The sequence below is a fragment of the Arachis ipaensis genome, chromosome B7 (genome assembly GCF_059453495.1).
Source record: "Arachis ipaensis isolate K30076 ecotype BB chromosome B7, ASM5945349v1, whole genome shotgun sequence".
NCBI lineage: Eukaryota > Viridiplantae > Streptophyta > Magnoliopsida > Fabales > Fabaceae > Arachis > Arachis ipaensis.
Window position 1 is genome coordinate 138,876,762 of NC_142442.1, and position 70,739 is coordinate 138,947,500.

General features: G+C 35.2%; 4 protein-coding genes, 2 long non-coding RNA genes and 1 pseudogene across 7 annotated transcripts; 6 read left to right on the forward strand and 1 right to left on the reverse strand.

Annotated features, from left to right (window-relative positions):
* Window positions 1-5,222: 5,222 nt before the first annotated feature.
* On the forward strand, window positions 5,223-7,674 carry LOC107606175 (RING-H2 finger protein ATL11). The gene has a single exon (XM_016308178.3). The coding sequence runs from the start codon at window positions 6,204-6,206 to the stop codon at window positions 7,359-7,361; it is 1,158 nt and encodes a 385-aa protein (XP_016163664.3). The 5' UTR covers window positions 5,223-6,203; the 3' UTR covers window positions 7,362-7,674.
* A 13,506-nt stretch (window positions 7,675-21,180) lies between these two features.
* Window positions 21,181-22,553, reverse strand: LOC148554320 (uncharacterized). The gene is made up of 2 exons (XR_015892300.1): window positions 22,283-22,553; window positions 21,181-21,790 (listed from the first exon to the last, which is right to left on the reverse strand). It is a non-coding gene; the product is annotated as an uncharacterized LOC148554320 (long non-coding RNA).
* Window positions 22,554-30,270: 7,717 nt separating this feature from the next.
* Window positions 30,271-32,349, forward strand: LOC148554321 (uncharacterized). Its single transcript, XM_088495102.1, has 5 exons — window positions 30,271-30,510; window positions 30,577-30,681; window positions 31,409-31,610; window positions 31,692-31,888; window positions 31,975-32,349. Exons 1-5 carry the CDS (start codon window positions 30,271-30,273, stop codon window positions 32,347-32,349), a joined length of 1,119 nt encoding a protein of 372 aa, XP_088351228.1.
* Window positions 32,350-39,401: 7,052 nt separating this feature from the next.
* LOC107606176 (uncharacterized) lies at window positions 39,402-41,276 on the forward strand. The gene is made up of 6 exons (XR_015891966.1): window positions 39,402-39,785; window positions 40,069-40,236; window positions 40,605-40,648; window positions 40,732-40,768; window positions 40,890-40,957; window positions 41,090-41,276. It is a non-coding gene; the product is annotated as an uncharacterized LOC107606176 (long non-coding RNA).
* A 110-nt stretch (window positions 41,277-41,386) lies between these two features.
* On the forward strand, window positions 41,387-43,728 carry LOC107606177 (tropinone reductase-like 3 pseudogene; annotated as a pseudogene). Its single transcript, XR_001612637.3, has 3 exons — window positions 41,387-41,569; window positions 41,642-41,758; window positions 43,533-43,728. The product of XR_001612637.3 is annotated as a tropinone reductase-like 3 pseudogene (transcript).
* Window positions 43,729-45,852: 2,124 nt separating this feature from the next.
* LOC107606178 (putative clathrin assembly protein At4g40080) lies at window positions 45,853-47,428 on the forward strand. Its single transcript, XM_016308179.3, has one exon. It carries the CDS (start codon window positions 46,091-46,093, stop codon window positions 47,150-47,152), a length of 1,062 nt encoding a protein of 353 aa, XP_016163665.1. The 5' UTR covers window positions 45,853-46,090; the 3' UTR covers window positions 47,153-47,428.
* A 7,434-nt stretch (window positions 47,429-54,862) lies between these two features.
* Window positions 54,863-55,897, forward strand: LOC148554322 (uncharacterized). Its single transcript, XM_088495103.1, has one exon. The coding sequence runs from the start codon at window positions 54,863-54,865 to the stop codon at window positions 55,895-55,897; it is 1,035 nt and encodes a 344-aa protein (XP_088351229.1).
* Window positions 55,898-70,739: the final 14,842 nt, after the last annotated feature.

The window sequence follows — 70,739 nt, forward strand, 5'->3', positions numbered from 1 at the left end:
ACATTGACCGGATTAATTACCGATTCGATTTTGATATCTATAGTTACTATCCCAAAAATTTTACTAAATAAGAGAAGATTAATTTACCTTTTCAGCTTTCAGTTTATTCTTGATGCTGTCAACATCCAAAAATAAAGAATCTATCAACTATTCATGAATTGTTTAGATGTTTATTAGAAACAAAAAAGTCAAAAAATGTATTACTTGATTAATAGATTTATTCATCTAATATTAACTCTTTCAATTTTTATAGCTACTACAAAGCAATCATTTTCAGCAATGAAAATAATGAAAATAGGTTAAGAAACAAGATGGGCGACGACTTTTTCACGGATAATTTGGTTATTTACATTAAGAAAGAAATTGTTGAAAAGTTTAGTTTTGATTCAATTAACCGAGATTTGCTAAACTCACCACCTAAACCCTAAATCCTAAACCCTAAACCCTAAATCTCGATAGTTTATATTTTTTATCGTAAAATTATTTATTTATTTATTATCACATTAAAAACAAACTTAAAAAATAATTATATTTATAAATTTTATATTAATATAAATACTATTATGTAATTTTTATGTTAAATTTTTTGTTCCTTTAAAATTTTTCTTCAAGCTCTACCACTGATAGTAGATGCTCCAACTCATCAGTCTGTTGCAATGCTTACAAATTGCCAAGACCAAAGGACCCGTGAAATGAAGGTTAATTGAATCTTGAAGATACATAGACACAACCATTTTTGAGTCAACTTCCATCGAGTAAAATCTATATTCAAATACCAGATCCAACTCCAAAAAAATGTCCCAGAATCCAGCTAAAGTCACTACATAGATGTCCAAGTCAATACTATAAGCTAGTAAGAATTTTTCTTCATGATCTCTAAGGATTTCTCCACAAGCTGCCTTTCATCCTTTAACACAATGCCATCTGAATTTAGTTTGATGAAAGGAGGTTTAGGGAAGCCACCACACCCATTTCTCTATAAAATTATCCACTCTCCTCCTTATTCGAGACATCTTTACTTGGGCCAGGTGATAGTCTTTGGCTAAATACAGAGCTAGTTCTTGGATCTTATCTCCATCTAGAGCTGTATCTCTTTCATAAATGAACTTATTCCGATGGAACCATAGAGAATCCATTGTGCTAACGAAAAGGAGAGGTCACGAAATCCTTTTGATGTGAGACTAAGAAGATAAATTCACCAATAACCAGAGAATCAAGGATTAGGTGAAAAAACTACATGTAACTTATCCTTCCATAGGTAGACAGAAAGAGGTGGTTCATTAGGTTCTTTGCTGTTATCTGAACAATTTGGCTGAAAAGAAATAATAGGCTATTCCGAAATCAGAGCTCGCGAGTGGTGGACATTATTAACAGATCGTTTACGTACTACGAAGAATGGAGTAGTGGTGAGCCATTTGATTATTGATATGCTAAAGTGCTTAGGAATTGTATGTTACCTTGCTTTGTTATTGTTATTACTCTACTCTATTGTGTTGAGCTCCCTTTGATTCAAAAAACTTGTCCTTCCATTTATGCTCTTCCACATCATAAGCGCAACTCTACAGTCATAGAAAATATAAAAAAAAACTCAGATGCAGATCCATAAATACTACATAAATTATCCGGAGCCATATGTCTTTTAAATCGGAGTTCATTTGTCAACAACACTTCCTTAGCACTAACCAACAAAAGTTTCGAATTTTTTAGGGTGCTTTAAGCCTCCAAATCTTAGAAAACAGATCAATCTTATTATCCTTCAAAAAGCTTAGGTAGATACTACAAGCCGATTTAATGGTAAACAAGTCATTTTAATTCAGGAGCCACATAACTACATCATCTCCCAACCTTGGCTCTAGGGCCTTTAAAGTAGTGATAATGGGTTTCCAATCAGTGGCGGAACTTGAAACAAAATTTGGGGGGGACAAATAAAAAATAATTGTCAAAATGTTTTTGATATGGACCCCATTTAAGATAAGCTCGTCTAATCTCATCTCTCTGGTTTGGGTGATATTGCCAAATTTAAAGCTGTTTTCAAGATCTTGTTCCAAAAAGTTAAGGTTAAAGTCATCAGATGTAACTTTTTGAACTTTTAAAGGTTATATCTCACTTTCTTCGTGATTCATTAAAGTAGAAGAACTATGATATTGTAAAAGTTATATGTTCTCATTTTTAAATATTAGCCTTCCTCTTAAAAAATGTATCAATTCTTTGATTTTTTATTATTGTTTTATATAAAAATTTGAATATATATCCTGTAAAATATGTAAAGAAGAAGTTAGAAGGACAAATATTAAAATTTATAACATTTATTGAAAATTTTTTTTATCAATTTATACAAATACAATAATATTAAGACTTATTGAATATTCTATTATTTTTTATCATATAAAAAATTAAATTAAATAAATAGTAAAATATAAAATAATATTAAATTAAATAAATAAAAAATATTTAATTTTTTATATTTGAACTTAAAAATAGAGAAAGTGTTGTTTATTGAACTTATTAGATACTTTAAGTCATAGTAAAAGATTTAAGTCAATTGAACTATTTTTTATTTTTTAAAAAAGTACTACTAAATTTTTTTATAAAAAATTTGGGGGTCATGCCCCCCTTATCTGAACTAAGCTCCACCACCGTCTCCAATCCTCCCCCAGAACATCATCGATGTGCTCCAAATTCCAACCATTCTCGGCAGCATAATCATAGACTTTCTCATAAGCAAAATCAACTAAATTACGAACTCTTGAGATTCAATAATTTTTCCAAAAAATTGATGTTATCTCCCAAAGTAACTCTCCAAACTAGATTCTTTTTGAATTTCTTCCACATTTGGGAGATGCTTTTCCAAATATTTGAACAAGAATTTTGCTTTTTCATGGCCGAAATAAAATCAGTACTCATAGATTGCACATTATTTTAAATTGTAGTGAATTTTTTTTATAAATTGTAGTGCTCTTTCAGTATTATTATTTTTTAACGGAGAATTCTATTTTCTTGTTGATTGATGATGTTAAAGGGAAAATCCTTATTTCTACTAATAGAGTAATAGTAATAATTCTTGTATTCCACTTTTTTTTTTTGACATGGTTCAGGCCCCAAAACAGGCCCGAACCGGCAGAACCTGGAAGAAACCAGCATGATGACGCCTTTCCTTCCCTTCTCTATGGTTGAGGGGGAGGATTCTACTTTGTAATTCTTTTTTTGGGTCAAGGACTTCTAACTTTGTCCAATTAAAAAAAAAGGTATAGCCCACCCAATCAAACCAAAGACCAAAAAAAAGAAAACCAGAAAAAAATTCTTTCGTCCTAACTCCTAAGAGATATCCAAATAGCTTCCAAGCAAGGAGCAATAATAATACTATATAAATTCAAGACCAAAAAAAAAAAAAAAAAACTATACAAATTTAATAGCCTTGTAATAAAAATAATAAATATATTATATTCTTTAATTAAGTAATGGGCTTGAGCATGAAAAAATAATTTCTACTAATCACGGTTTTCACATTTGTCCAACGAAAAAGGATACTACGTTGTGAATTCAATCCATCCAATCCCCGAAACAATGAATTTCTAGTGTATTACATTAACATTAACCCCTGGATCACACGCAGGGTCAATCCCTAGATAATTATAAGGTAGTGTTTGGTGGAGAGACAGAGACGGAAAGACTGAAATTGAGGGACAAAGATTAAGAGACAGAAATTAAAATAAATTTCAGTATTTTGTTTGGTGCAAAATGGGAGACAGAAATTGAAACAAGAATGAAACTCTAATTTAATTTGTACAAAGGATAAAATTAAAATTAATTAATTGAAATGAGGATATTTTAGGTATAAAATGTTATTAAAGTTTCAGTTTTCATCTCTAAAAATTTTAATCTCCTGTGTCCCCACTTTTTAGAGGTACTGAAATACTGAAATTTTGGAGACAGAGACAGAAATTTTAGTGAACCAACAAACATGATACTGAATCTCAGTCTCTCAATCTCTGTCTCCGTATCTCAAAACAAACGCTACCTAATATGCTGTTACACCGATATCATGATTCCAAATTCCAAATTATCTTGGGTTATACTCGATGGGTGGCTTCTTAAACTCATGAGAAGTCACAATACCTCAACTTTGAAATTTTCATAATTAAATTTGGGAAACACAGAATACACTTTTCTCAATCTCAAGTGCAAAAGTCCTCACGGCTCCATATCCGCTTATATAGACACACATTTTAATTCTAATTAAGTAACTATATAAAAGCTCTACATATATTTTCTTTAGACTTTAGTCTTTAGCTATTTAATTTGAAAGAGTGATGTTTCATCAACTGCTTACTGGACAAATTATTTTAATTTAGAATTTGAGTGGAATAAGTTATTATGGTGTGACGGGGCATTTACATTTATTATTAAAATTCGAATTTTCAAGGTAAACTTCTCTATTTAACCAAAAATTCAAAGTGACAAATGAAGGAATACTTTTATATTTATTATACATTAAGAAAAGGCTTATTTTATTGATTCTACGTCCTATATTAAATTGACACCCATATCTAATTTAGTTCAATATAAAATAAATTCTAAATCGGGTTGAATATAATAGAGGACTACATGTAAATTATCGGACAAATACGAATGACATATAAAATTATAAATGTTAAATTAATTTGGTGGAGATAGCGATTGATAGAGTTGCAAATTAAATTAGCAGCCTAATTCAACAATCTTGGCTTAGTTTTATTCGTTAACTTGCTGGTTTAAACTAGCCCATTCTTTCTTCCGCCATTGCAAAAGATTATATTACATGAAGCTACTGGACCTAACTCGAGTAATCATTAGGCACCACTTCAGTATATTGTTCAATACAATTAATTTGACTTTCATTTCACCTCAGTATTATCTTTTGTTTTTTTTAAAAGGGGTAATCATTCTAATCCATGAAGCTAGAGAGTATCTTTTCATTAAGCACAATGAAGCCATTTGTATGCTTTCCAAATTCTGTCCATACTCAGAATGCAACATTCAACCTTACAGAGTCCCATCACTGAGTCTCTTAGAACTTCCATAAAATGAGAAAAAGTAAAATAAAAAATTATTTTTAGTATTAGAAAGTAAATTACTTGATTATATGCGGAAACTTCTTTATTTTTTCCTCTATTGTGATAATTAAGATTGATAAAGGCAACATTAATTTTTGGAAGGTGCCAAGGGAATCATGGATATAGATCACAGACCGGAAAATTTCTAAATAAAAAGAATTAAATAACAGGTGCATTTGATTTGTATTTTTATTTGTAGTATTTTTTGTTTTTTGAATTTTATAAAAAAAATTAAAAACAGAAAATAAAAACAGAACACTAGATTTTATCTTTTTATTATTTTTATAAAATTCGAAAAACAAAAAATACTAAAAATAAAAATAAAAAATACAAATACAAACCACCCTAAATGTTCTCAGAATAAAAATACTGTCTCCACAATTTATAGGTAGTGGTGGCTGAGCTTGGTGCACTGAAAAAATATGTTCATTGAGGCTTGCTATAGTCTACAGTCTAGACTTATCCGTTGTAACTTAGTGTGCGGCCATAAGTCCCATTTCCAAAAAGTCAAAACCAAAATAGACATCCTGCTCCTCTACCTGTCTACCCTTGTAAGATACGTTTGGATAAAGCCAATAATCAAGTATAGGAAGAAAAAAAATTCTTTGAATAAAGTTATTTTTATGAGATATTTTCATAAGCCAAATAGAATAGCAGAATTTGTAGTAGAATATGAATATCTACTAAAATAAAATATCGGCATCCAAAGCATAAGTTTTACCAACAACAGAGAGGCAGAGAATACAACTGCAGAGCATAGACCCAATCCCCAATTTTCTTCCACAATAAGAAACTCCTCTTCCCGTGTTATATTATTCATCCTTGCATGTTCTTTTTCTGCATAGCAAAAGCTTTAGTTTAGCGTTGGTTTACAGTAACAAGGAAATCATTAACAACCTGAGACCAAAAAAAAAAAGGTTAACGGCAGCAATCAGTGGAGAGTGGAGACATGGTTTTACTAATAATTTACTATTAGAATTTAGAACCCACCGTAATCATTTCCTCCTTCATTTTTCCCTTTTCATCAAAAAAAAAAAAAAAAAGAGAAAAGAGAAAAGAGAACAGAGAAAAATGAAATCCAACACCTCAACACTACTCTCTTGATCAGATATGTCAACCACCCAAACCCAAACACGCCACCATGGCCTTCTCGCCGCGATGCTGCTCCTCCTCCACCTCCTCCTTCCCCCGCCTCATACCGCCGCGCAGGCCGTTAACTCGCTGCCGCCTCCGCCGCCAGATGCCATCTCCAAGGTGAAGTTCGACAAGTCCATGGCCGTCGTCCTGGTCATCCTCGTCATCGTGTTCTTCGCCCTCGGCTTCCTCTCCGTGTACACGCGCCAGTGCGCGGAGCGTAGGATGAGGGCGAGGTTCGACCTCACGTTCCCCCTCGCCGGAAGCCACCGCCGGCAGCGTGGTTTGGACCGGGAGATCATCGAGACGTTCCCGACGTTTGTTTACTCCGCCGTGAAGACACAGAAGATAGGTCGTGCCACGCTAGAATGCGCCGTGTGCCTCAACGAGTTCAACGACGACGAAACGCTGCGTTTAATTCCAAAGTGCAGCCACGTGTTCCACCCTGATTGCATTGACGCATGGCTCGCTAACCACTCTACCTGCCCGGTTTGCCGCGCCAACCTCTTCCCCTCCGACAACAACAATAACGATAACGGCACCTTCGTTGACGTTCAGATCCCCGATCCTGAGTCCAACGGTTCACATAGATCCGAAATTGCACAGATTAATAACGGTAACGATAACGGCGGAGGAGGAACGGCAACGGTAACGGAGTCTCCGAAGATGGATAGTTCAGTTAATCAGAGGCGTACGCCGTTACGGTCATGGTCAACGGGGTTTAGGATTGGGAGTTTGTTTCCAAGGTCGCACTCGACGGGTCACTCGCTGGTCCAACCGGGGGAAAGCTTGGAGCGGTTTACGCTGAGGCTGCCGGAGGAGGTGCGAAACCGGCTGCTTATGAGTTCGACGCCATGTCAGACGACAAGCAACGGCGGCGCGGCGTTCTCGAGAGAGAGCAGCGTGAGGAGAGGGTTTAGAACCCGGAGTGTGGGTCCCGGGAGGGGCTACTTGCAGTATGAACGGTTTGGCGGGGTGGAGCGGCGAGGGTTCAATTGGACGCCACCGTTTTTTAGTAGGGCCAGTTCTACCCGGTCTCCGGGGAACGGTACGACGGCGGAGGAGAAGAAGGAGGTGGCGGTGGAAATTGGTGAACGGTCTTCGGATCGGTTATTTGCAGGTGGTGAGAGTTAGGTATTTGTTTAGGTTTCTAATTTAGGTAATTTGGTTGGTTGGTTGGAGTTGAAGGCGATTGTCACAATTAGCTTCATTTTCACACTACAATTTTACATTTATTTTTACTTTTACTTTTACCAATGTGTCAAAGCATACAATATCAGATATATACACACAAAATGCTACATAGAGATTCATCCAAACAGCCATGGTAAGGGGTTTCAGTGGTTGGAATTCATTCATGACGCGTATATGTTAAGCTCACATGTATCTATCAACTGAGCCTCGTAACCTTCTTCATAGAAACAAAATTACATTATATTTTTTGGAATACTTATTTTTATTGTAATGTATAAACTTTTTAAAAGTCTTGCGAAGACCAAGTATTGTTATTATATAGGAAAACTTTGTATTAATGCGCTTATATTTCAATCATTTTTAATCTTTGATTTTAATTATAAAAAATATATATAATATATAATTTAGATCAATAATTAAAATTTATTAAAAATACTAGTAAATTAATATGATTAAAAATTTTTCTATTACATATATAGAATCGTACCACATGGATTGCTACTGTTCAGATCAATATACTTGAGTGCCAACACAAGACGTAGCTATCCACTCGATACATATAAATACTATAGAAAAGTTTTTAAATATATCGATATATCGGTATTTCAATAAATTTTAACCGTTAATTTTAATTATAGATATTATATATATTTTTATAATTAAAATCAACAATTAAAAATAATAAAACACTAATATATTGATACAGTTGAAAGTTTTCCAATACCATATACCCTTGCTCCCTTTTCAATAATCTATTAGCGATCCTAGTTTTGTTTTTGCTTAATATAATTAAACTAGGAAGATACCAAACAGATTCATAATAGATTGCTTCATGATCGTACAATAATCCAAACATTAACCTAGTGAAATCTATAGTCCGTCGCCTTCTAGTTCTAGGCGTGAGATATGGAAAAGAGCTACTCGAAGTTTATCACTAGACTTCTTTTAGTTTTTTTTTTTTTTACTAATTTTTTAAATTATGTCAAAATTGTGAAAAGAAGCATAATTCCTCCTTTGGTTTTAAAGTAAAAAATTGTAGTAAGTGGCTAAAGTAGTAACAAGTAATTGTATATGGAAGTTTTAATTTGATTAACCATGATTGCTAAATATGTAATTTAAAATAAGTTTAGAAGAAACAAGTTGATAATGTGGTGATTTCATAATTAAACTAGCTAAGTCGTAATTTTTGACTTTGTTAGTGATGGAACTAAAATTTTAACATGAAGGAGCCAAGTTCTTATAATAATAATAATAATAATAATAATAATAATAATAATAATAATAATAATAATAATAATAATAATAATAATATTAAATCTACAATATTTTCAGTTTTAGTTTTTTTACTTTTTATTATAATGAACTTATTCTAAAATTATTTAGTATAATAATAAAAAAATTTAAAATTTTTTATGTATTTAATGCATTGAAAATATAAAAAAAATTACATTTTCAATAACTTTTAGTGAAATCTATTTTTAGGCTAATTCTAACTTTAAAAAATTTATGTGCACATAAGATGAAGAGGAATAACTAATCTTATTTTAAAAATTAATAAAAATAAAATAATATATTCTATGTAGTAATTATTCCATGACTTGTCAAAAAGTTAGTGTAATCTATAAAACTATTATATAAATTTATAATAAAAATGCGTTTATAAACTAAAAAATTAGAAGTAAATAATTAATAATTTAGCATATATATAAATATGTAATCTGGACTTGGTCAAAATTAAATAAGTTAGTTTAGTTAAAATTTTTTATTTAGTCAAAGAACAAATTGTTAATTAATTATATGTTGGAAGCAAGTTATATATGATGATAAGATTAAGTTGATATTTATCAATTTATCATATAATTTGATAAAGTTATAGAAGATGACAAGTTGATAAGATTAAGTTGATATTTATTAATTTGGTAAAGATTAAATAAGTGATAATTTATTTATTTTTCATATCACTGCTTTTAGTAAATTATATATAGCAGTTAAGACATTTGCTAATTAGCAAATAAAAATACAGAAATTTTTTGCATACAAGAGATTAAGGCTTGTAAGTCTTACAAGTCCAATTAACGACTAACTCCCAAAACGCGCTCCTAGTGTTACGTACCTTTCACGCGCTATATAACAGATTGCGCGAATATATAACTTCCAATTTTAAAAGATTTTGTTTCCTTTTTCGTTCTCCTTCTTGCTAAATTTCTTCGTTCTCCTTCTCGCGCGTCTTTCTCTACCTTTTCGATCGTTCTTTTCCCCTCCTTTATCACTGGTTTGTTCTTCATCATTGACGTGAGTTTCTCTCTCTGTAACTCTAGCTTCATTTTTTTCTATTTTCTGGTTTCTGAAATCAAAGTTTGAACTCGTTTTGAAGATAATGGATGATTCAACCTCAGATTGTCAGCTGAATCAGGGCGAAGTGGATTTTGAATTTGAATCTAACGAAGTTCCTGAGGTTTGATTTACATTCAGCTAATTACGATTACTCTGAATTTTGATGCAGTTATTCGTCTATCATTGTCTAGCTGAATAATTCGTGAACATTGACTGTGAAATTAATGCGTGAACATAAATCTGTGGATTGAATCTAATGTATCAGTTTTGATTAATTATCTGCAATTTATAGCAGACGCTCGGGTGTAGATCAGAATTTTTTGGGTGTATTTTAGGGGGAAGTGTGAGTGTATTTACAGTTTATGAATTTTTTTTGTTATTTTAGTTGAGTTGTTGTCGTTCGGGTGTATTAGATCAGAAATTATTGGGTGTATTTTTAGTTTTTGACATGGTGTATTCTGCAGCCTCTCTGTGTTGTTGATGACCGACCAGTTTGTTCCCAAGGTTGGAATGACCTTTACCACCCTTGAAGATGCTGGAAAATTTTACAGGGACTACGCCAAGGCTGCAGGTTTTTCTATAAGAGTTCGGAGCACAAATAGGAAGGGAAACGAGATTAAGAATCAGTTGATTACATGTAGCAGAGAGGGAAAATAGAAATCTAAAATATCTCCGACCGAGAAGACAAATCCCACAGCCGGTTGAAACTGTCCAGCAAGAATTTATATACACACATTGAAGGATGTTGGTGCTTGGATCATTTCAAAGGTTGTGCTGCATCATTCACACCCTTGCTGTCCAAGTAAAGCAGAGATGCTCAAACAGCACAGGGAACTAAGCATGTCCATTTGTCGTACAATAGAGAATAACGAGGAGGCTGGTATTAGACCAAGCAAAACTCACCAATCATTTGTTGCTGCAGCCGGGGGTCACCGCGAGTTAAATTTTATTGAAAAGGATGTGAGGAATTACATTACGAGAGAAGTGCGGAATGTTTCTGAACAAGAATATGCAAATAAATTCGAGAAATATTTGTTAAGAATGAAAGAGAAGAATCAGAATTTCTTTTTTTGAGCTTGAACTCGAGGATGATCAATCGATTAAGCTAGCTTTTTGGGCCGATGCAAGAAGCAGAGCTGCCTTTGAGTATTTCGGAGATGTTATTTCATTTGACACCACCTACAATACAAACAGGTAATAAACTGTCCATGTTTATGATGCTAAATTAATGTTATTTTATGAACCTACCGCAGAGGTGTATATTGTGTGTTTTTGGGTGTATACAAAGCATTTTTTGGGTGTACGTAAATGATTTTTCATTCTGCACTATGGTAATTTGTTTCAGGTATAATTTGGTTTGTGGTTCTTTTGTCGGGGTGAATCACCACGGTCAGTCAACACTTCTTGGATGTGCTTTGATGAAAAATAAAGAAATTGAATCATTCAAATGGTTATTTCAATGTTGGCTTCGTTGCATGGGAGAAAATGCTCCGAAAGGGCTTTAGAGGCTTGTATGCCAACAACAATTCACTGTTGGTGTATTTGGCACTTCATGAAGAAGATTCCAAGCAAATTTAACGGGTACAAGGGACATGCAGAAATTGAAAAAGAAATGAGCCAAGTTGTTTGGAACTCTCATAGTAAAGACTCATTTGATAGGAATTGGAATGATTTTCTGCTGAATTTTGGTCTTGTGGACAACAAGTAGCTTTCAGGTAATGTTTGTTTAAAATCTGCAACAGAGTTGTAAATTGATTTTTTTCGGGTGTATTTATAGTCTGTTTTTGGGTGTATTCTGCAGATCTCGATGAAGACTGTCATATATGGGTTCCAATCTATCTGGATCACCACTTCTGGGCAGGGATGAGAAGCACACAAAGGAGCGAGAGCATGCATTCATTTTTGAACAAGTTTATTACCCGGAACAGCTCACTTATTCAATTTGTCAAACAATACGATAATTGCCTCGGAAGCAGGGAGCAAGTAGAGAGAGAATCAGATGCTGCAGATTTTCATACGATCATACCGTGTGCAACCAAATCCTCCATTGAAGCTCAGTTTCAAGATGTTTACATTCATCAAAAGTTTAGGGAAGTCCAAGTACAATTCAGAGGAAAGGCGAATTGCATCACTAGATTAACGAATTCTACTCTAGGCTATTCAGTATACGAAGTTGGAGAACAAGTTTTCAGCTCAATATTCAACAAGTTTGTAGTTACTTATGACTTAGTAGCAGCCGAGGTAAAATGTCAATGCTTATTATTCGAGTCAAGAGGGATATTGTGCCGTCACGCACTAAGCGTGTTAAGCTTTGAACGAGTAAGCCAAGTGTCACCTAGATATATACTGGAACGATGGAGCAAGAAGATAAAGAGGTGACACACACACATCAAGAGCAGCCACGACGAGCCACTGTTGGAGCCAAGAAGCAAGAGGTTTGATGAATTAATTTTTTGTTCGCAAAATATTTACAAATTTGCATCAGAATCGGAGGAGCTGACTGCAATTCTGCACCGTACGTATGATAACGTCATGGTTGAGATGGAATCATTGAAAGCCAAAAGGAAGGGGACATCTTCTTTATCTCACGAAGACGCCAACTTGGAATCTGTTAATGAGCTTCAAAGCCCTCCAAGGATTCGAACAAGAGGACGTCCAAAAAATAGGCTAGGTTCAAAGTTGGACAAACAGATTGCAAATGCCTCAAAGAAGAAGAAAACGAAAGCTTTAAACGAGGTAAAAGTGATGTTCTTTAAATATGTGGTGATTGAGTTTAATTTTCTCGTTAATAGTTTAGCTAATATGTGAGTTTGTTATATTCAGTTAAACCTCTTTGATGCTGCATCAGTGATGCATTCAAATTCCAGCCAATATCAAGGACGTGTTATGAATTATCAGTTCAGGGTACCAGCAGCAGCGAATAACTCTTTGGGTGTATAGTTCCAGAATATGAGTGTAAAAGTACTGTTCTTTTGGGTGTATTTCTGAATTTTCTTGTGTTTCACATTTTACATATATATACATATATATATTTCACAATCTGCTGTTTATGTTATAAAATATTGTTTGTTTTTTTTACTACGGTTTAAAGGTTTTAGGGTTTAGGGTTTAGGGTTTTAGGGTTTAGGGTTTTAGGGTTTAGGTTTTAGTGTTTAGGGTTTAGGTTTTAGTGTTTAGTGTTTAGGATTCAGGGTTTTAGGGATAAAGCATCAGGGGGATAGATGTTTGGGTGTATATTCAACTTTCTTTGGGTGTAAAAGATGTCAGGTTATGGGTGTATATTTGGTTTGATGTTTTTCTTCATATTATAGTACCTATAATTTAGACATTTTGAATACAGCAGAGAGAGTTTTACTAATAATTGGCAAATTTTTACAGCATGTGTTCAATTTGTTACAAGACTATATAACAGTTACATTAATCAGTGTTAATATCCTTAGAATCTATCTGAAAATATGGACTCAATAACAATGAGGATGGCTTGGACAGTCTTGTTGCATTACTTCCCCTAATGGCTTTAGCTTTGTCTTGATTCATTTCATGGAATAGAATCGGGGAAGCATATTCTACTCTAAAGTGGTCCACCTCGTCCTACAGTTAAAAAGAATATTCTGTTTAATCAACCATGTTAATTGAGTAAAGTAATACATAGTTATTTAGTTTTAAACACATTTGCCTGGGTCCAATTATCCCACTCATACTTCAGCCTTTTAATGTTTGCAGGCTGAAATATCTCAAGCCACTTCATTACGTAGATAGCACAGTCATAACTGAAAACCAAGAAAATAAATTACAAATTACATATAGAAAAGTTTAATTTTCAGAGTGAAAGATTTATACCTTGTCTTTTGGCATGAGATGTGAAGGTATGGTGGTACAATTTCCTTGTCCTTGTCCCTTGTCTTCAGAGGTGCCCCCAGCATATACTTTAATTCGTGAAATTACTTATCCCTTAAAATACAAAACAAATCAGTAATACATGAATAAATTCAATAAAGGGATACACCCAAAGGAACACAAAGTTACACCTTATATTGAACAGAAATACACCCAACTATTAAAATACAGAACATAGAACCAACTTACAATGAATGTATTCAGGGTAGTTCTCTCATCGAACGGAGATTTCGTGTGATATTGGTCGACTATATAAAATTTCCGCTTTCTTGTATCAGCCAACTATAACCACCAATGTTGTGAATAGCAAACAGGTGCAAATATCTGAAATATGTTCAGATTGAACACTGTTTTAGTTTATTTGGCACATAAGTAAAAAATGGTAATAAGAAGTTTTAGAAATGAAAGCTTACATAACGATGCGATGCTAGTTTTTTAAGGTCCAAGAAGGGTATAAACATTGGGTAATCTTCCACCCTGAACGGCTTATTGGTTTTAGGCCGTAAGAATACCCCTTGTGGATAATTTGCAATGGCCATGTTCTGCAAAAAATTGTGAACCACCAAATGAATACAGAAAATACACCCAAACGAATCCAGAAAATACACCCAAATGAATACACAACTTACACCCAATTGAACACAGAAAATACACCCAAAATTCATTGAAGTAACCCTTACCACAATATCAGGGGGGAGACAGTATACTTCTTCTTGAAACCTTTCAATCTTTTGCTGGTTTAGGATGAAGCACATGGCAGAGACAATCTAGAAAAAGATGCCGAAATCAATTTTACATCAATCAGCATTGTAGTTAATTTTGGTGATAAAAACATTAATTTTATTGTAATATTACCTTAGCTTCTATATGCGTTTTAGCTGCGAGTGATGCAAGGTGGAGTTTTGACAAAATGTATCTATCTTGGGCTTGACTGTGCAGACGGTGTCAAACTTATTAGTTAGTCTATTTGCGTATGTCTTCACTCGTATGGCCCAGAGGTAGCATTTCTCTTTCATGTCAGAAGTATCTTCATTTGTCCTCGCAGGAGTTTCAAACTTCTCAAAACTCTCTCCGTCACTCTCCTTTTGAATCTGTGGACTTTTTTCTTTTATTGTCACCCCACCACTTGCAATTTTTTCTACCAGATCCCCTAATTGTTCTAGTAGTTTTGGGGTTTCAGGAGTTTTTGCCCTCTCTCCATCTTGCGTTGACGCTCCCTCCTGCGTTGCTGCTTCTTCTTGGCTTGAATCAGTCAAGCTAAGGCTGAATAATGGCATTAGATCTGTTTTAGGAACATACGATGCTGTCCGTGCCATCATCATCAGCGCAGCAGCGTCTTCTGGGGCTGGATTACTGCGTGATCATGTATAACATATTATAAGAATAAGAATATACGAATGATAACGAAACATTGATTTTACTCTGATGAACTTACATTTTAGATGGAGCTGGTGGAAGCGTGGGTGTGCTTTCTTCAGGTTTTTGGGGTGTTTCAGGAGTGCTGCAGAGTTACATAAAATTAATCATGTTATAAAAAAACTAGTCAGGGATCAATCGTGAAAATATACACCCCAACAGGGGCAATATACACCCAAACTGTAACCAAATATACACCAAAGACTATTTCTTACTTTTTTGTAGTTCCTTTAATTTGTAGCACAGGGGTTAGTTCATTTTCTGTCACAGGTGTTTGTTCAATTTCCGGCACAGTGATTATTTGGGACAGTGGTAGACAAACTTGAATCGGAAATTTAAACAAGAAGAAAAATAAAGGTTAACAAAGCCTCCAAAAATAAAAAGGTTATAAGGTTGAAATTTTCTTGAAAAACTCACATTGCAAGCGCTTCGGACTGTGTCTCTTCCCTCACAACCATCATGTTCTCTTCAGTTGGCTCACTGGCTGACTCTACAACCAGACTCAACCTAAAATACACCTTAAGAAAATTAAAAATACACCCAAAGCATTCAAAAGAAAGACAGGCTTTGTTTTTTGAGAACTTACATACTTGCAGTTTTTGCTTTTTTTTTCCTGCCTTTTTTTTCTCGAATAAAATATTAAAGGGCTTTTTTTTTTCTAAAAAAATACATATAGAATTAGAAGTAGAAGGTAATAAAAGAATAAAAGCAACGGTTATTTGAAAGAGAAATTACATGCTCTCCGCCGGTTTGTTTACGCTACTTTGATCAGTGTGTCCTTGAGACGAAGGATCATCACTTCCTATGTTTATGTCTGGTATTCTAAACATAATAGAGTACATGTTATTCATAAAAAATACCATACTGTTAAATCAGGATAAGAAGATTTTATCAAATAAAGCTTCTTACGTTTCAGATGAGACATAGTGACCTTCCGTCGATCGCAAGTCAGCTTCCTTCTCCCTGGCAAACAACAAACAATTATTAGCAATGAAAACATGTTAAAATCTAAAATATATACCCCAACAAGATATACCCCTGTGCAGCAGATTTTTCATTGTTTTCCCTTAAGAATTCATCTAATTCTTCAGTTCTAATTTCAGATCTGACAGTACATGCATAAAAGAACATGTTAACAAATATAATTTTGATGATAGACGGTAATATAGCTTACAAAGTACTATACCCATGATAAGATTGAGCTTGCTCAGGAGATGAATCCTCAACATTGACCTTTTTCTTTTTGGATTGTGTCGTGGGGAGAAAAAACAGGTATGAATCAGGAATACAAAATTAATTTGATCACAAAATACTGGTGATGATTCTTCACTTCTAAAAGTTAATAAGAGATGCTCTGTTAATACATGAAATCTTGATAATAAACCCAAAGGAAAGCAGTAATAATTTCAGAACATTATTCATCAGTTGATTCAGATTCTGAATCAGAATCTTCCTGAATCTTCTTTCTTTTTTTGGACTCTATTCTGGAAGGCAAACAATCATTATTTATAAACATACTAAAAGGGACAAAATACACCCAAATAAATGCACCAAATACACCCAAATGAATTCATAAAATACACCTGAATGAATACACAAAATACACCCAACTGGATTAACAAAATACACGCAACTGGATAAACAAAATACACCCAATTGGATAAATAAAATACATCCAAGTATGTTACTTACTTTTTGGCTTTTCGGGTGGGTTGTTTCCTTGTTGAATCCTCTGAGTCTTCTTCAGTCTCAGACTCAGAGGTAGAATGGACCTCACTTTCAAATGTTTCAGTCTCAGATGATGATGATGAACTTGCCTTCCTTTTTTTTTTTTGGTTTCTTCTTTTTTTTTTATTTATTTCTTTCATTTTCTCCTTTGTTTCGGCCATCTTTACAATTCCCTAAAATATTAGAAATTTTAGTTAGCAGCATTCAGGTAAATAAAATACGCCCAAGATATTTTGTTCACTTACCATATGTTCCTCCATTTTTGCCCTCATTCTTTCAACCAACTGCTCTCTAGTCCAGTTGGCAATTCAGGGTTCTGGAGGTCTTTCTGCTCTCTTCTTGTCTTTATTTTTTGATAGATAAAAGTAAAATCATCAGGGCAAACAGGCAGCCGTCAATTGCCTTTTTCTTTTTCAGATTGTAATTTGTTATGCCCTTGATGATAAAATTCAAAACATGTGTTCCCCAGTTCCGCTCTGTTATTGTGTCCATCTTGAAAATTGGTGCCAGGTGCACAGGGAAAATTTTGTTTATTGTCGTTGGTAACAGGAACGCCATCTGTATATAGAGGATGAAAATCCTCTTGAACATGAGGCGATCTTGTTCATTATCAACACCAATAGCCATCATCTCATCTGTCATATTTTTGAGGATCTTCCCCTGAAATCTTCTAAAAATTTGTTTGTCGTCTTCAGAAAGATCCTTATAATTGACTTTCTGAAGAAATAGATCTCCTACAAAAAGGAAAACAATATAATATGAAAATCACTTGAAATACACCCAAGCATCACTTGAAATACACCTGAATATGGCTCATATATACCTATGTTTTTAGCGAGTTACCTGATGCGTTGATGCCAAGCGCAGCCCCTATTGTTTTTTGTCTTACTTTAAAAGAACCGTAGCCAGTTTCGAGTCTGTTTTCCCCTAATTTGGAGTTAGCCAACTCCTTTAATATTTGGTGATGCACCCTTAGCAGCGGGATGTGCATCAGGCCACCAAATTCCAAATCCCTAACAATTGCTTTCTTCTCCTCGCTCATATTTCTGAATTTGTCACTCAACAAATGGGTTGCACACTTAAGGTCTTTGATTTGCTGTAAATAAAGCAAAATTAGAGTCAGATATATTTCTATTATGAAAAACTGATTTGATCTAAGATATATATTTGTTCTTACATTTTTTCCAGCTTGATTTTTGTCTGTCATTTTTTCTGAAATGAAAAATACACCCATAGATATCAGTCAGATACACCCATAGAATACGGATTCTCATAAGTATTTAATTAGATCAGTTCAAAATGATGTTTCAATTCACTCAAACATGCATAAATATACAAGGTCAAGCAACATTACAAGGTCAAGCAATATACACCCAAGGACAAGCAATATTTAGAACACTTGCAACAGTTAATTATATTACATTATATCAGTTCAGAAATATACACCCAACAAATTATGCCATATACACCCAACAAATTACTTCATATACACCCACAAAATATGCAATATACTCCCAAAAATCAGTTAAGAGAAGAACTAGAACAAGAAGAACAGTAAAACCTAGAACAACTAAGAAGAATAGTAAAACCTAGAACCAAGAAGAACAGTAAAACCTAGAACAAGAAGAACATTAAAAACAGTAAAATGAGAGCTAGAACAAGAAGAACAGTAAAACGTAGAAGAATGTAGAAGAACAGTAAAACCTAGTTCTTTGATTCCAAAATGTGAAAAATATACAAGATGAGTAAAATAGTAACGTACCTTGAGTAATATATCTTCGTTTTTTCTGGAGATTGTTGATGGAGAGTTCTATCTTGTGTTGATGGTTTCTGCTAATCTTCGCGACGAGTTCTATCTCTTCAATTTTGAATGTTGCTCGAAAATGGACGGTTTGTGTTTTCTTCGAAGGAGAAGTAGTGGAAGAGTGCGCCATAAGGAGCGCTTTTTGCGAAGCGCAACCGTTGAGTGGCACGCGTGTAATTTACGCTCCATTCAAAAGGAGTGACTGCGCATGGAATGAAGTCTGGACTGGGCAACTTGTAACGCTTGTAGGGCTTTTTTGCTTGTATGTGTAGCAGGCCCGATAAAAATATGAGAGAAAATTAGTAAGATTTTTTATATATGAAATTTTTTTGCATGAATTTTCATAATATGTAAGAGAGTATTATAAATTTTTTTATGTATTTTAAAAAATTATAATCTTCACTACTTAGTCAAGTTATTTTTATTATTTTCTAAACTATTTGATTCAATTCCATCTGTTTCTCATCTACAAATTTTAGCTGCACTATTTTGCCTTATTAACTATAGTAACCTAACAGTGGTATTAGAGTTAAATTCTTAATCTTCCACTATAAAAAATAATTTGGTGTTATACAATAAAATTTAAGATTGAAAAACCCAATGTAAATAACTTTTTTCTTTGCAAATTGAAGATAAAAGTTATTTTGAGGAATGAGAATTGCTTATAAACAATAAAAGACAAACTCACCAGGATTCTTGATGACAAGTGAAAAAAAGATAAACAAAAATATTATTGCTAACTTACACTTAGTTGTGACAAATTTCGTACTATAAAACATATTATAAAAATATATAGTCAGTTAATCATAGTTGATCCGAATAAGTAACACTGGATGATTACTAAAGGGATCTGAATATACAATTAGAAATTTGATGTTGCATTATATTTTAGAAGATTTGAATTTATCATCAAAAGTTCTGTGGACTTAGATTTTGCAAGTGGCCTTGAGAAAAAAAAAAGTCTATGTGTTTATACTTACAGGAAGTACTGTAAATTAAATATTTAAATTACAAATGATTGAAGTATTATGAAATATAGAAGCTGAATATATGACGACTACACAATTTTATAAGGAAACAGTTTAATTATAAAAATTAATGGAGAAACTCAGGCATAAACAAATAAAAAATTTTAATATTTTGTGATAGTTAAAATGTCATGTAAAATTTAGTCTTTTACTAAAAAATAAAACATACAGATAGCAGTAAAAAACAATTTTTTCTTTATCTATTAAAAATATGGACAATATGATATATCAAAAAGAATAATTTTAAATGAGAAATTAGTAAAAAGATATTTTTTGGTTTTAAAATAAAAAATTAGAATAAGTGATTAAAATAGTAAAAGTTGTGGCATATAAAAGTTTCAACTTAGTTAACTATGATTGCCAAACATACAACTTGATAAGTATAGAAGGAATAATATAAGTTGATAAGATAATATTCTAATAATTAAGCTAGTTAAATTATAATTTTTGATTAAATTGGATAAGTTAATTTAGCTGCCATTTTTAACCATTACAATAATATAGATTATTTTTTAGGGTTATATGTGTAAAAAAAGAATTAAAATTTGTCAAAAAAAAATTTTGACACTATTTTAACTATGAAAATATGTTAATAAAAATTTTGTCAAAAATAGTATTTTTAACATATAAATAATTGTGAAAAAATTTAAATCTTATTTTGATAAATATTGGCTATCAAAAATAATTTGTTAGAAAAATTTGAGAATATATCTTCTGTGATACTTATTAACCGTAAAAAATACTATTTATTTGACACTTATTGACCATAAAAAATTCTCAACAAAAAATTTTAACAAAGAATAAGATGAGATCTTGAAATTGAAGAATAAACTGAGATTTTGAAAATAAAGAATGAGTAGTATGATACCAAATTGAGAACAGTGTGATACCAAAATTGACGGAGCCCAGAGAAAAAGAGGAAAAGTAGAGTAAATTGAAAACAAATGAGTGTCAAAATTGAAGAATAATTTTCTACGGTCAAATTATTCATCAAGAAAATATAAAAAATTTGATATTTATGATATTTATCAAAAATATATATTAATTTTTATATTTAATTATGACTGTTAAAAAAAAAAATTAAAATAGCTCTCTTTTTTTATAGTGAACTTTGATAATTTAACAAAAATTATATTTTATACTTCGGTTTTTTTTTTTTTCTTTTGACTCTTTATAAGAATAATTTACTTTTTTTTGGGTCGATACACAATATCCACCCTCGTATCCACTTGCACATTATACTAAAAGCTCTTTTTAAACCACTGGCACTGGGTTCGAATTGATGAACTGGTGAGGTTACTGGTTTAATGGTTTACTGATTTAATCGGTTTAATTAAATATTAAATAAAATTATTAAAAAATCTAAAAATAATTTTAAATATATAAATTTAATAATTTTTAACTTAATAAAATTTAAAATTTCACATAATAAATTATCCATAACTTAATATTAGAGGTTCACAAACAACTTCAAACATCAAAGTTTATAACTAAACAAAAGAAACGCACATAATGACAAACCCATAATGTTCTATATTCAAAAGAGACAATTACTAGTAAGTTTTCAACTAATCAAAATTGCAACTCATCAAAAATCATAATCATCATAAGTGTTCCAATATCTCCATCATAAACAGGTAATCCAGAAAACAAAAAACAAAAACAAAAACAACCTCAGAAAACCATGAACAAATAAATAACCTCAGAAAATACAAAATCATGAATCCAAAATGACCTTAGAAAACTATGAATTCAGCAACCAAAATCATGATGCAGCAAGCAGATAAATCATGAACAAATAACAAATAAATCATTAAATGTTCCAATTGACACAAGGAATGGTGATGAAGACAGTCCAGGAGCTTTAGTTAGAACTTCAATCAGCAAGTTGGTGAAGTTTGTTATGTAGCACGTTTCCCTTTGTAAATTCTGTTAGCAACTGACTAACCACACTTCCCTGCACTTCCCTGTATATAAACCAATCCCTGTATCATATTGAAATAATACACAAGAATCACAGTCTTTCCTTGTTCTTCTCCTCTCTGATCTCACTCACACTTACAGCACCAGCTCCTTGCCTGAATCACAAGCTTATGATACCTTTCACCAATATCTTGAACAACATTTTCTTGTGACTGTGGGTTACTTTGTGATTGTTCCAACTGTAACAATCAGAAAGTCAAAAACAAAAAACAACCTCAGAAAACCATGAACAAATAAATAACCTCAGAAAATAAAAAATCATGAATCCAAAATAACCTCAGAAAACTATGAATTCAGCAACCAGAATCATGAAGCAGCAAACATATTCATCATGAATAAATAACCTAGAAAATCAAAAACAAAAATCATGAAGTAGCAAACAAATTCAAGAAGGCAGCAAAATAAATCGAAATCAGTAAATCAAGCAGGCAGCAAATAAATCGAAATCAGTAAAAAATCAAGCACAGAACCTCAGATTCAGAAGGAGGCGAGATCAGACAATCAAAATCAAGAAGGCAGCAAATAAATCAAAATCAGTAAAAAAAAAAAACAAAAATCAGAAGGCAGCAAAATCGCAAACAAATTCAAGCATAGAACCTCGGAAGCAGGCGAGCTCATAAATCATAATCAGAACTCAGAAGGCAGCAAATAAATCAAGAACAGAGTCTTACCGGCGGCGAGTGAGGACGCGATGTCGGCGACGGCAAATGAGGAGGCGGGCTCGGCGACGTTCGGCGACGGCGAATGAAGAGGCGGGCTCGGCGAGAAGCAGGACGCGGTGGTGGTTGCGGCCCTCAACATCGTCGCTGCTGTGGGTGGCTGTGGGTGGCTCGGTGGTAAACTGCTTGCTTGGGTGATTTCTGGAATCTGGAGCTTGGTGGGTGAATGGTTTTTGGAAACTGGAAAAGGGAAACTGGAAACTGATTGTGATTAATTAGGGTTACGCGTTTTGCCGTTTTCTCCTTTTTTTTTTAAAAAGGCCAAACGACGTCGTTTAGCCTCTCAGATTTCAAACCAAAAACTGCCAAAAAACTGAACGGTTCTCCCGGTTCACTGGTTAACCGCCGGTTCGACCGATTCTTCCACCAATTTTTTGCAAGATAATTTTCGACGTTACCCGGACCGGCTAGGTGATCGGTTCTCGATTATTCCAATTGAACTGGCCAGTCCGATTCGGTTTTCAGAACCATGATTATTTCTATCCCGGATCATTTGCTTCTAATTACTTATTATATATGATAATTGTTATGGCATTTAAAAATATTTATTTAACTTATTAAAAAAATTAAAAATTAATATTTAATTTTAAAAGTATAAAATAAATAATTATTAAATATTTAAAATTTATTATAAAAAATAAATTAGACAAAAATTAGACACTAAATTATAAACACTATAAAATTTACCAATATATACACATTGATAACGTGTACTTTGTGATGACGAAAGAAGCAGCTTCATAATCCTTCGTATAGTACTAAGGAAATTTTGAACAATATTCTAATATTTAAATTAAAATAATTACATTCTATAATTTTATTACAAAAGAAAAATAAATAATGCATAGGATAATTGAGAAATAAAAATAATTTCCAATCAAATTGAAATTAAATTAATTTGGGATGATGAATATATTTGTTTTTGGCTCGATGTATATATCTTAACGGTTTCTATTCGTTCAAAAAATTTAATTGTATTTATTTATTTATTTATTTTTTGGCTAAGATAGGTTATTTTATTAAAATGAGGAAATGTCCAAATTTAGACAACAGACAAAAAGAGATTGGAATAGTTCCACCAGCGTTTAACTGAGAATAAGGCTATTACAATTTTGGGAAAAAGGCAATTGGCAAATTAGGTCGTCCTCTTTCTCTCAGTTATCATTGTCTGTGTAAGCTCCACACTGAGAGATGGTGATCTTCGAACTCCTTCAAATACCAATTCATTTTTTATTTTCCAAAGTTGCCAGAGTAGATTGGCCACCAGTTCGAGCTTCTCGTTTGGCTCTGCGTTGCTCTTCACCTTCTCCATGGTGTTGACCCACCATCGCCAGCTCTCATTCAACTCTTCTGGAACTTGAACTTGAGCTTTCTGCCAGGCTTCCAGAGAATCGGGACAAGTCAGTAGACAGTGGGTAACTGATTCCTCTTCTTTCTCACACCTTGGGCATTTTGGATTTATGTTCGTAATCCTGGAGTGAAGCTTGCTCCGAACAGGTAGCCCTTCATGCATGAATTTCCATATGAAGTTTTTAACCTTTGGCTGATTTTTAAGCTTTCATATACTTGACCAAACAGATTTATTTCTACAAATTTCAGGAAGAAGTCAATTGGAGGATGAAAAAATTGGAAGGCCAACCGGTATCCAGAAGCCACTGAATATCCACCATTTTTCTCCTTCATCCAGGTAACTGAGTCATCTCCTTCATGGATTGTAGTATTGAGAATTGATTCTGCGATGTCTGTGCTGAAAAACTGTTTAATTTTTGTTTGGTTCCACTGTCTAGTTGGTAGGATTAATTCTGAGACTCGATCTGGTGTATAATTTGAATCTGTATTAGTAATTGGAGAAATTGCTAGGAAGTCCTTAACCCATGAATCTTCTTTTATCCGAATCAGATGACCCCTTCCTACTTTTCAGATAATACCTTTCTCCAGTACTTTCCTGCCATCCAACACACTTCTCCAACCCCAAGATGGGTTATTGCCTGCCTGCGCTTCTAGGAATGTTGAGAATCTATAATATTTAGCCTTATAAACTTTGGCAATCAGAGAGTTTGGACGCGTTAAGAGTCGCCAACCTTGCTTGGCTAGCATTGCAAGGTTGAAGGCTTTGAGGTCCTTGAAATTTAGCCCTCCCTGACTCCTTGGCCTACATGAAATCTGCCAACCAACCCAGTGCATCCGCTTTTCACAGGCTTTTTGACCCCACCAGAATCCAAGAGTGATTCTGGGAGTTTAAAACAGCTTAGAGTGTAGATAGGAACTGCCGATGCCACTGCTTTAATAAGGGTCTCTCTACCACTAGTGAATAGTAAACCCCTTTTCTAATGTTGAAGCTTTTTGTTAACCTTATCTTTTATGTAGTTGAAAGTCGTCCTTTTAGATCTCTAAATCACCGATGACAGGCCTAAGTACTTATTCTGATTACCCACATGAGGAACTTGAAGGATGTTGGCTAAGTGATCTCGTAGTGGAATAGGTGTGTTCTTGCTGAAAAACACTGACTATTTGTTTAGATTAACTATTTGGCCACTAACTTCTTCATATGTGTGTAAAATATGGATTAAACTCTGGCAATCTTCTTCTGAAGCTTTGCTGAAGAGAATCGAATCATCTGCAAAAAATAGGTGACTCACTCTAGGACATATGTGATTGAGTCTCAGCCCAGTAATTTTCTGCCTCTGTTCTCCTCTGTGGAGCAGTGGGATAAACCCTCTGCGCAAAATAAGAAAAGGTAGGGGGAAAGAGGGTCGCCTTGACGTAGCCCTCTACATGGTTTAAAAAACCCATGAGGTTGTCCATCCACAGTAACAGAATAAGAGACCGTCATCACACATTCTTTGATCCAAGTCAACCATTTGTCACAAAATCCCAATTTCTGCATCCCAGCCCACACAAAAGACCACTCCACTCTGTCGTAGGCCTTACTCATATCTAGTTTCAGGGCAAAATCACATTCGCCGTACGTCTTATTTTTTAGGAAATGCATAAATTCATGCGCTGTTAAGACATTATCACTGATTAGTCTGCCTTTAACAAAAGCACTCTGAGAATCGCTTATCACTCTATTCATGACCTGTTGTAATCTATGCACTAGTATCTTAGATATAATTTTATAGAAAACGCTACTAAGACTTATAGGACGAATTTGATTCATAGACCTAGCATTATCAACCTTTGGAATAAGATAAATATGAGTATGATTGAATGTCTTTAGGATTTTACCTCCCGAAAAAAAGAAGCTTCTTACTGCTAGCATCACATCCTTTTGTATAATCTCCCAGAAAAATTGAAAAAATTTTGCTGTGAATCCATCATCTCCCGGGGCAGAGAATGGGTTGATAGAGAAGGTAGCATTCTTTATTTCATCATCTGAGATAGGCCTGACAAGTATTCTATTAGTGGCAGCAGTAATTTTTCCTGGAATACCCGCAATTTCCCCTGCTGGATCTCGCGGATTACTTGAGGTAAAGAGTTTAGTAAAATAGTGTTGAGCCATATTTGCAATTCCTTCTGCATCTTCTGCTATGTTGCCCTCTTCATCTTCCAAGTGGTGAATCTTATTTCTTCTATTCCTTGCTTTATACTTGGAATGAAAGAATTTTGTATTTTTATCTCCCCACTTTAGCCACTGTACCCTCGATTTTTCTCTCCAGAACCGTTCTTCTCTTACCAACTCATCCTCCAGCTCTGCTTCCAATATTCGAACATCAATCGGGTCAGCCAGAATTCCTTTATTAGATTCTGCAGCAAGTCTGGTTTTTATGCTTTGGATTCTGATTAGTGAATTCGACGAGGAATTTTTCTGCCATTCTACTAACTTGTGTCTGCAGTGCTTCAATTTTCCAGCAAGCCTGAACATAGGGGAACCCTCCATTTCATGCTTCCAAGCTTGCTTTATGAGGTTAACTACGTCCTCATTCTCGCACCACCTTTCTTGAATCTAAAATTCCTCTTATTTTTCCTCATTTGTCGTTCCTCACACAATAATAAAGGCCTGTGGTCTGAACCAAAATCTTTCAAATGAGTGACATATGCATTTGAAAATTCTTCTCTCCAGCTCCTACTAACCAACACCCGGTCCAACCTCTCCCTAATTAGGTTCCCTCCGAACTGCCTATTGCACCATGTAAATTTTTCTCCTTCATATCCCAAATCCATTAGATTTTTAGAATTAATGAAATCATTAAAGTCCTGGATAGATGTATTTGATTTGGATCTGCCGCCTTCCTTTTCATGGTGAGTTGTGATTGCATTGAAGTCTCCATGATTGTCATTTTATTGCTGCTTATGCCAATTAATTGGATTATTTGATTGAACTGATCTCTTCTTTTTGCTTCATCAGTGTCCAAATACACATCAAAAACCTCCCTTATCGATTCTTGTTGCTGGCCTCTGCACCTAAAATGGATATAGAAGTTGTCCCAGTTTAGGATTTGCACCTCCATTTCTTCCTTCCATGCCACCACTAATCCACCTGACAATCCTATTGATTCTACTGTGTAGAAAGAGGAAAACGCAATCTTCCTCAGAACTCCTTCGACTTACATACTATTTTTTGTTTGCAAGGATTCCTTTTATAATATATATATATATATATATATCAATGTATCCAATTCCCGAATGTCAAATTATGCCGTTGGCTTTCATACTACGTGGGATATAACATTTAAAATAACAACGGGGAAAAATTAAACACACGTATATGACGCAACTAATAGAGATAGTTTGAATATTCAAATTAAGAAGGAAAACGATTATTCATTCCTCAGGAACCACAAGAAAATTCAAACATTTATCCACGATATGGACTATGGACAAATGCTTCTTTGAATAGTTAACTGCTGTGAATAAAGGGGGAAATTAAGAAAATAAGTCAGTCAATGAATATGATTTATGGAAATTGGAACGAAATAGCCCATGAAGCAATTTAAAAAAAAAAAAACTATTAAAATAGTATTCGAAAGTTTATATCATTGACAAAAATAACTTTAAAAGATACTAAGGACAAATAAAATTTTAAAAAATTACAAAACACAAAAAAAAATAGATATTATATATATAGATTTTGAAAATAAGATTTTGATGTAATTTTTGTAAACATTATATTAAAAAAATTTAATTCTTAAAATTTGATAATTTTATATTAAGAGAATTTTTTTTAAAAAAAACTTTTTACTACGAATGACCAAATTCTTTTGAAAAAAAAAATCTAAAAGCCAAATTTTGCTTTAATTTTTTTTAGATCTTCTAAATAAAATATTCTTACAAAAATTTAAATCAAATAGATAATTTTTTTGCTAAATATAAATTTTTTTATTTTTATAAAAATATAATATTTATTAATTATTTTTGTTGTATTTTTAAATTATATGAGTTATTTTATCAATTACATTTTTTAAGAATTTTTTTTATTATAAAATAAAAAAATCTTTAATTTCAAAAACAAATTAAACTAACATTATATTTGAGGAGTTTTTTTTTTTTTTGAAATTTTCACGAAGTTCTCTAATTCTTCGATGGACTTCATTAATTTTTCCAACATTTGCTTTACTCTCGACAAACTTTTGAAAATTATACAAATTTCGTCTAAGCCTTCGACAAACTTGATGTGAATACCTAGATTCATCTAGACCTTCCATGAACTTACCCCGTTGTAAGCCATGTAGCTAATAAGTAACACGAGTGAGAAGTTTTACTCGCTAAAAAATATATTCACTCTATTCTATTTTTTTCTTTCTGAATCTTACCTTTTAAAATGTCTAAAATATCATTATTATTAATTCATTATGATAAAAAAAAAATAACATTTGATTAAAATAGATCTATTGTATTTAATTTTGCTCAATCAATTTTTGTATACATGTGAACTAAAGTGAGATGTTTAACAACTTGAAAATTTTTATAATACACGTCAGTGGTCAACAACATAGAAAAAGAGTAAAAAAATTTATTATAAATATCCAAGGAGGTAGACAATATTTTTGTTTGCAAAAGGTACTATCTTATTATTCACATCGTCTTTTTTTTTCGTTAATAATACATTTTATTATTATTTCAGTATGTTATTATCACTTATAGTCAGTTTTGTTTGAAATAAGTATTTGTTACATAATGACGAGGACATACATTTAATCAAGGGTTGGCACGATCGTCTTTCAAATGTTCATCTGTTGGAGTTATTTGTATTTCTAGTCGAATTATGTGGGAGACTTCTTAGGATGTTGGTGATAAAGGGGTTTCAATTCCTTAAATACGCACAATACAAAAATGTTGCCAAAGTACGCATGGACAATTCACGTGAAGCGTTTGCGAAATAGATTTCGCCACCATTTCAAATGCAGCACCTGTGAAATAGAGTCAGACGTGTCAGTCATTTCTGATGCATCATTCGTAAAATAGGAGGCCCCATTTCTGCTTCATCACCCACAAAAATAGATGAAGCAGGAGAGCAGAGCAGAGTAGAGAGAACAAGAGCATGAGGAAGGAGTAGAGTAGAAATAAAAAGAAAAATAAAGTAGAGGAGATTAATTTTTTTATGATAAATATGTATAACATGAATCTTAGTTTGAAGAGGAAGAAGATGCATCCTGAAAAAAAGAAGAAGAACAAAACGACGCTATAAGAGAAAAAAGGAGAAAGAAGAAGAAACTAGGGCAACACATAATATATTAAGTTGTCATATATTTTTTTAACATGAATGCAATATAATAACATGAATCCAATATATTTTTTTAACACTATAAAATGAATAATAATGTACATTTAATAAAATTTAATTTATGATTTGTAATTTAAAATTTCAATTTTGATTTATTGTTCAAATACTAATTTAAAATTCTATTAATATTTTTTTATTAGTGCTCTTTTATTTTTTAAATTCAAACTTTTAAATTAATAATTTTTTATTTAAGTGATTTAAATATAATATTTACAAAAATGTGTAATCTTTAATGTATTTACGCATTTACGTTAAGCTTATACATTCCGGATACAAATGTACCACAACCTAAAAAAACGCAAATCAGGTACTCTGTACCCGGGATACTGGTGATTTCAAAATCTGTGCACAAGACGGATGCACTGTATCCAGGATAAAGCCATAAGGAATTTTCTGCCACTGTACTCGGGATACAACCTTAATAAGTATGTGACACTGTACTTGGGATACATGGTTAAATAAAGGTTTAATTATTCTGTCAGTCCCTATAGTTTTAATGAATTTTCAATTAGGTCTCTATACTTTTTTTCTTTTTCAATTGGGTCCCTATACCATATCAAATTTTGTAATTAAGTTCCTACCGTGACAAAAATGTTGGAATTAGCAAAATATTCCGTTAAACAAAATGAATATACATAACACTTGACTGAATATTCTGTATAATTTAACAGAATATTCTGTTAATTTTACCATTTTTGTCACGGTAGAGAGTTAATTACAAAATTTGATATAATATAGAGACCTAATTGAAAAGAAAAAAAGTATAGGAACCTAATTGAAAATTCAATGAAACTATAGGGACCGATAGAGTAATTAAACCTTAAATAAATATGGGTCTCTACATCCTAGATACATAATAGAAGACATCTATATGTGCAATTTCTTGGCCCATCTATTCTACATCCATCTTTATTCTTTCTTTTCTTCTTTCCCAAAAAAATGACTAGTAATCATTTTTTTTTGTATGGTAGTTTATCCCAATGAGATCATTAGAAATGGTGACGAGGGAGTAATATTTGAGTGCAATTCAATTGTGATGCTGCACACTTTCTGTGTTGATTCTCTAGATGCGCTTAAGAATGTCATCTTGGTCAACATGCAAGCAATCGGTTCGAAGGAGGTTGGCTGAATAGCATATAGATTCCCATGGGCGCTGCTTACTGGAAGTTTTACTAATAGGACGTTTTGGGTTGAAGAAGATAAGTACGTCAGTATAATGTTTGATGTGCATGGTAGACTAATGCTGCAACATGTGATGGAGTTGTATGTGGAGGTTCGTGACATGGTTGGTGGTTTTGGGCCATCTACTTCAATGCCCCATGCAGTCCTCGTCCCTGCAAGGCTGATTTACTTCGCCGATCCATGGGATAGTGTTGACCAAGGGTTGAGCGACTCTGATTCAGATTATATTGTCGACTCCGGGTCGTCCGATGATAGTGAGTCGTCTGGGGAGCATGTGTTGGATACTCCAGCTAGTGGAGGCATTTGATTTCTTTTTCTGCCTCCGTTGCCTGTTTCACAGTTATCAGAAGTTCCCAGCTATTATCACACTCTTAATTTGGATGCGATGCAACTAGAGGACCCTTTCAATCTTGGTGACAGTGAAGATTACAACACGAATGGAGGGGTAAAATTTCGAATGGATCACAGATTTAGCAGTAGAGAATTACAACATTCGAAGAAACACCAAGTATAGGATGTTGGAGTCGGATAGGTTGAAATACCATTGTCGATGCAAGCAATCCTCCACTGGGTGTCCATGGAGTCTTCGTGTAGTACTTCAACAGAATCTGAACTACTGATAAATATTGTATTTTAAGAGTTTATAGAATTAAATTACTATACATTAATTTTTATCTTAGAGGTTTAAATTTATGAGGTTTCTTGTAGGGAGGTGTAGAAGTTTGAGGGGCACATACTTGTTTGGCTCCAACTATGTCTCAAGATCACGCTTAGTTGGATTGCAGTCTGATTTTCACTGTTATGTTACTAATTATACATGCTGATCCATCTGTATCTATTCTAGTGTTACAAAATGCAGTGCAACAAAGTTATCATTTCAAGCCATCATATCGAAAGGTGTGGATGACAAAGCAGAAGGCGATTGCTTAGATTTATGGTGATTGGAAAGAGTCCTACAATAAGATTTTCATTCTGTTACAAGCTTTGTCCGACTGCCTTATTTGTACCATACATGATTGTATTGCAGTTCCACACTACAATGTAAACATGATTGATAGAGAATTTAGCCAGCTTGATAAGGCGTTTTGGGCCTTTCCCTCGTGTATCAAAATTTTTAAGCACTACAAGACGTTTGTTTCAGTCGATGGAAGACATTTGTATGGCAAATACAGGGTGTGCTGCTAATTGTTGTTGCCCAAGATGGAAACAACAGCATTCTTCCCATCGCCTTTGCACTAGTTGAATCCGAGTCTATTGAGTCGTGGTATTTTTTTCTGATGAACCTGAGGGAGCATGTCACTCTGCAGCATGGCGTGATTCTTATATATGATAGATCTCAAGCCATTCGTGCTGCTCTTAATGCTGCCAATAGTGGTTGGCATCCTTCTACAACTCACCATGCTTATTGCATACGTCATATGGCTTCCAACTTCAATATCTAGTTCAAATATGCAGAAGGAAAGCGATATCTTGTAAATGCAACTTATAGTCCCAGTAAGAAAGGATGTGATTGGTACTTGGACATGTTAAAGGGGTTATCAAGAGATATGCTTGATTGGACACTAAGGTTTAAGAAGGCATTATGGCTCCAACACTGTGATAAAGGTCATCGGTTTAGTCACATGACAACGAACCTCTCCGAGTGTATCAAAGTTGTTCCAAAGGGATGGTGAACCTTCCTGTGGCTGCTATTGTGAGGACAACTTATAAGCGGCTGCAATAACTATTTGTACACAAGGGTCATGAGGTGCAAGCTCAATTGAATTCTGGTCAGGTGTTCTCACAACAACTACTAGCAGCGATAGAGAAGAACAGAAATTCACTACCAAAGATAACAGTCACTCACTGTGATCGTAGAGCTTTGGTTTTTAGTGTGGATGAGACGAAGCTTTTGGAAGAATGGAGCCAAATTTCATGTCCCATCAGGCTTAACATGCAGCAGTGCGATTGTGGAGTTTTCCAAGACTTGCACTATCCTTGTCGTCATGCTTTAGCTGCATGTTCTGCAGCGAGTATTGAGTGGGGCGCATTTGTTAATCTAGTGTACCGGATAGATTTAGTGTTCAAAGTTTATGAGATTGAGTTTCCTTCTATACCAAACGAGAAGATGTAGACCCCATGGTATGGTACAAGGCTCAAGCCAAATCCATCTATCTGCAAAAAAGCGAAAGGATGATCGGTATTAACACGACAGCGTGATAAAGAAATAAAAGATAAAAAAAAAAGATAAAAGATTCAAACTGAATAAAAAATATACATTGAAACTAAAATAGAAACAAAAATGATAGATTGAAATTAAGTACAAAGATAATCACTCTACTTTCTACCCAATTTTTTGACGTAACAAGAAAAGGACTCCTCAACCTAACTTGTCAACGCCATAGTTTGGAAATTGAATCGAAGGGACTCCTCAACCTTCTACTCAATTCCCCGATGCAACAAGAGAGGGACTCCTCAACCACAATTGTCCACATCATGATTTCATCACGAAACCAAAAAAAGGATTTTCAAACCTCTAAATCATTTTGTATTACGACTATCCTAGTTTATGAGGTATTTATAATCTCTTATTAGGTTAAAATATAGAAAACCTTGAGCCCATAAACATAAGGCCCAATTTAGTAATTAAATAAATAAAATCAAAATACATCAATTAAATTAAAACATTCTAAAAATATAAGCTAATATCTTCTAAATAACACTTGAACTCTTCATATCACGAACATTTGAAGCATGTATCATTTTCCTCCTCTTCAAAAAAGATTCGTCCTCAAATCTTGTAGGTGAAAAAATAGTATATGAAAAGGACAATAATTACAAGGAAGATATTTTTTTGTTTTTTTTTTTGTATGCTTTCCTTTTTTTCTTTTCTTTTTTTCTTTTGCACTGTATGCTTTTTTTTTTAAACAATAAAATCAACAATAATGACAAAACAATAATAAAACACAAACAAAAACAAGAACACAATAATTTAAAGAAAGGCGCGACAGATATTGGACTCTTTTTTTATGATAAAAGAAGAATAAATATAGATTTATAAGAATTAATCTAATACTTGAGATCTAATATCAAATGATAAAGAAATAAAAGGATAAACAAGAAGATAAGGATTCAAACTGAATAAAAAAAATTACATTGAAATTGAAATAGAAACGAAAATGATAGATTGAAATTGAGTACAAAGAGAATCACTCTACTTTCTACCCAATTTCTTGACGCAACAAGAAAGGGACTCCTCAACTTAACTTGTCAATGCCATAGTTTGGGAATTGAATCAAAGGGACTCCTCAACCCTCTACTCAATTCCTCGATGCAATTAGAGAGGGACTCCTCAACCTTAATTGTCCACACCATGGTTTCATCACGAAACCAAAAAAGAATTTTCAAACCTCTAAATCATTCTATACTATGACTACAATAGCTAAGGAGGTATTTATAACCTCTTATTAGGTTAAAACAAAGAAAACCCTAAAGCCCATAAACATAAGGCCCAATCTAGTAATTAAATAAACAAAATCAAAATATATCAAATTAAATTAAAATATTCTAAAAATATAAACTAATATCTTCTAAATAACACTTGAACTCTTTATATCACGAACATTTGAAACATGTATCACTACGTAATGAGATAGACGCAATTGAAATATCTGAAAAGAGATGCAGTCTTTGTCGTCAGCAAGGTTATACGAGGCGAGAATGTCCTAAGGCTCCAATATCGGATCAGTAATATAGTCTTTTAATATCAATGTAGTCTTGTTTTATGTCAACTTCAAAAATTTTATGTAATTTTAACGTTTGTGTCTAAGTCTTTAATCATTTGAATAAAAGGCGTTGTTTCCATCATTATGTTGAGTTTTCATGTTTTCAAATAAAGCATTCGGATAAATAATATAACATACATATCAAAGATAAGCAACTACTACATAATTCAGCTAGTAACAAGAGTTCTAAAGGTTATAAGTACCTGAAAACAAATACACAATACGAAGCACTATAAAAGAGATACAATGAAGGAACTACAACTGTCCAGGATGGTGATCAAGCTGGTGACCCATCCCACATGTAGATGAACGTGTATGTCACTGAAGTTAAGTAGGTCGGAGACGAATCACAGGCTGGCAGGTGAAGAGAATGACTGATGACCAGATGGCGAGAGTGACTGATAACCTGGAGGTGAAGGAGGTGGCACAATAGCCTGGTACGCTCCTGTGGGTGGTATAGGAGGATATACTGGAGCCACCTGTGTAGTTTCATACGTCGAGAGTGTGATGGTTACTTCGTCCCGCGGAAAGTAAAAAATATGGGTGTCTGGTCTCCACCGCTCTACAAATACAAAGAGTAAAGTATTGTCGAAGATGAAATCCCTTAGCTCTACTGTATGTCTGAACCCAACCTCCTTATATAAGGTAGTAGCACTTCAGGTAGTGAAAATCCCAAAATTACACAACGTGCCAAGAGCAACCGAGGTGATTATACAACTACTATTCATTAGTCTTCTAAAACTTATTGCATATTACGTTTAATATTGTTTTACAGTAAAATAATTACGAATATAACTTAAATTTAATTAAACAACCTAATGCACATAATTATATAACTATACAGAAGAGAATACATTATTTACTTAATAATATATAATTTACTTCAATTTAAGCATGAATCATTAACTAATTTAATGTAAAAGAAAATATATTATTTAATTAAAAATAACAAATAAAAATTATAATTATTTTATAATAACTAACACGACAAATAAAAGTTATATCATATCGTAACTAATTTAATGTACAAGAGAATATATTATTTAATTAAAAATAACAAATAAAAATTATAATTGTTTTATAATAAACTAACACGATAAATAAAAATTATTTCATATCATTAATTAATTTAATGCACAACAAAATATATTATTTAATTAAAAATAACAAATAAAAATTATATCATATATACTTAATCAAATTCTAATAGTTTACTTTTTTAACAATTCTCATCCAAGTAAATACTAAACATCTAATTAACTAAAACTAAATAAATTAAAATATATTAACTAATTCCCTATTAAAAAATAATAGATAGATAAACTGATCTCAAAATTCAGTACTCCAACCACATGTCAGATTGCGTTTTTAATATTCTTTGATCGGGTGTAACCTCCTCGTCTAACCATGTCTGCTTTTAAAACTATCCAAAACTCTAAAAATTAAAATGAAGTAATGGATCTCAGTTACACACCCTTTATATAGTGGTAGAAGGCATTTCGGGTACTGTATCAGGTACACAGTACCCGGTCTCTGCCTTCTGAACATATCCGATAGCATTCGAGTTATGTTTTGCTGGCGTATTTCATATCTATGGTACAATGTATTCGTGATGTTTATTTAACCTGTTTTTGGACACTCTATTCGAGATATGACTGTTAATGAATAAACGTAAATATACTATAGATTATATATTTTCGTAAATATTATATTTAAATACTTTAAATAAAAAATTCTTTTAATTAATAGATACAAATTAAATAAAATATTTTGTTTGTTATACAAAAATTATTTAAATTTTAAATAACTTGAAAGTTTAAATTGTTATGTGATTGCATCTTTGATATTTAAGTTTTTAAAATTTAAACTCTACCTGTAAATTTAATATTTTAGTTCTAACTAAATATTTAAATTTTAAACATTTTAAATTTCAAATAACTTTTGCGTAACTAACTAAATACTTTATTTAATTATGTCATTATTTACAGATTTAAAATTTAAAAATTAAAAAATAATAATAACAAAAAACTATTAATAAAATTTTAAATTAATATTTAAATAATAAATTAAGATTAAAATTTTAAATTATAAATTAAATTTCATTAAATATGCATTATTATTTATTTTATAATGTTAAAAAAACATGTTGGATCATGCCCAATATAATTTAATATATGACAACCCAATATATTATATGTTGTCTTAGTGTCTTCTTTCTTCTCTCTTTTTTCTTTTAACGCCATTTTGTTCTTTTTTTTCAAAATGCATCTTTTTTTTTTCTTATTCTTCAAACTAAAATTCATGTTATACATGTTTGTTATAAAAAAAATCTCTTATACTCTATTCTTTCTTTTTTATTTTTTTTTAATTTCTACTATATCTCTTTCTTATGCTCTTGCTTTCTATGCTCTGCTTTTCTGCTTCACCCATTTTGCGAATGATGCATTAGAAATGGCTCTGAGACTGGCTCTATTTCACGGGCACGGTATTTGAAATGGTGGCAAAATTTATTTTGCAAACACTTCATGTGAATTGATCATACGTATTTTGGCAATATTTTGGCTTTCCGCATATTTATTATTTAAGGAATTAAATTATTATATATATATATATAACCCCTTAAGTTAAAAAATTCAAACAAATATTAGAAGGTTGATGATTGATTTAAACATGCCACTTAAAAATAATTAAGGGGTTAAATCTTAAGAATTCTAATGATGAGATGTTGGAAGCATATTTTAAAAGCCGTGAGGGTTCCATGATCAGAGACCCAAGGACTAATTCCTATCAATTAAATCATGTATTTGATGGTGAAGAAGTAGAGATTGAACTCGTGGATATACTTGCGAAGAAAAGGACAGGATAAATTATTTCACAAACTCACAATAACTTGCACTGACATAGTCTTCTATTTCTCGATTGTATGATCACCCTGTTTACTTTTTTTCATTGAATCTCGAGGTAATGAATCAAGATTGTTCGTTTGGTCAGAGAGGTCCCGAGAAAGATCTGACTAATGAGTTTGAGATTGGCAATAGTTTGAAAATAAAGAGGAAATTATTATGACAGTTAAGATATATAGCATTAAAAAAGTTGTGGAGTATAAGATATTAGATAATAATTAGTTTAGAGATGTTGCGCAGTATACTCAGTTTGGGTCGGATTGTCAATAGATCATAGGCATTTCTTTATCAATATTAAGACCCAACTGATATGGCATGTCCTGCAGGGTAATAGTCATCTCCCCACAAAGCTGGTAAAAAGCATGTGACTCGGAGTGCCATCTTTCAATCAAAGCAGACACCGATGTCCAGTCATAGTCCCACTCAATCATATAAACTACGTACTCAAATTCAGCATGTCTGATATATCGCTACAAGAAAATGGAACATTTGTAACAAAAAATTTGTATTAAATTTAAAATTGTTATAAAAAAATAATATTTTGTAATAATAATTTTTTATTGTTACAAAAGAATAATGTTTTGTAACAACCTGTTTTATTTTGTTATAAATTATGTTAGTTTTTGTAACGATATAGTGTTTTGTTACAAAATATTGTAATATACTGTAACAAAATAACTTTTGTTTCAAAAACTCCAGTTGTTTTGTAACAAAAAATTAATTTGTCACAAAATTCAATATTATTTGTAACAAGTTAATTATTTGTCACAAAATATAAGCATATTTTATAACATTTTTTTAAAATGTTAAACACTTTAATAGTAAAAAAAATTTTGTATATATTTTTTTCAAAATAATTCTATTTTATTTCAAAAATTAAAATTTTTTATATAATGTATGTATTCATTAATTTTTAAAAATTATAAATATTATTTTATATTCTTCTAAATAATTAATATATAATTTTTATTAATAATTAGATTTTTACACTACAAATTTTTTAATAATTAGTGGAGATTTTATAGTGGAAATTTTTAAAAATTTACACAAAATATTTTATTTGTGGCAAATTATAAAACTCCCCTGCATAATTTTAAAAATCCTCCCACTATTACACATAATTAAAATTTTCAACCCCTCCAAACAAATTCTAAAGCTCTCAGCTGTTGCAGTGTGAGAGAAAAGATCTCGTGAAAATATGCAAGATGCTAGCTTCAGCCCTAAAGCTCGCAGCTGTCGCTGCCTCTATCGCCGCCGCCATAACCACCACCATATCTGTAAGACCTGGAACTTTTAAAAAAATCTTATTATGATCAAGTCTCAAATCATATAGTTATTTATAGTTTTAATTTCAGAAATTATTTTATTAAAGATAATTAGAGCAAGTTTTGATTAATTGAATTTAAAATAAATTAGGATTATTATCCAATTTTACAAGTATTAGATTATTTTCTATATTTAAATTATAAAATTGGTAATTATGAAATAATAAGAATTTTATATGTTTTGGACTAAATAATTAATATTTAAAATATTAATATTACTGCTTTGGAAAATAAAAAAATTAATTATTTATTTCTAATTTTTGGATTTGAATATTTTATTGAAAGTAATTTGTAAAATTGATGAACAAATAGTATTTTTATACATTATTATTGTTGGAGTAAAATTTATTCTTAATTACTATATTATCTCCACTTTTATTTGAAATTACAAAACTACCCCTAAACCTATTTTTACTCAAAACCCTAATCCACCCTCACTCATCTCCCAAACATAAACGCCCTCAGCAAACTCATTAAGCTTGAAGCATTCACACACAACAGCACCGAACTCAAGAAACAGAAAGGATAGAGAGGAGAGGGATTCACAGGAAGAAGGGGAGGGGAGAGTGAGGACGGCGCCGGCGGGCGTCACTGCCGCTGCGCCGTCGTGTCGCGCAGAGAAGAGAGAGGTTCAAGCCGAGGAAGGAGAAGGAGGAGAAGGCCGCGCTGTTGCCGCCGCCGTTTGGTCCGTCCACGAGCTGCTGTCAGAACTGCACGAGGAGGAAGCCGTCGTGAGGAGAAGCGTCGCGTCGCTGCTGCTGTCCGGGCCATCTTCATCATCGCCGATTCCCTTCGTTGCCGCCGTCGTTGATGAGCCCAGTCGCCGCCGATCTGGTCTGAGGGTGAGGGAACGCGAACAGAAGGGAAGACGGGGAGCCACCGCCGCTGCTGGCTGAACCCCCCAGTGCTCCATATCGCCTCTGCCGTCTGGAACCGGCTTCGCCATAGCTGAAAGTAGGGGTGTTCAAAACCGATCCGGACCAAACTAAACCGACGAACCGAACCGAAAACCGAATTAACCGATAACCGAAAAAACCGAAAAAATTGATTTTGCTGTTTTTTGTCCGGTTCGGTTCGGTTTTCGATTTTGAATATGAAAACCCTAACCAAACCGAACCGAACCGGTTAAAAAACCCTAAACGTTACTAACCCCCACACCCCCCTCCCCCCTTCAAACGAAACTGTGCGACACCCCCACCCCCCAAACGAAACTGCGTCTACCCTAACCCCCAATTCCACAATCCCTACCCTAACCTTCAGTACTCATCGCTCCCTCTTCTCCAAATATACACACCTGCCGGCTGCCGACCTGCGCACCCAGCCACACCTGCCGACCTGCGCACCCAGCCACCCACCACCGCGAAGCCTTTGGCTCATCGCACATCAGGCCAAGACGAAGCCACCACCGACCGACTCGACACGGCAGCACAGCACCACGCCGCCGCCGTTGAGACGCCAGCACCCTAACCCATCAATTCAACCCAGCACGGCAGCACCTCCCAGTCTCCCACTCAGCCTTCCTCCCAAGTCAATATGGAGCACGAGCCACCGATTTAGGTAATGTTTACCATTTGCATTCTGTTCATTAGTGTTGATTTGTTGATTTGCTGATTTGTTGCTAAGTTTTGTTTGTGGCTCAGTGTTGAACTTCTTACACTATTAATAGAAGGTGAAAAATATAACTTTAAAGTATATATGGCCTATATATATAACACGCTGCTGTAGCGTCTATGTACTATCATATTGATTATCTTAATCCTGATTTAGAGGTTGATATGGTTTCATCGCTTGCTTTTTTATCATCTGAACTGACCTTAGTCAAATGTTGATACTGCAACAGGTGTCTCAATTACTTTCTGTGACATATGTTGTTTCTGAATCGAGAGAGAAACTTTCTCTGCCATATATTAGCAAAAGTTTGGGTGAAAATGCTTGGGCTTCGTGTTTCCACCAAGCGTCCATTGGAACTCATGATACTCACTCATCTCCTCTAACTGGAAGATGCAAGGTACAACCCCTTGTCTTTGGTCAATTATCGTGCATAATTTTTTCAGTAATACTTGTTCCTTTGTGTCAGTGTCCTTTATTTGACTTAAAACAACTCTCATTACATCTAACTAAGCTATGTATGTACATCATGAAATGGTTAAGAGTCCAACCTAGATGGCACAAGAATTTTATTCAATGGATTAGAAACCTAATCATTTAGTTAATCAATAATGAGTGACTGCTATCACTCAAACCTTGTAAGTGTATATTAATTACTACTTACTTGGATCTTAAAGGTGACATATTGTAAGTTATGATAATTATGATATGTATGCTTATCAGTCAAATTAAACATTGTTGTGTGTTTTTTTCATCGTTAAATTTCAGGGTTCAGATAATTCCAACATAGCAGGGACATACAACTTATCCAGGTAACAGTTGTACTTATTATTGCATCATAAAGCCAACCTCCAATTGATATGCAACCTGAAGTATTGCCTCTCTCTTCCCGCAGGCTTGTGCCTGATGACACTGAAGTTCTTGCAGAATGTGTAAAAGCCCATTTGTTATGATTGTTTCTTGTTTTATTAATATATATCGCATCTATATTTTTCAAAGTTTATTAATATATATCATTTGTTATGTTTGTTTCTTGTTTTATATATTTTGTAGAAGTTGCACCCACACGTGATCCCAATGAAGAAGATTCTGGTGTTGAGTCTGATTGAGTACATCTTATGGTAAGAATTGTTCTCCTTATATTATTATTATTATTATTATTATTATTATTATTATTATTATTATTATTATTATTGTTATTATTGTTATTGTTGTTGTTGTTGTTCTTATTATGTAACTTTTTTTTATTTCAGGTTGGTTTGCATTAAGAAGTTTATCTATTTTGTTGGAGAAGACACCATAACTTTGCTATCAGTTTAATGACAATTTATTTTTATTTTCAGTTGTGTTGACTGTTGAACTATTAAACTTCTTTAATTGTCATATTTGAATTCTGTTGTCGTTAAATTTCATTAGATCAAGACTTTGTTAGCTATTGTGTATTTCTGTTTGTCAATTTCAATGTTATGACTTTGCATAATAGTATGGTAGAATTTTTTTTATTTGATTGAAAAAACCGAACAAACCGAACCAAACTAAACCGATATTAATTGGTTTGGTTTGGTTCGGATGACATTGACAAAAAAACCGAACCAAACCGAACCGCAGTTTATTTAAACGATCGGATCGGATGGTTTTTCCTTCAAAAACCGAACCAAACCACACCGCGAACACCCCTAGCTGAAAGGCTGGGCTTGGAAGGTGCTTCCGTCGTCATCTCTTCTCGCAAGCAGGTCTTTTTCCCTTTCTCTTCCTCTTTGCCTCCAATTAATTATATTCATTACTCAATTTCCTTGTTTCTACAGCAAAATGTTGAAGAGGCTGCAGAGAAACTTAGGGCTAAAGGAATTGAAGTTTTGGCCCTTGTTTGCCATGTCTCCAACGATCAACAGAGAAAGGATTTGATTCAAAAAACTGCACAGGTCACCATTTTCTATTCATTTTTATCGAATGCATTATCCTTTATTAAAATTTGTTTGAATGCTGTTGAATATGCTGTTGAACATTACATAAGTGTGAAAATATAGATGTGATTGTGTCAAACGCAACTGCAAATCCTTCTTAATAGTGCCTGTTTTTGGGGTAAATAATTTGATTATGGTGTTAAGATCTGAACTTCTGATTCTAAAGTTAATTGTTTATGGCTTCAGTCCTTGAATTCATTTAATATTATCATAGTTTTAATCGGTGTAATATGTTGTTGGAAATAACATAAATACCTTTTGAATAGTTACTTGTGTTTATAGTGATTGCATTGTGTGTGCATTTGTTGTTGAATAATTTCTCACATTAAGTTGTTATTGCTGCTCTATACTTGCTGTTGGTTGCTGCTGATTTTTTCCCCTCATTGCTTGCTTGTTAAATGATTCTTAAATTCAATGAAAAAGAAAATGCTGCTGAGTTATTGTTGTTTGTGTTGGAATAGATGATGGTTGCTGAACTGAGATTGGTTTTATTGATAAATCTCTTGCTGAAATCGTTTAGTTTGGCTTGATTGATTTTTTGTTGAATTAATGGATAAACTGCTGTGCCCCTGCTGCTTGCAAGTGCAATGGTTATTAACTTCAATGAATAGAATGCTGCCTGAATCCATTATCTTTGTTCATTTTACTGTTTTGGGTGCTGTATGATGGGCCATTGATTGCTGTTCTGTTGAGTGCTGTTCTGTTTCTTTGCTGGTTGGATTGGTTTTAATTGTTTCCTCATGTTTTCTTGCTGGAATTTGCTTATTTACTTGTTTCTTATGAATTCATTATGATTTTTTGTGTTTTTAACTGTCAAAGAATTCATATGAAATTTGAATTGATTGATTGAAATTGTGAAATAGGCAAATTTATTGCTGAAATGTTGCCAAAATTTATCTTAATCTATTTTCAATATTCATCTTTGATTCAATTAATTAATTGAGTTGGTATTTAATTGCTTTTGGTTTTCAACTATTGCTAAACTCAATTGATTGATTATCCGGCTAAGTGCTTCACTGTTTTGGTTGTTGGAAGGTGGAAGCTTCGGGTTTTGTTATTCACTATTTGGTTGATCAATTAAACTGCATTGTGTTGTTTGAGCAAACAAGTTCTATTTGACAAATTTCTGTGTCAAAATAGACCCTTGTTTGCTACATGATTTCTGATTGCCCTGAAGATATTTCTTTGCAAGTTGTGGTCATGCCTTTAACATTCTTTGCCCTTTTTTTTTCATACTAAATTACTCCTATACATTGAATAGTTCAAGTGAATTTCAAATTGACCACGAACTTGAAATTCTTTTAAAAAAGAGCCTCTTTTGCATGCTCTCACAAGGTTGAAGATTTCTTTCTACCAATGTGGCTAATTTGATTTATTTTATTCATGCATAACTTACCTTAAGTCACATAGGGCATGAATTTTTCAAGTCTTGTCTCAACCTTATGATTTTTATGCTTCATTGGAATTTAGTGTTTGAATGTTCTTTGGCTTACATGTTTCTTTATGTTTCTAACTTAGTCAACACTAAATTGTTTTAATTTATGCCACTTACTTGTGATTGATATTTACTTGATTATGTGCTCTACACATACATGTGTATCACTTGTTTTGGCTTTTGAATTGTTGAGAAGTAAATACAAACTTGCTTGTTTTGAAAATTTAGAAACTTTTTGAACTTAAGGAACTTTTGACTATACACCTAACTTTTTGTTTCGGTTTTTCTTATTTACAGGAGTGCTAAAATGGTGACCACATGCTACCTTGAGGGCTCAAGAATATTTTGATTCATAGAGACACTAATCTATGTTAGAACTTTTAACTTTTGGTTGAACTTGTGCAAGACATATAACTTGTAAAACTAATCAATGTACTCACTAATGTTATTTTGTTTTAAAACAATATTAGATAAATAAGGCATGTTTGAATTATGTATGTTTTTACATATTATATAAATGTAGACTTGCTTAGTAAAATAGTTAATATATTAGTTAATTAAAAAAATAATTTAGTAAATTATGCATGTAATTTGTATTAAAAAAATTGTTACAAAATAATTATTTTACTTTTGTAACTAAAGAAAAAAATATTACAAAATCAAGTTACATTTTGTAACAAAATTTTATGATAGGAAAAAATAGATTATCACCAAAAATAGCTTGAATATCAAAATTTGTTACCATTTTTGTAACTATTTCTGATTTTTTGTATCAGAAAAATTTATTACAAAATATCATTTTGAATTGTAACAGTTCTATTTTTTATTACAAAAACTTTTTGTAACGAAACATACTGCAACAGCCCCTTTTTTTATTACAAAATTCTTTTATTTTAAAATTTTAATTTTTTGTAATAATTTTTTTTTTACAAATATTACTTTTTCTTGTAGTATATGTCCTAATGTCCTCGTTAGACCTCATCAATAAATTTCTTCTGATTCGTAAAACTCATACACCCTAACAAAAAAAATCATACTTTAATCTATAAAAAACATAAACTAAATGTTAAAATCAATTGTCCAAGTCTTCTAGCAATACAGTCAACACGGTCTAATTATAAAAGATGTCTTTGTAGTCTAATAAGTTTTACATAATCAAGCTACACTGAAATACATTAAATTAAAATAAAATAATATAAATATAATAAAATAATTTAAAATAAACTAAACTAAATTTATTAATCATAACGACAATTAAAATAAACTAATTTAACAAATTAACATAACATAAATTTTAACACAAAATAGGATAAAGCTATTATAACATATTAAATATAAACTAAAAATATTAAATAAAATAATTATAACATATTAACTCTACCTAATTAATTTGAGAAAATATTAAGCTAAATATTCTTTAAATACACCGACATCTAATATTATCCAATATAATATGACTTAAGTTAAATATAAGTATATAACATTATCTATTCTATTAATATCTATTTTTAAATAATTATTTCTATAATATCTAATAACTATTTTTACATAATATCCATTTTAAATAATTAATATAATAAATTTATTCAAAAAACATAACAATAAATTAACTTAAAAAGAAAAAAAAAAGAGAAATTATTTAGTGTCTAATAAGAAGCGAAGAAGGATAACTAGAGTAGAGATGAAAAATTGAGAATTTTGTAAGGAGACGAGACGAAAAAACATGGGATAAATAAAGTGAATGATAAATCTGAGAAGACCACCTTATATAGTTGGACGAATATGGTAAAGTTTGCCGATAAATTAAACGAATTTTGAAAAAATTGATGAAGTTCGTCGAGGACTTGAGCAAACTTCATGAAAACTCCCAAACAAAACGGATTCTAGAGTTTAATATGGTTTTGAAATTAAATATTTTTTATTTTACAATAAAAAAATTTTGTATCAATGCCAGAATCTTTTAACTATCGAATTAGTAGTTAATTCACAAAAAAAAAAAGTTAAATTCATCCTTAAAAGATTACTCATTTTTTAAATTGATCTTCCAAAATTTTTTTAATTAAATTCATGTTTTAAAAGAATTAATCAGATTAATTATTTTGCACATGTAGCATGTTAAATGACATTATACTAACCACAACACAAATATGACAGTTCTAATTAGCTGTTAATATAATAATTTTATAAAACTATATCAAATTAATCCAAAACTGAAAAAATTTTAAGACATTATTCTTTAATTTAAAATTAATTTAATTTAATTTTATAAATTTATTATATTAGCAGCTAATTAAAAATATCAGGCGTATATTGTGATATTATTTAACGTATCATATCAATAAATTCTGATATTATCAGCAATAATTAATTTAAAATTTTAAAGAAAGAAATTTAATTAAAAAAATATTTTAAAAATTAATTTAGAGAACATATAATATTTTAGGAACGAATCCGACAAAAAAAAAAAAAGGAACCAAACAAATTTTGAAACGGGAGATCATTAAAATTAAATTAAAAATCTGAAACATTACACTATTACCATATGTGCCACGATCATTGGATTTCTGCCGTCCAAAACTACTATATATAATCCACAATCCATTATCCATCAATTTCAGGTATAATAAAATGTAGGTTCCTTGGCCGCGTTAACAACACACACGGAATACCCCTGGAAGCAGAGACTAGGAAAGTGTAGCCACATCAAACACAATTATATACCTTTAATCCAATTTAATTTCTTGTGATTATTATAATAATTATCCTTTAATTCCGCACCTTGAGCAAAACCCTTTATATTGTCGTAGCTGTCTCTACATTATTATTTCCCATTTTCCCTCCTCATTCTTCCCGCGATGGCCCAACAGAAAAATAAGCTAAGGAATTTGGCTTACAATATCAAAGACAAAGCCTCCGTTATAGTCGCCACCCTCTCCATCAAGCGCCACGTGTCCTCCGTCCGAGTCCGCGTCCTCCGCGCCACTACCCACGCTCTCAGCGGCCCTCCCTCCGAGGATCGAATCGCCGCCGTTCTTGCCGTCGCATCATCCAACAACACCTCCCACCTCCTCCCCCGTGTCTGCATCGACGCCCTGATGGACCGCCTCCACCGCACCGGCAGTGCCACCGTGGCACTCAAGTGTCTCTTCACCCTCCACAACGTCGTCGTCAAGGGACCGTTCACCCTCAAAGATCAGCTCGCCTATTACCCTTCCTACGGCGGCCACAACTTCCTTAACCTCTCAACCTTCCGCGATGACTCGGACTTGGAATCGCTCCAACTCAGTGACTGGGTTCGTTGGTACGCCGGAGTCATAGAACAAAGCCTAACCGTTTCAAGAATCCTAGGCTATTATCTCCGATACTCATCATCTTCTTCTTCTAACACCATCCAAGAAACAAACTCTTTGACTCTTGGAACTTCAAACGCGGATTTACTGTACAAGATAGAAGCTCTGGTTGCGTTCTTGGAACAGCTAGGTAAGGTTCCAGAGTCATTGCAGCTTCAGAAGAAGGAGCTGGTTTACGAAGTGGTGAAGCTTGTAGGGGAAGATTACAGAAGCGTTCAGAGAGAGATAGTGATGAGGTTGGAGGAGATGGAGGGTAGAATGGAGAATTTGGATGTTGGTGAAGTGAGTGAGTTGGTTGGGTATGTGAAGAGGATGGAGGAGTGTAAGGAGAAGCTTGTGATGCTGTTCGTTAATAAAGGGAGGAACGGTGGCTTCTGGGATTTGGTTAGAGAAACGAAGGAGAAAGGGTTGAAGATCAAAGGGGAAATTGAAGGCAAGTGGCTCACGGTGGTGGTGGCTTCCAACACCGCCGCCGATTCCATCCGGTTTAACACTAACCCGTTTCTTGAACCCGGTCAAACCAGTCCGGTCCCACTCACCAGTTTTGCTTTAGCAACGGTAAGATGACAACCAACGGTCTTTTTTCTTTCACTCCAAAGGTGGCTTTTTCCTTTTCTTTTTCTTTTTTTTAAAAAAATATTTTTTGGTTTTTTTCTTTAATTTCTTTTGTTATAGTGGTGTGGGTGTGGGGATGGCTGTCTACTGTTGGTGCATAATTAAAGTGATCGCATGTAGACAGATAATTCGTGTATATTGTACAGATAAATCATAATGTGCAGTTCAAGATAGAGATTTATGTAGCAAAATCACAAATATAAATAAGAGTTTTCTAAGAGAATTTTTGAGTTGAGTTTCTTTCATGTTTACTTTATTAAAGCATGGGAGACGGCTATTTAGGTGGTAATTATTATTCAAATAAAAAGTCTCCAGCTGAAATACGAGTTGTATCTGACTTGAATTTTCTATTCGGTGAATATTGTAAAGTGTTAATCCAATTATTCAAAGTTTGAAACTATATCAGGGAAATAACAAAAATCACTTAACGAAAAACAAGGAAAAATTCAGATGCTTTCTTACAAAATTAATGGTTAAAAATTATTAAATAATAATTTAATTAAACATATCAAATTATTTAATTTTTAATTTTTATATATATAGTGTATTTGAATTTTAAAAAAAAATTCAAAATTTAAAGTTATGCATCTAAAAGTTTATTAACTAATTTTTATTCCTTTTATAAACTAATCCTTACTGAATTTTTTTTGTCAGAAAAAAGAGCATAATTTAGTTTTCAAATATTTCTCCCGATTAAAAGTTCAAATATTATATATTAAATATCTAATGAAGATTTTCTTTTTTTTGGTCCTAGTCTAGATTTTTTTAATTTAATTTTCAAATATTTTTCAGGATTAAAAGTTTAGATATTGTAAATGTATCATCACTTATTTACTTAGTAATGTAAGAAAAAAGATAACTGTTAGTAATGATGAGCGTCGTTTAGGTTTTTTCATGTGAGAAGTACATACTCTTTCAACTTGCTTTACTAGAATTTTTTCTAAAACAAAATTTTTGTGCCATCTAGGTCAATGTTTGATTTTATCAATTCCTTCCTTTATTCCTTCTCTTTAATTCGCTATGAGAGTTCTTTTATGGAATTGTCGCGATTTGGAAAGACCCCTAACAGTTCATAACCTTAAAGAGATGTGTCAATTCCACTTCCTCGAGATTGTGTTTCTATGTGAAACAAAAAACTAATCTCGTCTGGTAGAAAGTAAGTTGAGATTGTGTTCCTATTAGTCCGACGAGTACAGCTGGTGGATTAACTTTAACATGGAAGGATGGCACAACGGTTGAGATTCTTGCGAGTTCTTCATAACTGCCAAGGTAACTGATCATGCTACGAACTGTTCTTGAGGCTGATTGGGGTACATTTAAATAGCTTGGATGGGATTCGATCTATCCAATACACAGAACTTTCCTCTTTTGTACAAGGTTCCGTTGGAAAAGTTATAACTATGGGTGATTTTAATGTTATAATGAGCCTCGATGAGAAGGAATGATAGGGTTAAAATCAGCTTCATCTATTTCTGAATTTGTAAATTTTATTGATGGTGGTGGACTGAAGGACTTGGACATGATTGGGAGAAGATTCACCCGGACTAATAGGCGACGAGGGCAGGACCAAATCAGGGAGCGGCTTGACCGTGCACTTGCAAACAGTGAGTGGATGGATTGTTTTCCATCGGCCTCGCTGCCTCGACTCGCAAAAACGGTTCAGATCATGCGCCTATCCTCCTTGATATAAATCCGGTCATAGAAAAATCTAATTCGAAGTTTAAGTTTCAGGAGAGATGGTGTGGTTTTTAAGAAATTCGAGTAATTATCATTGAAGCTTGGAAGGAATGGGTGGATGGCTCAGCAATGTTTGTTTTGCCTCAAAAATTGAAGTATTGTAGGTACCGTATTGTTCAATGGCAGCAGCAGAACAAATCTAATTCGAAGAAGGACATTGGTGAACTCACATCTCAGCTTGGAATTCTCAAAGAGGAGGGTATTACAGGGGGAGAACAAGTTGAAGCCTTGGAAAATAAACTTGAGGATGCTTACTTTAGGGAGGAAAGCTATTGGAGGGAGAAATCTCGTGTAAAGTGGCTAAAAGAAGGGGACATAAATACAAGTTTCTTTCACCAATCATTCCAATTCAGAATCCGGAGAAATAAAATTTGGAAATTGGAAAAGAATGATGGTACGTATGCTACCACCCGTGAGGAAATTGCACAAGTAGCTGAAACATACTTCAAGGATATCTTCACATCGATTAACCAAGCTAATCCGGCACATGCATTCGAAGATTTTGAAACCAAAGTTTCAAGAACCATGAACAGAAAATTAAGTAGATCGGTCAGTTTTGATGAAGTAAAATGTGCGGTCTTTAGTGTTCACTCCCAGAGCCCCCTGGTGATGATGGATTTACGACTAAATTCTTTCAATTATATTGGAGTTTAGTCAGGGAGGATGTTTTTAAGGCTATCTGCAGTTTCTTTGTCAGTGGTAGACTACTAAAGAGCTTCAACCATACACAAATTTGTCTCATTCCTAAGATTCCTGATGCAAAAGATATGACACAAGTTAGACCCATCAGCCTTTCCTCAGTTGTGTATAAGATTATTTCTAAAGTACTAGTCTATCAACTACAGAAATTTATGATTTTGCTGATCAGCCCTAATCAAAGTGGCGTCATTAAGGGTAGATTGGTTTCAAACAATGTCCTAGTCGCTCATGAATGTATGCACTATCTAAAGACAAAGAAGACGGGTTTATCGAATGAAATGGCTGTTAAATTGGATATGAGCAAAGCCTATGATCGTGTTGAGTGGCATTTTCTTTGGTTCATTTTGGAGAAGTTGGGATTTGAATCTAGGTGAATTGGTTGGATACAGGAGGTGGTGACTTCAGTTTCTTACTCTGTCGTTGTTGAAGGTCAACCTTTTGATTTTTTTAAACCAAATAGAGGTATCCGTCAAGAAGACCCTCTATCTTCATACCTTTTTCTTTTCTATGCAGAAGGATTATCCTTTTTGCTAAACAAGACAGAGCAAAACGGTCTTTTGAAGGTATTCAGATCAACCGAAGATGTCCTACTGTTAATCATTTATTGTTTGTGGATGACTCAATCCTTTTTTGCAAAGCGTCAAAAAACAGTTGTGAAAATATTCTCAATCTTCTTCAGTCATACGAGGGGTTCAGTGGCCAAAAAATTAATTTGCATAAATCAACTCTATTCTTTAGTAATAATACTCCTCTCGCTACTCGATTACTACTGGCTCAGAAATTGAAAATTGATCATATTGGTGCACAGGATAAATATTTGGGTCTTCCATCTACAGTCCAAAAATAAAAAAAGGCCACCTTCGGAGAAATCAAGCACAAGGTGAGGAAGCGAGTTCAAGGGTGGAAAAGAAAACTTCTCCTCTGCAGGCAGGCATATTCTAATCAAAGCTATTGGGGAGACTATCCCAATTTATTCATTATCATGTTTCGGTCTTCCTAACACTTTAATTAGGGAGATTCACAACATACTCTCCAAATTTTGGTGGGGTAAAAAAGGTACAGAGCAAAAAATGGCATGGGTTAGTTGGGATACTATGACAAGACCAAAATTAGAAGGTGGACTAGGTTTTAAGGACCTAGGGACTCAGAATTTGGCGTTATTAGCAAAACAATGTTGAAAAGTTGTCTCTCAGCCACAATCACTTCTATCTAGACTCCTCAAAGGTAAATATTTTCGATACAGTTCTATAATGAATGCAAAGATCGGAACAGTACCTTCGTGGGGTGGCGTAGCATATTAGAAAGGCGTAAAGTTGTTGAAAAGAGACTGGTTTGGCGAGTTAGTGCTGGATCCAGTATCCGAATCTTCAGTGATCCTTGGCTTGCTCCTCCACATCCTTATGTTGTTTCTTCATCTGAAACTTCCAATTTATAAAATCAACCACTATTGATGGTAAAAACTTAATACTTTCTAATGGTTAGTGGAATCAAACTCTAATTAGAAGTATTTTTTCTGAGGACACTAGTCAGCGTGTGCTAGCAACAACAATTAGGGGTGGAGAAGATAAAATTTATTGGGCCCTTAATAAAAGTGGTTTGTATGAAGTGAGTACTGGGTACCGTGTGGCTTATGGGTTCTCGCATCCTCCCATTGAATTTTGCCCAAAAAATATGTGACAACGGAATTTGTGGTGAGAACTATAGAAGTTGAAAATCCTAAAGAAGATTAAGATTTTTTTCTGGAGGGGCTTTCATGAAAAGCTTCCAGTGCTGCAAAAGCTTCATTATCGCATCCCATCGATTCAACCTATCTGCTGAAAATGCCTACAATTTTCAGAAACAATCAATCATTGCATCTTCCATTGTGTAAAATCGAAGAAAATTTGGTAAAAAATGGGCATACCAGCTATTAGAAGGAGCACCGAAGACTTTGATTTCTATGTTGAGTGAAACTTGAGAATGGGAGTCTTGCATACCCAACTCAATAGCTCCTCTCAGAGAATAATGATGGTGATTTTGAGCTGATCCTTATGAAAGGCTAGGAACAGGTTCATCTTTGAAAATGTATCAACTAGTGTGAAAGAGATAATGGCGTCGGCTTTGAAGCTGCAGAAAGAGTTTCAACAAATTAACACTTCCTAATTGATAAGTACTTTAATTTTTTATCTCTCTTATTAGATTATTATATGATGTTAGCTCTATAGTAGAGCGTTGGAAGTCCCCCATTTCTCTTATTTATCCCATATATGAACACCTATATGTTTCTTTCATTTTATGAATGGAATTATCTGATTTTGAGAAAAAAAAAGTTCAGATATTGTATATTAAATATTTAATGAAGATTTTCTATTTTTTGTCTTAGTCTAAATCTTCTTAATCTATTTCCCAGGATTTTTTTCCCTATTTACTACTCCCTAATTAATTTCATCAAACGATTTAGAGTTAATGCTTAAAGCAGTCGAACTTTGATGTTGTCTTTGAACTTAAAATTGTTTTAAATTTGTCCCTCAACTTAACAATTATTGTTCCTGAGATACTTTTCGGTGACAATGGAGGCCACGCTGAAAGTCACGCTATACTGATAAAACGTCGCCGTTTTATTTTTGGCGCCCAAATAGAACATAAACGATGTCCTTTAGGGAATTTTTAGGGTTTTAACTCCAATATGTTAAAACCCCTCAAAATACTCTAAACGGTGTCGTTTATGTTTTATTTGGACGCCAAAACTGAAACAATGACGTTTTACCAGTCCAGCGTGGCTTTCAACGTCGCCTCTATTCAATCACATCATCATTTCGTCATCAAAAAGTTTTTCAAGGACAACCGTTGTTTAGTTGAGGGACAAATTTGGAACAATTTTAAATTTATAGACGACATTAAGGTTTGACTGCAAGTTTAGAGACCAATTTGAGTATTAAATTATTAACTCAATGGTTTAACATACTCTACAAGTAACATTTTATTTTATTTTATTTGGGTATTAAAGCGAGGTCAAGTCCGAAAGAAAAAATTTAAATACAAACTAGTCGGAGCAAAATAATTCCTTGTTTATTATCAGCTAAGATGTTAATTATGTCTTTGGATATGTACAAAAAATAATTCCTTCTCTATAAATATGTACAAAAAATAACTCCTAATTCCTAACCTTCCAATTATGAATGTCTCTTATTAAAGTATTTGAATGATTGCTCAAATCTCTAAAATTATTCATAAGAGATAATAGCATTAGAATCACATTGTATTAACAATGTCACGCATAGAGAAAACGAGATGAGTGACTTTGCGAGCTCTGCGAGGGTTTCAACACAAGTTCATGACCTAAAACAACGTAGTACAAAAAAAGTCAAAGATCGGGAGGAGATTGATCTGAACAAAAAAGAAGATAATATACAGATGGTTGCGAATGATTCATCTGGATCTACTATTTCGCAAAAAATATCGTATAAAGAAACATTACTTTCCTCTCCTGAGAATGCATGGGAGGGGAATATCGTGGATGTGGCAGAGGAGGATCCTAACCCGGAGGATCGATGGTACATAGATATGGAGGCACAGGAAACGAAAAATAAAGCTTTTGATCCTTGTCCGAGCATTCCGGTATCAAAAGACGAGTTCGATGAATGGTGCAAGCCATGGCATGCTGCTTTAGTTGTCAAAGTTTTGGGCAAAAGAGTCGGCCTGGGATTCATGGAACAACGTCTAACTAGGGATTGGGTTAAGAAAGGTAAGATAAATATTATCGATATGGATCGTGACTATTTTTTGGTTCATTTTTCAGATGAGGAGGACTGCTCACACGCTCTCTTGGATGGACCATGAATGATCGCAGGGCATATGCTCTCTTGGACGGACCATGGATGATCGCAGGGCATTATCTCATTGTTCAGAGGTGGAGACCATTCTTTCTGACATCGGAGAGTACGATTAAGAAGATTGCGGCATGGGTCCGTATTCCGAATCTTCCTATAGAGCTGTATAATCATCGGTTTCTATGGCGAGTTGGATCAGCTATTGGAACCATGCTAAAGATTGATCGAGCTACCTCCATTCACTCGAGAGGGAGGTTTGCCAGAATTTGTGTTGAGATTGACTTGACAAGAAAATTAGTTCCGAGAATCTCAGTTTTGGGAAGCACTCTTAATATTGAGTACGAAGGACTTCATCTCATCTGCTTTCAGTGTGGAAAATACGGTCATCGTAGTGATCAGTGTAGTGAAGTCGTTGTACGTGTGGAAGGCTCACCGAAGGATGGGAATGTCGAAACGCCGGTCGAGGAGAAGGAGGGTCAGCCGGAGGGCTCAATCACGGGGGATCTTGCTATCCAGAGAAAGTGCGCGAATCAAGGGGTTGATTGCGTTGATCAGGCTCCTCCTGATTTTGGTCCCTGGATGATGGTCAAACGATCACTAAGGAAAAAATAGGAAAGATATGATCCTGGTAATAAAGGCACAGTTAATACTAATGGCCCCCATAATAATGAAAAGGAAAATAAGAGGGATATAAATCAAAGTCCTAAGGATGGGTCTCGCTTCAATGTCCTGATTGATGGGGGTGCGGTTACTGCGCATGATATTTCTCAACATGATGAACTTCCTCCAAAGGCTCCCATGCAATCTGGGCCTCCAACAAGTCAAGCCCAAACTATTGTTACTAAACCAATTATGGCCAAAGAAAGATTTCTCAAAAAAGGAGCAAGCAAAAACCCCCAAGCCATTAATAAAGGCTCAACCACAAGAATAGGCCCAATCCTTCCAAAAAAGGGCTTTAAACTTAAACAAAAAATTATTGAAAAGGCTCCTTTGGCCTTTGATTCTTTTACAGTGGTAGTGCCACAAAGCAAACCTTCCACTTCAAAGGACCCGTACAAGGAGGACATGGAGCAAGCCATTATGGAAAACATGAGGGATATGGTGAAGCAACAGTGGGAAGATTTCAATGCTACGAGAAATGGAAATACTAGTCACGGGAGCAATGAAGATACAAGCTCTTTGGGGATTCATCGCTGTGCTCATCGTCCGGACCCAGAAGACAGAGGAAAATCAGTGATTGTGGGATCGGCACCGGAAAAACCACCTGATGCAACTCCATCGTATGTGACTGGAACAACTGGCACTCAGAAGAACTCCGTGAATCGGGTTAGCAAAACGGATGGGGCTGATGCCTCAGACCGTGTTTAATTTCTGACTCCTTGGTTCTTGGTAACCTTCTCTTTTTTGTTAGTTTCTCATGAATATTCTTACCTGGAACTGTCGGGGTGCGGGCGGAAAGACGTTTCCTAACCTTATTAGAGACCTTAAGAGAGATTATGATTTGAATTTTGTCATTCTATTGGAAACCCATATTAGTGGGGATCGGGGAAGGACCGTCAGGAATAGAATAGGGTTTGATGGCATGTTTGTTGAAGATGCAAGGGGCCAATCTGGGGGTATTTGGTGCTTGTGGAATTCGGATATTTGGGAAGTAGAAATCCTTTGGCACAAATTCCAATTTGTTCACATGAGAATCCAAGGCAGGAACTCATCTCCATGGATGTTGACGGCTATTTATGGCAGTCCTCAGAGATCTTTGAGAAAACAGCTCTGGAAGGATCTTGAATTTCTTAGTGAATCTATGAATCTCCCCTGGTGCGTTATTAGAGATTTTAATGCGTATCTGCATGACTTTGAGAGGAAGGGGGGCTCTATTTCACAAAATAACAGTGCTTGTAGAGACTTTCAAAATTGTGTTTCTAACTGCGGTCTTCTGGATTTAGGATACTCGGGCTGGCCCTTCACTTGGAAGCGTGGGAGTTTGTTTGAAGGCCTTGACAGAGGTCTCAGCAATATGGAGTGGCAGATGTGCTTTCCTGATGCTAGAATCAAACATCTCCCTATGTTAAAATCTGACCATTCTCCTCTTCTTCTGCAATTTTCTCATCCTGCCCCTCCCAACAGAAGAAGGAGGCCGTTTCATTTTCTTGCTGGCTGGTTATCTCATCCTGATTTTAAGAATTTAGTTCAAAGAAGCTGGAAGTTTGAGGATTCTTGGAATAACTGTATGAATGATTTTCAAAACTCTCTCAGAATCTGGAATTCCAATGTGTTTGGTGACATTAATAAAAAGAAATCCAGAATTTTGAGAAGGTTACAGGGCATTACAAACAATATTAGTAATGGATACAACCGGTTCTTAGAAGATCTGCAGGGAAGACTTTGGGCAGAGTATGAAGAGACGTTAGCACAGGAAGAGCTACTCTGGTTTCAGAAATCTCGGTGTAATTAGATACAATTTGGTGACCGCAACACTAAATACTTCCATGGCACTACTATGGCTAGAAGAAGAAGAAATAGAATTGAGGCGTTACAAGATGATAATGGGAATTGGATTACAGAGAGTGTTGAACTTGAGATGATGGTAACTTCATTCTATGCTAAGTTATACTTGGATGATACTCCTGACTCTCCTTTTGTCCTAAACCAAAGATTTCCTGGCCTGAGCAATGATGATTTAAATCTGATTGGTGGTCACGTTTCTGAGTGGAAAATAAAGGATGCTATTTTTACTATGGGCAGCTTCAAAGCACCAAGTAAGGATGGGATTCATGCTATTTTTTACCAACATAATTGGGATAAGATTGGTGCTGATTTGTGTAGGCTCGTGCAGAATATCTTTAGTAATCCCCACAAGGTGAAAGAGATAAATGAAACTCTCACTGTTTTGATTCCTAAACTGGAGCCCTCTACTACTTTAAAACAAATGCGGCCGATTAGTTTGTGCAATGTTTCGTATAAAGTTATCACAAAGATTCTTGCCAAGCGGTTGAGATATATTATGGAGAAGCTTGTCCAACCGACACAATGCAGTTTTGTCCCTGGCAGGCATAGCTCTGATAATATCATCATCACTCAGGAGGTCATCCACTCCATGCGAACCAAAAAGGGTGATAAAGGCTGGATGGCCATTAAGATTGATTTGGAAAAAGCTTATGACAGATTGAAATGGAGCTTTATTAATAATACTCTTGATGATATTGGGATCCCATCTCACATCTCTAATCTCATATATACGTGTATCTCTTCAGCCAGAATGAGAATGCTTTGGAATGGAGAAGCTTTAGATGAATTTACTCCTACTAGAGGAATTCGTCAAGGTGATCCTATTTCACCTTATATTTTTGTCCTGTGCATGGAACGTCTCTCTCAGCTCATATCAGAAGCGGTCAACCTGGGTTACTGGAAACCCATCAAACTTAATAGGGGTGGTCTTGAGCTCTCTCATCTCTGTTTTGCCGATGACTTGATTCTCTTTGCTGAAGCTAGTTTAGAGCAGGCCCAGATAATTGATAGAGTTCTTGGTGCCTTTTGTGATAGTTCCGGTTAGAAAGTTAATATTGAAAAGACTAGGATCTTCTTCTCCAATAACGTGGGGCATCATATAAGAAATGAGATTAGTGAAGCCTTACATTTTCAGAGAACAAATGATCTCGGAAAGTACCTTGGAGTCCCTGATGAATGGATTTTTGATGGTTTAGAATTTCACAAATGAATTCTCGTTGCAAGTATAGTTTCTAAACCAATCACTAATCCTTTCATACAAAAAGTTGTTTGTCACTAGTACAAACCCCTAAAATTTATAAACCGAAGTATTGGACCTCGGGTCGTTCTCCCTAGGAATTACAATAAAGTGTCTTGTTATTGGTTATGAGTTATTTTGGGGTTTTGGATAAGAAGCATGAAAAGTAAATGGCAATGAAAATAAACTAACAACTATAAAAGACTCTTGGCAAGGTGTGAGAACTAGAAGTCCTATCCTAGTTATCCTTCTCAATTGTGATGAGAATTGTTCATTGCTACCACTTAGTTAACCCTTACTAATTAAAGGAAAGTCAAGTGGATGAATTGATTTGAGCCACAAGTCCTAGCCAACTCCCAAGGGAAAGACTAGCTTTAGTGATATCTAAATCAATTAGCAACTTCTAATTATCAATCAACAAAGACATTAGATAACTCAAGCGTCACTAATTACTCTATCAGAGCCAAGAGGAACAAAATCTATACTAAAATCCAACCAAGCATTTCATCAAACACTTGGAAGGCATAAAAGAAAAGCAAAGTAAATTGATAACAAAAATAGAATCTAACAACAATTATGGCAATGAATTAACAACAACAATCAAAAGAAACAAGATCTACATGAATTACCTCTTATTGAATTGAAAGAAAATGGAATGAACAATAGTAGATCTACAACAAAACATAAGAACAACATAAAGGGAATTGCAACAAAAGAATGGAAGAATGGTGAATGTAACAACAAAGAATTGAAAGGTAGAAGTAGAAGAAAGCAAAGATTAAAACCTAGATCTAAGAACTAAACCTAATCCTAATCCTAATTCTAGAGAGAAGAGAGAGCTTCTCTCTCTAGAAACTAACTCTCACTACTCAACTAAACTAAAACTAAACTAATGGTAACTAACTTCTAAAGTATGAAAAGTATGTAAAAGTATGAAAAGCCTCTTCATTCCCCCTTCAATCCTTGGCTTAAATAGCATCAGAAATGAGTTGGATTGGGCCCACAAGGCTTTAGAATTCGCTGGCCACGTTTTGTTTTAAGTGAACCAGGTGGCAGCAACGGCGCGTGCGCGTACTATACGCGTACGCGTCACCATGCGCGGTTCAACCATAGCAAATCTTATATCGTTTCGAAGCCCCGGATGTTAGCTTTCCAACCCAACTGGAACCGCATCATTTGGACCTCCGTAGCTCAAGTTATGGCCGATTAAGTGCGAAGAGGTCGGCTTGACAGCTTTCCGGTTCTTCCATTTCTTCATGAGTTCTCCAACTTTTCATGCTTTCTTTCTTCATTCCCTTGATCCAATCTTTGCCTCCTAAACCTTAAATCACTTAACAAACATATCAAGGCATCTAATAGAATCAAGGTGAATTAAATTTAGCTATTTTGAGTCCTAAAAAGCATGTTTTCACATTCAAGCACAATTAAAGGAGAATATACAAAACCATGCTATTTCTTGAATAAATATGGGTAAAAGGTGATAAAATCCCCAAAAATCAATACAAGATAAACCCTACAAATGGGGTTTGTCAACCTCCCCACACTTAAACCAAGCATGTCCTCATGCTTAAACCAAGAATAAAGTAAGGGTATGGTATTTATTCAATGGAAACTAACTAAATGCAATCTACCTATATGCAACTATCTAAATGAATGCAAGTGCTTGGTCAAAATAAATCAATTCCCAAGAAACATATATGCACAAGGGCTAAGGACTAGCAAGTCTAATCCACAATTGAATTGAGTTATTAAATATTTTTACAAACTTGCATGAAGAATGATGATCATAGGTGAAAACATGTAATTGAGCATCAAACCCTCACCGGATGTGTTTGCACTCTATTCGCTCAAGTGTTTAGGGTTGATTCACTCAATTCTCCTCTATTTCATGCTTTCCAAGATTTGTTTTTCTTCTAACAATCAACATTTATTTCATGCATGCATACAAGTATCATGAGGTCTTTTCATTGGTTGTAATGGGGCTAGGGTCAAGGTAGGATGCATATTTGGTCAAGTGAGCTCGAAATTTGAATCTTTGATAAGCTTAAACTTCCCACCTATCCTATGACATCCTATACAATTAAGTTCTAATCTAGCTACCCATTTTTCACCTTTTCACATACTCATGCATTTTCTTTTCATTTCACAACTCATATGCATTGATCTTATTGAGCTTCACCTTGGGGCATTTTGTCCCCTTTTTATTTCTTTCTTGTTTCGTTTTCTTTCTTTTTCCATTTTTTTCTATACTTTTCTTTCTATGCCTTGTGCGCGTGCGCGTGCATGGCTGAATTTGCTTCTTTGCCTTTTTATGCTTCTCTCCACTTGTATGCTTCCTTCCTTGCTTCCTTTGATCCATGCCTAGCCTATTTCAATCCTGGAATTACTAGTAAACACATCAAGGCATCTTATGGAATCAAAGAAGAACTAGAATTCATCAAAATAGGGCTTAAAAAGCATGTTTTTACACTTAAGCACAAATATGGGAGAGATAACAAAATCATGCTAATTCCTAGGTTAAATGTGACAAAAGGTTATCAAAATACTCTAAATTCAATGCAAAACAAACCGTCAAATTGGGGTTTGTCAACCTCCCCACACTTAAACCTTAGCATGTCCTCATGCTAAATTAAGAAGGAACTAAGGGTTATGACATTTATTGAATGCAACTAAACTATATGAGTCCTATCTAAATGCAATTATCTAAAGCAATTGGAAATGCTTAGTTCAAACAGATTAATTCCCAAGAGAGCATGTGTAAGCACAAGAGCTAGGCAATAAGGACTAAGTCCAAACCACAATTGTATTGAATTGTCAAAAAGAGTTCAAACTTGCAAGAATATAGATAATATGGGTGAACACATGTGATTGAACTTTTGAACCCTCACCGGATGTGTATCCGCTCTATTCACTCAAGTGTTTAAGGGTTAATTCACTCAATTCTCTTCTAATCATGTTTTTCAAAATTTGATTTTCTTCTAACAATCAACACTTATTCAATGCATGCATACATTCATCACGAGGTCTTTCATTTAGGTTGTAATGGGGTTAGGGTCAAGGTAGGATCATTTATGGTCAAGTGGACTAGGATTTGAGTCTTTGATTAGCATAGACTTTCCCACCTAACCTATTTAATGACCTATACAAATGCAAGCTATTCTACTACCCATTCTTCACTTTTTCTTACATACTCATGCATTCTTATTTGATTCATAATACTTATGCATTGATCCCCTTTTTATTGACTTCACTTTGGGGCATTTTGTCCCTTCTTTATTGTATTATTTTTTTCTTTTTCATCATCATCATTTTTTTCATTTTTCTTTTCTTTTCATCCCCCTTTTTTTTTTTTCATTTTCTTCTTTCAAACTAAATACAAGAACATCAATGCATAAGGTCTCTACATTTGATCAATACATGAATATGTGCCCAATTCCTAAACATAAAAGTGTACTGCCCCTTTTTATCCCATCCAATGTTTCCAAGCCTCACCAACTTTGAATAGTAAAACACTCTCACTAGCCTAGGTCAATCAAAGATCCAAACAAGGACTTTTCATTGGTTTTCTGCCTTAGGCTTGTAATGTGCTAAAATAAGAATAAGTTGGTTAAGCATAGGCTCAAAATTGGCTAACAATGGAGAGTAAAAGGTTGGCTATTTGGGTAAATGGCTAATGAAAGAATGGCCTCAATCATATAAATGCACAAACACAAGAAATAAACGGACTTATAGAATCAAGCAAATCAAGGATCACAATCATGGAAAGAGAACAATTTCACACAAGAATGGAAAATAAGTGGTTATAAAATGTAACCACATCAATAGGCTCAAGTCTCACAAGCTTGTGTTCTCAATTCAATACATGCTTCACGAGGTATGAAATTCAAGCAAGTTTCAAAAAATTCTCTTTCAATCAATTGGGTTAATGCCCTATATTTAAACTTCTTGAAAAAATCTCAATGTTTGACTAAGCATTGTTGTGATTGAAAAGTTCAAAAATTTTCTTAGTTCACCCTTTTCTTTTTCATTTAGAACCAATATATTATGCAAAAAGGGTGACTAAATATTTGCAATCCAAAGTATGATTTCTAATCACAACTACAAACTAAAAACAAAGATAAACAAAATGTATAAAGAAGAGTCCAACTAAAAGTACGGAATCTATCATCCAAAATATCTAAAAATATCCATAAGCATCAAAATATCTAAAATCCAAAATAAGCAATAAAAGTATCCAAAGCAAACTAGAAATGCATCAAAATATATACAAAGATGTGCAAAATGAGATAACTAGGCCGAAAAGTTCACCGGTTCCCAAATAATGCTACCGGTGCCCTCCCCACACTTAAAACCAAGCATCGGCCTCGATGCTAAACCGGAGGATCAGTGGGAGGTACAACGATAGGCTCTGGCTCTGACTGTGGCTGTGGGACCGGCTCCTCCTGAGTCTGTGGCGGCTCTGTAGTGTCAGGGGCATCCTGCTGAACCGGTGCCTCCGCGTCCTCCTCCTGATGATCCTGCTCATCGGAGGTCGGAGAGTCTGGAAGCGGAGGTAACTCAGCGTCAAGGGAGATGAGTGCCTGATCCATCCGATCCAGTCGGCGTCTGACATGAAGCCTCTCGCGCTCCAAGAACCGAAACAGACGCTGAACCAGTAGGTAAGTGGGCTCGGGTGCTGAAGGAGGTGGGGCTGCTGGCAAAGAAGATGGTGTAGCTGCCTCGACTGCCGCTCTAGCTCGAGAACGGCGGCTGGTCGGGGGCCTCTCGTGCACCCACACACCCCAGGGAATAGTAACTTCCTTGTCGTCGTCATCTGGAGGTGGTGGTGTCACGTCATCGTCCTCCCACGGGACATCAGCTAGCTCAGCTAAGCTAGTAACCAGTGTCGGAAACGGTAACAAGCCGCGAATATGAGCTCTCCACATGCTATGCCGAATCAGTCGGGGGAAATATACCTCCTTCCCCTCCATGACACACCCAATCAAGACCAGCATATCCATCGGAATCTCCGAAAAGTGAGTGGTAGGGAAGACATAGTGGGCAAATATTTGTTGCCAAGTCCTAGCCTCCCTAGTCAGATGTGCAAATAGCATGCCCTTGGGCTTTGTGTTGCTCGAATCCATCACCCAAGAAGCATCTGGTGTGGCAATCACGCGCCTAAGTGCCTCATAGTCGAAAGTCATGGAAAGGAGAGCTACCTCTGCCTGCTGGTAGGCACAAGTCTCAGGAGTACCAACTCTGCAGAGCAGTGCATCCCTCAAGGCATCCTCAGTGATCATGATCTCTCTACCCCTCAAGAATACTGAATCCAAGCCCGGTCGAAAGAAATTGCAGTAAAATTCCTTGACCCACGAGATGTTAATCCGTCCCAAGTCCCTATCGACGAAATCCAAGCCCAGCTCAGAAATACGGGCGTTTATGGCACGCCTCACATCATTGGGAAGATTCAGCTTCTTCTCAATATTCAGATTCTTCTTTGCATAACGGGAAAGGCGGAGCTCGTAGTAGAGATTTGGAAATTTGGTTGGATCAGTGGACGGGAGTAACTGATTTTCTTTCTCCTCCTCATTCAGCGGATTCCTCGCATAGTTAGCAAATGGTGGGGGCGTAGAGGTCTTGGAGCGCTTCCTTTTTCTGGAAGCAGAGGCTATAGCTTTTCCTCTATCCGACATCCTGAAAAATATGATAGAAGATATAAAACATTTAGCATGTAACAAAGAAGGCATGTTCAGGAGACAAATATCAAAGAGCAATCATGATGTTGCACTGAATACGTAAAAGTGAACAAGTAAGCATAAGTGAATGAACCAAGACTGTAATCTTCATTAAAGGCAACATCTCATGTTCAAAAGGCAATAATATCATCATATTTTTGAAAGAATTGTTAAAGAGGGTTAAAAGTGAGTGGAAGTAAAACGGTTAAAGAAATTAGTAAGTTAGAAAAGTGGATCAGTGATATGATGATAGATAGGCTCAATCGAACGAGAAGTTGCGGTTCATGTTCACAATGATTGTGCAAATCCGGGAAGTCAAAAAGGGAACAGAAATTTGCCCAAAACTGAAATAAAGATCAAAATGAAACTAATTTCCTTAAAAATCGGGCAGCATTCCGGCTTAAAATTGGACGTTCCCGGATGGCAAAATAGCACAAAAAAAATAACATCAATCACGCACAGCAGCAAACAGATATTATCTGGCAACACATATTGCATGGAATATCAACCCAAAACCAACATTCCGTACCCAAGGAAGCAAGCAGCGGATATGCACATACGGAGCAATTATCAGGCCTAGAATCCTCTATCCAGCCCTAGCTACCTAACAGCAATTATATCTATCTAACCTAACATACAAAATATGAATTTAGCTAACTAACATGCAATTCCAGGAACTAACATAAATGAACAAATAAAAAGGAAAAATAGAAAAAGAAATAACAGAAATGGAGCAGGAACCTGGGAGCCGGGAAAAAACTGAGAATGGAAAGGGGGACGACGATAAGGCAGGGGCAGCAGAGACAGAACCTGGCACCGCCGTGAACGGTGGCTGTGAGGACGGCTCGCGCGGTGGTTTGGTCGGAGGGATGAGAAACTGAGGGGAGGAGAGAGGGTGATGGTGAGAGAGGAGAAGGATAGGCGGAGGTGCAGGAAGAACAGAGAGGGGGAAGCCGCCGGCAGTGATGACGGGGTGACGGCGGAGGGAAGGGTGAGATGGGTGAGAGGAGTGAGAGGGAGAGAGAGAGAACGGGTGGTGGTGAGAGGGAAAGGGAATTGATGGCCAAGGACGGTGACGGAGGTAGGTCGTGCGGCGGCGACCGGCGCTGCTGCTGCGACGGCAGTTGGGGGAGAGAAGAAGAAGAAGAGGGTAGAGGTTGGGGAAAGGGTTGCGCGACTGCGCAGCGTGCTTCGCGAGCTAGGGTTATCCCTATTTTTTTGAATCGGCGCGCGCGCGCACCTTGCGCGTCCGCGTCCATTGAGAGGACGTGGACCCTACGCGTGCGCGTACAACGCGCTTAAGCGGGGATGAGCAAAATAGGAAAGGACGCGTGCGCGTACCGTGCGCGCACGCGTGGATGGAGTTGGGCTAGGGGCTTAGAGTTGGCCTAACTTAGGCCTAACTCTCTGGAGACTGGCCTGGGGGTCGCACACCAGACCTGCGCGCACGCGGTATGTACGCGTCCGCGCGCATTTAAGGGAAAGGGAGATTCATGCGTGAGCGGGCAGTGCGCGCTAACGTGGGGCGGCATATTAGGCAGGGGCGCGTGCGCGTACGGTGCGCGCACGCGCACATGAGAGTGCGCCTGAGGCTTAGAATGGGCTTGAGGCACGCCCAACTCTCGGGTTCGTGGCCTAGATTGGTGGCAACACGCAGGGACGCGCGCGCGGTAAATGTGCTTCCGCGTACATTGACGAATTGTGAAATGGCGCGCTGGCGCAATGCATGCGCTCGCGCAGATTGGGTTGGGCCTGGGGCCTAAAGCGAGCCCAGAAATGGCTTAACTCTCTGGGGTTTGGCCCAATCATTTGCAGCAGCAAATCAGCGCGGACGCGGCAGGTGCGCGTCCGCGCGAACTTCCATGTTCAAATAGGTGGCGCGCCCGCACGTAGTGCGCGTCCGCGTGGGTCAGGTTGTGCGCGCGTCCACGCCCTCTTCTTTCTCTCTTTTTTTTTTTCAGAAAAAACTTGCTGGTTGCTCCCCTTAGTGTTCACAACTCTTATTCACTCAACCATCATACAATTCACAAAAATGCAATTTTTGGTATTATTCATCTACTACTAAACACAACATGCATGTGACTAAGCTAACAATTAAGTTGTACAAACAAATTTGTATGAAACATCTACCTACAATGGTAACTCAAATCACTTATTATACAAAACCAAAAGAGAATGGAAAGAGGTTACCATGGTGGGGTGTCTCCCACCTAGCACTTTTAGTTTAAGTCCTTAAGTTGGACATTTTGAGAAGCTTATTGTCATGGTGGCTTATGTTTGTACTCATCCTTGAATCTCCAAGGATCCTTGCTTCTCAATTGGTTGACAGAATATCCAACCGTCTTCACCAAGCTTGGGCAAAGTTCAACCCAAGATATGAGTCCCCATAGTTGGTCTTCATTCAGCGAACCGGGATCCCATATCTTATCTTCACACCCATCTTCGATTTGATCTTCATACTTTTTCTTTCCGGGTGGTTGACATATAGAATTCTCTTTAACGTACCAAACCTTCTGTTGAGACCCATGCAATGTGATATTCTTCCAATCATCGTTCCTATGCCTTGAGACTTTGACCTTAATGAGCCTAATTCCTAACTTGCAACCACTACACAACTTATTCTTGCTTTTAATTCCACAAAGAGCTCTAAGTTGTCCATCCGTTTCAATCAAACCATATTCAAGCGAGAAAGTGAAGCTTATGGATAAGAATTTTACCCACTTGAATGTTGTGTTGGATGGTGACTCGGGAAGGGAGACCTCCCCACACTTAGACAATGCAAGGTCTACTTCCTTGTGCTCTTCTTTAGTTGTTTCCACCTCTTTGCGAGCTTCCTTGATTTCAACCTTTTCCCTTTTATCACATAGCTTGGTGTTGTCTTCAAGAACTTTGATTTCTTGCCTAATGGGAGGTGGTTCAATTTTGGATAGAAATTCATTGATGAATAGATCCATTTCTTGGTCAACCTCTTCATATTCTTCAATTTCGATATACACCATGCCAACATTTTTTTCTTGGTAGCTCTCTTTCTCATTGCTCACCAAGGGTATGGGAGGTCGTGCACACTCTTTTATACTTTCAACTCCATGTCCAATGGGAGAGGATTCCATTGTAGAGAGAAATTCATCCATGATTGAATCCATCTCTTGATAAGCCTCTTCTAAGTCTCCAACGATGATATGCCTTGGGGGTTGCGCACCTTCTTCAACTTCAATATCAAGCTCCTTGGAAGAGTGCTCCATGAGATTACATTCCCTTGGACTTTCAACATCTCCTAAATCTTCAACCACTTCTTCCTTTTCTTCAATGATTATAGGTTCCTCTAGTTGCTCCAATACAAAATTTGACTCCTCTTTCTCCACCGAATTTCCAATTTCACCTTCATACTTTGCTCTTCTTTTGACTTTCCACATGTGGTCACGGAAGTACCTTGAGTATTCAAGCATTGGTGGGCTAAAGTGTGCACCACCTTGGTCAAATTGGTCACAAACTCAAGTGTATCTCGCTTCATGGCTTCTTGTCCTTGGAGTAACAAAGTGAGGGGATCGTCTCTTGGGGCTTGGGGTGAATAGGAAGGTTCGTTATTTTGGAGAGAGAGTTCATAATAGGAAGGTGGTTCTTTTTGGTAAGGTTGTGGAGATTGTGTGTATTGAGGTGGTTCTTGGTAGTGATCTTGATAGGGCGGTGGTTCTGAGGGCTCTTGCTCATAATGGTCATAAGAATATGGTAGGGGTGGTTGGTTATATGAGGGGTAGGGATCATAGGAAGGTACTTGGTATGGGAAGGCTTGTGAGAATGGTTGAGGTTCATGTTGAGAGTGAGAGTCATAGGCATATGGTGGCGGTGCTTGGAAGTCACAAGGTGATTCACCATAGCCATTGGATTGGTATGCATCATAGAATGGCTCTTCTTCATAGTGCGTTGGTGGAGGTTGTTGCCATGAAGATTGATCATATGCATATGGCTCCTCCCACCTTTGATTGTCCCATTCTTGATACACATCTTCATTATAGTCCTCATTTCCTACAACATGTTGATAACCAAACTCATAGCCAAGGTGAGAATTCATGATAGCAAGAAGAAAATGAAAACAAAATCAAATAAGAAGCAAGAAAATTAAATCCTAAAACTAGCAAGAGCTAACAAAAGCAACATATTCACACTATTCACATATATACAATAACCAATAACATAACACCATTGCAAGTTCCCCGGCAACGGCGCCATTTTGATGAATGGATTTTTGATGGTTTAGAATTTCACAAATGAATTCTCGTTGCAAGTATAGTTTCTAAACCAATCACTAATCCTTTCATACAAAAAGTTGTTTGTCACTAGTACAAACCCCTAAAATTTATAAACCGAAGTATTGGACCTCGGGTCGTTCTCCCTAGGAATTACAATAAAGTGTCTTGTTATTGGTTATGAGTTATTTTGGGGTTTTGGATAAGAAGCATGAAAAGTAAATGGCAATGAAAATAAACTAACAACTATAAAAGACTCTTGGCAAGGTGTGAGAACTAGAAGTCCTATCCTAGTTATCCTTCTCAATTGTGATGAGAATTGTTCATTGCTACCACTTAGTTAACCCTTACTAATTAAAGGAAAGTCAAGTGGATGAATTGATTTGAGCCACAAGTCCTAGCCAACTCCCAAGGGAAAGACTAGCTTTAGTGATATCTAAATCAATTAGCAACTTCTAATTATCAATCAACAAAGACATTAGATAACTCAAGCGTCACTAATTACTCTACCAGAGCCAAGAAGAACAAAATCTATACTAAAATCCAACCAAGCATTTCATCAAACACTTGGAAGGCATAAAAGAAAAGCAAAGTAAATTGATAACAAAAATAGAATCTAACAACAATTATGGCAATGAATTAACAACAACAATCAAAAGGAACACAATTATTATGAATTACCTCTAATTGCATTATTGAAAGAAAATAAAGAGAACAAGAGTATCATGATTACAAAACCTAGAAACAAAATAAGGGAAATTACAACAAGAGAATAGGGATAGAGAGAAGAACCAAAGTGTATCAATCATCAATTGAAGGTAGAAGTTGAAGGAGACTTGAATTAAACCTAGAACTATGAGATCCTAATCTAACCCTAATTCCTAATCCTAATTCTAGAGAGAAGAGAGAGCTTCTCTCTCTAAAACTCTAAACTAAAAGTGATTATTGGTCAAAAGGTGATGATAATGATGCCTTCCCCTTAATCCTTCATCCTTTTATTCCTTTCCCTTAGCAATTTGGCGCCAAAAATGGGTTCAAAAACCCTCTCAAATCGCCAGGCACATGTTGCATTAGTGAGGTCATGTGCCCTCATCGACGCGTGCGCGCACGGTACGCGTGCGCGTCCCTGGCTAATTCTGCGATGTGCGCGCGAGCGCCTTGTGCGCGTGTGCGTGCATGGCTGACTTTGCTTCTTTGTCTTTTTATGCTTCTCTCCACTTGTATGCTTCCTTCCTTGCTTCCTTTGATCCATGCCTAGCCTATTTCAATCCTGGAATTACTAGTAAACACATCAAGGCATCTTATGGAATCAAAGAAGAACTAGAATTCATCAAAATAGGGCTTAAAAAGCATGTTTTTACACTTAAGCACAAATATGGGAGAGATAACAAAATCATGCTAATTCCTAGGTTAAATGTGACAAAAGGTTATCAAAATACTCTAAATTCAATGCAAAACAAACCGTCAAATTGGGGTTTGTCAGTCCCCCTCCTCCACTCGAGGGTGACGCAGAACACTTACAACGGAATCATAAGGAAATTAAATACAAGACTCAGCAGTTGGAAAGCTACATCTTTATCTTTGGCGGGAAGAAATACCTTGGTGAAATCTGTCCTCTCTGCTTTACCTAGTTATACTATGCAAACTGCTTATTTACCTGTTTCTACTTGTAATATGATTGATTTTAAATGCAGGAATTTTCTCTGGAGTGACACTAACCAGACAAAGAAAGTCCACCTTCTGAGCTGGCATAATGTCTGTAAACCCAAAAATGCAGGTGGTCTTGGTATCCGACATGCCAAAGACCTTAACCATGCGTTTATGATGAAGATCGGATGGGGGCTGGTCGACAAAAGAGATCATCTTTGGGCCAGAGTTCTAAGGTCTAAATGCCGGTGTGGGACTGATATTCTCCCTAATATTAGAAGGATAAATAATGCTTCTAATTTGTGGAAAGGAGTTTGCCGAGCTTGGAAAGATGTTGAGAGCAATACCATTTGGAGGATAGGTGATGGATCCAAAATTAATTTTTGGAGTCATCAATGGATTCCAAAACTTGGAACTCTAGACCAGCATGCTACCCAGGTAAGAGATAGCAATTATTCTCCTAATTCTCTAAATGATTTCCTCTCTATTTCAGGGCATTGGGATGATAGGAAGCTAAGAGAATGGCTCCCGGATGAGGTTGTCCAACGAGTTTTAGCAATGGCTCCACCATCACCTTGGAAGAATGAGGATCAGATTGCTTGGGCTTTATCCTCAGATGGGGCGTTCAACCTGAAGTCTGCTTACCAATCCCTTCACACCAATCAAAACCACACGGACCAAATCTTCAAGCTTGCGTGGAACTGGAATGGTCCAGAAAGAATTCGCACCTTTCTTTGGCTCTGTGCAAATGATGCCATTTTGACAAATGCTCAAAGGTTCAGGAGGCATATGACTTTGAACCCTAGCTGTCCTCGATGTCAGTCGGGTGAGGAATCTATTGTCCATGTTCTTCGCGACTGTCCTTTTGCAAAGCAAGTTTGGAAGCTTCTAATTCCCGCGAGAGAGGTTGGGGATTTCTTTACCGGAAGTATGAGAGAATGGCTCACCTCAAACCTCAATAGAAAAACGGAGTGGACTTACTACTTTGGAGTGGGTGCCTCCTCTCTTTGGTGGTTGCGAAATAAATTGGTCTTTGAAGGCAAGGCCACTGACCCAAGGGTTGCTGCGAGCCACATAAGTGCACGTACAAGGAGGAATCATAATAGTTTGGAAAATCTCATTCGCTGGCACCAACCACAGGAGCAATATGTCAAGATTAATGTTGATGGGTCCTACTTTTTCCAATGTGATAGTGCCTCCTGCGGGGGGATCTTCAGAGACCACATGGGAAGGTTTATAAAAGCCTTTACCAAAGCCGGGAATGAAGTGTCACACTCAGGATGGTCGACCAAGACTGCCTCCTTAGCAGCCGTCAATTAAAGGCTTCGGTACTAAGCTCACTGCTCCGGGAACCCTCTTCCATTCGGAGCACGCATCGTAATCGTACCGCTAGAAAACGGGGGAAAAACAATCCTCTACTGCCCATTCCATGAATGAGCAGGCCTTGGTGAGTCCGGTTTTCTGTGCTACCTACCGCTAATTCCTTAAACAATCACTCTTATACCTCTTACAGAGAGTGAAGTGACCAATAGGTATTGGGCACGAACGCTTTAAGATAGGTTGCTTTCCGTTAACAAGACAAAAATAGGCTTTTTCAAGGCTCGTCCTAACCTAAAAGCGGGTCGATGCCTAAAAACACGGGGTTGAGTCAAATGTCTTATTTTATAAGCTAAGGTTTTCTCTTCCATAAATAAGGTTTATTTTATGCCCTAAAACAGGCTATTTCATCGTAACTCTATTAAATTAAGGGCTCCTACCCACTGATCCATTTCCATCCCAGTCCGCTTGATTTGAGAAAGAATTAGAGCCGAAAGGACCAGATCTCTCATACGTGGGTTGCCCGCGTATCCTCGTGGATTCTCCTCGTTCATAGATAGATATCTTATATAAATTCAATTAATTTAAGGATATAAATATATGGTTAAATTTATCCTGATAATCCAATCT

Excerpts from the sequence above, each read along its gene's own strand:
- LOC107606178 (XM_016308179.3), top strand. The coding sequence starts at position 46,091 with ATGGCCCAACAGAAAAATAAGCTAAGGAATTTGGCTTACAATATCAAA.
- LOC148554322 (XM_088495103.1), top strand. The coding sequence starts at position 54,863 with ATGAATATTCTTACCTGGAACTGTCGGGGTGCGGGCGGAAAGACGTTT.
- LOC148554321 (XM_088495102.1), top strand. The coding sequence starts at position 30,271 with ATGTTTGATGTGCATGGTAGACTAATGCTGCAACATGTGATGGAGTTG. Across the intron at positions 30,682-31,408 it reads ATTACAACACGAATGGAGGG|GGTGTGCTGCTAATTGTTGT; the intron begins GTAAAATTTCGA and ends TGGCAAATACAG. Across the intron at positions 31,889-31,974 it reads ACCTCTCCGAGTGTATCAAA|GGTCATGAGGTGCAAGCTCA; the intron begins GTTGTTCCAAAG and ends TTTGTACACAAG.
- LOC107606175 (XM_016308178.3), top strand. The coding sequence starts at position 6,204 with ATGTCAACCACCCAAACCCAAACACGCCACCATGGCCTTCTCGCCGCG.